Genomic DNA, 71,572 nt, shown 5'->3' on the forward strand with positions numbered 1-71,572 from the left:
CTACAGCGGTTGGGTTGCAAACGCTGCAGAAAAAGCATTTTTCTTTCAAAACCAAAAAGCTTTCAACTGGAATTAAAAAGAAAAAGAATCTTGGCATTATTTCTACAGGCCTTAGTTTCTCTAAAACTGAAGTTTTACCAGACTGAATTTTGGATCCCATTTGCTCTCACTGTGTCCCTTTTGTGGGCAGACAGGTTCAACACTAGCACACCTTGATGGCCTGAGAATAGTCAGACTCCACCAGGCAGCTCCAACTCAGCACATCTTACTCAAACGCATGCACCATGAGTCAGCAGCGAAGCTGGGGACCGAGCCCAGGACAAAGGGGAAACATCTTTGCTAACTTTATCTCCACTACGAATGTAACAGCCCCCTGCCTCATTTTGATCCATTAATTTATTTTGCTAATAATAATGACGCTCCGGCTGTGTACAGTATATAATAGGCTGACTTGTTGTTCCTGTTGCCAGTCAATGTCATCCTGAGCGGGGTGGGAGCTATCAGACTTTTACATTTAAATTCTCTCATTCTGCTTATGCTTCTGGAGAGTCAGAGCAGCTGCATTCGTTTCCCACCCCCGCCCTCTGAAATACCTCTTGCATTGAAGTGAGGAGAAGTGGCACTATTTTAGCCTTTCCTATGAGAAACTCCCTGCCCATCTGAGCCAAGGGTGCACTGACCCATAGTGTATCCAAGGTGCCCAAGAACCAGAGCCAATGCACCCCCCCTTTCTGCACCCTCCTAGCAGGAGGACAATCATTCATTCACGGGGAGCCAGAGGCATGCATTTTCACATGGAAATGTGGGTCAACGGCTCGCACAAAATCAGAGCTGTGGGGTGAGGAGGGAGGGAAAATGAAACATGAGATCACCGGTGCCAAAACCACTGCGGGAACCCCAGCTCCCTCGGTCTAACGATTTCCTGTAAAGGGAGTATTATTGTCCAGTTCACCAGATCTGAGATACAAACATGGGCATAGAAAGGGCTAGAAGGCTTAAGAAATGCTAAAGCCTGGTGAGTGGATGGAATCTGGGCTGATTTGATTCTGCCTTCTGCCTCTCTCCCCCCTCCAAAGCAGAGAGGAGGAGCTCAAACCCCAGAAAGATTAGCATTGTTGAGGCTGATGAGCATGCACACCAGGAAGCATGGGCTGTACCACTGGGGCTAACTCAGCCTTGCAAAGCATAGGAAGAAATTCATTTTGAGCTGTTGTTTGCAACAAAATACTACCAGAGATACAGAAAGCTACGTACATCCAGGCATAATTTCTGCTGGGGGGTGGGGATGGGGGGCGAAGAGGGGAGAAGAAATGTCTCTGCAATGATGATTTACTTTATTTATGAAAGAGAATAAGCATCAGAGTATGGACTCTCCTACTTCCTTGCTCCTCCCCAAAGGGGACAGGAGAGGAGGCAGGTTAGTATATGCTGCATTTGTGCTCCAGGTTTACGTTTGTGCTTCTAATCCCCTCCTTCCAATTAAAGTATCTCAGCTTCACACAGTGATTCCACTGAAGCTCACATCAAGCTGTGACAGGGGAGGGGAGTCAAAGGGGGCTGTGTGAACACTTTCCAGTATTCATACCTGATAGATGCACAAGCTGAGGGAATGAGCCTGGTTTGACTGGCCTGGGTTGTAGGATTGATTGTCTCTCTCTGCTTGGCACACTGGCACCAAACATATGGCTCAGCTTCCAAGTAACACCGGGGCCAAATGTTGCAAACTTGGATACTTAAAGCTAGGCACATATGTAAGTGGGCTGATTGTCAGAGGTGTTAAGCGCCCAAAATTTCCACGGTCTTCAACTGGACTGACAGGAGCTCAGCACCTCTGAAAATCAGGCCACCTGTTTCGGTGCCGAGATCCAGACGAAGGCTCCCAAGTTTGAAAGGGCTGGCCTACAAATTCTAACGCTCCCACAGAAGATTTGAGTGTGAAGGATGGCCTAGCTGCAAGACCAATCAGAGGGATCCCCTTGTGCATGCAGGCCAGAGGAGAGTCCCGAGGGCTGTACCTGAACTATGCAAGAATGAAGGGGGGAGCGGCCATCAAATCCCGGGACCCACATCACGCTGGCATTGCTGCTGGTGACTCGGGTTACGGTCACATTGAAAGGGGGGAGAGGCACGGCTACGGAAAAAAAACAAGGAAACTCTTTAATATACACAGAACCGAGAAGAAGGTCACAAGGAAATAGGCAGAGGATACAGTCTGGGGATTTGGGGCTTGAGTACAGGCAGTGGTTGAAAGTATTCTTTGGGGGTGCTGAGCCTGCCCCACACTCACCCTGCAGCAGCAGCTGCTTTCCCACGGGGCTGAGCCCAGCTCCCTGCTCTGGCCCATTGGCGATCACTGCTCACAGACCCAGAGGAGCCCATCACAGCGTCACCTGATGCACGCATCTGTGCACAAGTGGGGCCCTCCCCCCATGATGCCCTCCCCCTGCAATGCCCCACTCTGCCTTCTTCCTGGCTATGGCACCACCAGCCATGGGGCTTTGCCTGCTGATCTGGGCAGGTGTGCAGAATGGCTCAGATAATAGATTTGGGACAGCTGAGCCCCCTCTAGTCCTAGCCACCCGCTGCCTCTGATCTTGAGGCCACTGAAGTCAGGCCTTTGGAGATGGCCTGTGAGAGCTGATGGGCTTGCTCACGCTATTCTAATTCCTGCTCAACGGTGAACTTATTCACTGTTTGGTTATTAAAGATATATGCAAACACATGGTGGTTGTTCCAGAATTTTCTCTCAAACATTTTCAAATGGAACTTGAGTTGACAGTCCCAGGCTTATGGTTACTGGCCCACAAGGCACCCTATTTTATGATAGGAAAACTGAGGCATGGAGAGGTTAAATGATTTGCCCAAGGTCAGACTCCAAGTTAGTGGCAAAGCTGGGAACAGAACCATGCTCCCCAGACTAGTAAGTTAACATGACTGTCCTTCCCCCCATAACAACAAGGCATGAATGGAGCTTCGCTACCTAGTTCTTACTATGTCACTCTGCCCATTCACCTAAATCTCTTCACTGGCTTCCAGTCTTTTAATGCATTAATGCAAGCTCCTTGTCCTCTCTTTCAGTCCCCTGCACTTTCTCTCCACCCATTTAATCCTAATCTCCCTCTCATTCCATTTGTCTTTCCCAAGCCTTGCCCGTTAGCATTCCTCTCGTCCTCTTCTCCCACTACTGGCTTTGTCTCTCCATTCATGCTGCATCTTACGTTTAAACCAATCACTAACTTCATGCCTGGCAAGTGCCTCTCCCACCTACAGATCCTGTCTTAAAATCTACATCTCCCTTGTTCTCCTACACAATCATCTGCATATCACCCTCTAGTGGGATGATTTCATGTGTCCTGTTTCAAAGACTTTAAAGTCCTTAAGGCAGGGGCACGTCTCAGTCTATCAGCCAGAGACATCCCAATTTCTCCCAGGCTGTGGCCAGTGGCGAGAGGAGGAGTAAAGGTGATTTTAAATCATCTTTACACCTGCCTCATTCTCGGCCCTGCCAGAGTCCCACGGTACCACTTGCATCAGTTGGAGGAGCTTCAGGTCTACTCTCGTTTATGCTTGGCTGCAACAACCCCCAAGAGGCCAATCCGCAGCTGAAGTGCAGCACACCCTAGTCCTGCCCAGCTCTCCCCCACATACCTCTGACACTGAGGGCTGTGAGAGAGGGTGGCATACACTGGAGCTGAATGTCTGCTTCTTTCCAATAGTGAGCAAGCTACAGGTTCCAGGGCTGAGACTGGGCTTCCTGGAAAGAAGGGACTCTCTGGTGGTTAAGGCACTGGACGGGGAATCTGGAGATCTCCGTTCAGTTCTCAGCCTTTCTATAGACTTCCTGTGTGAGCCAGAATAAATTGCTCACATCTCCGGGTTTTGGTTTCCCTGTGATAAAGGTGATGATAATTTTTAGTGTCTCCCAGCCCTGTGTCTTCGCTATTTAGGTTGTAACTTCTTTGGGGCAAGAACTGTCTCTGGGCTTGTCTTCACTGCAAACCTAAATCGAATTATAAGTCAAGTGTTGCCCCTAACTCGAGTCCTGTCCACACACACATAAATCCTTAACTCCAGTGTGGTGGTGCTTTTAACTCAAGTTGGCTGTTATTTCAGGGGGTACAGACTGAAACTCTAGTGAGCACAACTCATCAACTGCTCACATGACCACTCTGTAGCATGGATGTAGGTAGCGCCACTCGAGTGGCGCTAGTCCTCCAATGCCTTCCCACAATTCCCCTGTGTCCAGAAAGGACAAACAAGTTCTCCCACAGTGACTGGGATAAAATTAATAGATCGGCTCAATTTACTGCAGTGCTAAGAACCATGGGCTATGTTCCAAAAAGTCCATACCCAAAAAGTCCATACGTAGCACCAGTGTGGACACAGCAGCTGGAGTGTTACTTGGCAGGGCCGCTGCTCTCTTGTGAGCTGAGCTAACTAGAGGGGAATAACTTGGAGAGTAGATAACTGAAGTTAACTCTGCAGTGAAGACATAGCTTCTTACTGTGTGCTTGTAGATTGCCTAGAACAATGGGTCCTTGAACTTGAGTGGGGCCTGTAGATGCTACAATAACCGCAATTTTCTGTTTAGAATGTACCTAGCACATTGGGGGCACTATGGTGAACACATAATGACAATAACAGGAGGAAAGTGTTTGTAAATTTCCCTGGAGCCACAGATGAAAAGAGTCAGTAATAAACTGGGGAGAGACGCCAGAGTCCCCACCAACCTCTACATCTGTGAAACTGTAAGGCCCCAATCCTGCCCCTATACATGTGCTTTCCTCTACTCATTTGAGTAACCCCATGGAAGCCAATGGGACTACTCACATTCTTAGAGTAAAGCATATGTGTGTTTGCAGGATCAGGGCTAAATGAGTCCCCTCAAGTCTGCTCTTCCTCCCACTGAAGCCATTGGAGTTTTGCCAGTGTCTCAATGGGAGCAGAAATCAGATCTGTAGACACTGGGCTTTTTTAAAGCCTCCCTGCTTCCTTCACTTTACTGCAACTTTCTTAGGCATATTTGTGAAGAATACCAGCTAGGACACATGTGGCTAAAGCACAGGACTGGAAGTCTAAAAATCTAGGTTCTTTTTATGGGTCTCTCACCGATTTGTGTAACATTTAACGTCTCATGCCTTGATTTCCCCATCTATAAAATGGGGGCAATGCCTTCCTCACAGGGATGTTGTGGGGATTTCTGATTGTGAAGCATTTTGAGAACCTTGGCTAGGAGGTGCTATATTGTGGCAAAGTATAATTATTATTAAATATATGAGAATTCTAGATCCATTAAGGATATGTGTCAGTCTTCACCCAGCCTAATTATTTACATGGTACACCTCTACCCCAATATAACGCGACCCGATATAACACGAATTCGGATATAATGCGGTAAAGCAGTGCTCCGGGGGGGGGGGGGGGGGGAAGCGGGGCTGCGCACTCCGGCGGATCAAAGCAAGTTCAATATAACGCAGTTTCACCTATAACGCAGTAAGATTTTTTGGCTCCTGAGGACAGCGTTATATCGGGGTAGAGGTGTAATTTCCCGTTAAAGATGTATGTCAACTTTTTTTTAAAGTATATTTTTTTATTTATGGATTGTCTACAACTTGAAAGTTATTTCAGATGAAAATAGGAGGTGAATTTATAGCACAATAGCTTTGTGGAGTGAGCTACGTAGGAAAAAGGCACTATTATTCTGGAATCCAAGTGTCCAACGGGGGAGTTGTTCCAGAAGAGCTATTGTGGAATACCTATTCTGCACTAGCTATTCCAGTTAATTTCCCCATGTAGACAAGCCTTAGGCTGACAACACTAAATGCTTTCTAAGTCAGTCATAAATCACAACAGAACAAAGTGTTGCATTCTTGGCCTGTATCTTGCAGATACAAGTGTCAACATAAAGAAAAACACACCCCACGAAGGATATGGTCTATAGTTGGATTTAAAGGGGTATTTTAACACATTAACTGCGACAATCGTAAATTCTAGTATAGACACAAACATTTGCTCTTAGTTGCATTCAACTTTGGGCTGCAGCCTGGAACAAATCTTTGTGACATGTCTATACTAGAATTTACAATCGTGCAGTTAACACATGTTCAAACACAACCAAAAACTCAAGGGCAGGCAGGACCTAAGATGAAGGGGGAAAGCTGCCGCTCCTGGGTCTCTATTATTTCAGTCTGTCTGAAAAGAAAACATGACAAGGGCTCACGGATTCACAGAATGACAGATATTCACAGAAGGGTTAGAAATTATTTATTTTAAATGAGATTTTAAAGGGTATAGAACACAGAAATCCATAAAATCAGTGTCAATCTGTTGATTTTAATGGCCCCTGGTGATCTCTGACTTTGGCCTCTCTCTTTTCAGCATCTAATGAGAGGCCAGTGCATTGGCACAAGAGGAAAAGGCATCTTCAGCTCCAAAGAGACCTATCTATCTCCGGAAAGGGTCTATTTCCCCATTTACACTTTAGATTACGTCTAGCCACATCTCTTGTGAACAACTCTGCTGCCCTGACTCTCCCCTTTACGAGGAAAATCTGTTATCTGACATCATGTTTCCATTCCTGACCCAATTGCGGTTTGTTTTCAATTGCCAATTTCATTGCCGGGGTATGGGCCTGCATATCAAGCAGCACGCAGCCATTACAGCACAGCGTGTTGTTCCATCTGCTGAGGGCTCCTCTCAGCTCGGTTCTAAGGCAGCTCAGCAACAGCTTCCCCTCCCTCCTCCCCCACCCCCCATTCTTCTCCGCTGGGGCTCTCTCACCTTTAATCCGAACAGTGGCTGTCCGAGAAGAAGACAATCCCTTTACGTTGTGGGCTTCGCAGGAGAAAACCGTGCTCTGGTTAATACCTGGATATCAGCCAAGGCAAGACAAAGAAAGCAACACAAACTGCTGTAGAGTCCTGCTTCAAGCACAAGCAAAATCATGGTTACGTTTGACATCCAGCTCACACTATACGTGCAACTGGGGCCAAAGCTGGGGGCCAACCAATAGCAGGTGGATTTTAGTGTAATTAATGTGTTGATTGCTCATTATAAAAGGGAGAGGAATGTAGACAAGCCCATATCAGCACTTTGCAGCACAACAAAGGAGAGTGAGGGACCTTGGGAAGAAGGCGATCAAAACGCTAGGCTGGCAGCTCTCTTGTCACGGTTGCCATCTCATTATTGTTAACCTCGGCCTTCTTCCCCACCCAGTGCCTCCTACTGTTTGTGGCACTCACTGTTCAGGAGCTCTTTGGGGCAAGGACCATGCCTGGAACAATGGGGCCCTGATCTTCATCAGGACCCTGGGGCACTATCACAATCCAAATAATAATCAGCTTCAGGCTAGGGTAGGAATCCAGTTTGGGCCATGAGTAAACAGAGTTTTGTACTGTCAATTTAGGGCCTAATTGTCCCTTGCCTTACACCGCAGGTTACCATTAACCCCAGTGCAAAATGAGGATAAAGTGCACGTCAAATGCTACTAAATCAGAATGGAGGCATTTTACACTCCTTTGCACTGGGGTAAATGACTACACCAGGGACAGGGCAAGGGAGGATTAGGCCCTTTGTCCCCAATGACCATTTGTCCACATCTCAAACCCAAAATATAATGCAGTACTATTGGCAAGCTTCTCAGGGGAAGCCCGGGATTGATGCTTACAGATTAATCAGGATTGAGAGGCATTGGCAAAGCTGCCTGGAGAAGTGCATACAGCACTTGCCCTTGCTACACATGGCCCTAGTCTGCTTTAAAGGTTCTGTTCAAGCGAGGTCAATGACTACTGCAGCAGCTGTGCGTGCAAGTTAGGATGGAGATGCCATCTCAAAGCTGTGTGAAGTAGCTTGCATAGTGCCTGCCCTCGCTGTGCTTGACTCATCTTCACGAGGACTGAAACTGACAGGGATTGAAAAGGAGGTTGGATGGCAAAGGAGGCGGAGGAGGAAAGGAGAGACTATAATGAGTGATAGAGAGAATGACACATTTTAATACCTTCCACTGATCCCATCAAACCACAGCGAAAGACATTCCAGCTAGCAACAAAGCAGGCACTATTATTATTGTTATTATTTGGATTGCAGCAGCAGTGCCCAAAACATGGCAGGCAATTTCCCAACATAGAGGGAAACAGTCCCTGCCCAGAAGAAGATTGTGAACCAAGCTCATCCGAAGAAGTGGGTTGTAGCCCACGAAAGCTTATGCTCTAATAAATTTGTTAGTCTCTAAGGTGCCACAAGTACTCCTGTTCTCATCACACTCTGGTTTGGCAGCTGTGCTTTCCCAGTCCACCACTCCTTTCCCTGTTCAATCAGGGGCCGATTGTTGACTTGGATCTCAAGACATTCGCTTTTTAGTTACTGCTTTATTATTATTTTCCTTAGTGATTTGATACTTTCTTCTGCCAACACAAGCATGTCCTCCTGCCCCCACCGACCTGCTGTTTTGACATGCCTGGGAACTCCGACCACCTGGTGTCAGCATACACAGCTTCACACAGGGAAACCTATTTTCTGTTTCAAAGGCAAGACCAACAGGCAAAGGCCAGAGGACACTGGGGAGTTAAATTTTGTAAGTAACCACTAGTTGGGTTTCAAGTCAAGAGGATTATTTTTTTAAGCTTCCTCATGGTTTTAAAAAAAAAAAAAAAAAAATGAGTAATTCCCAGACTGCTCAGTACTTTGGAGTGGAGCACTGCTCTGCCTGGCAGGGGGAGCTGTGTCCCAAGGGTGAGAGCAGACGCCAGCTTGCTACCTCCACTGAGACTCTCCACAAGGACAGAAGGTGCTAGATCTCCAGTGTTAACAACCTCGTTCCAGCATAACACAGAACAACGCTGCCCTAAACCAGGAAAAGCTGGCCTCTTGGTGTGTGCGTGTCTGGGGGGAGGAGGGGCGAACGAGGCCACTTGTGATGAATGAATGCACTAAGAATGTGGCTGGAGACTGCTCTACCCTTGGTGTTCTGAGGACTAGACAGCCCTGTGCTGTGGCCCCAAGTCACTTTCCCTAAGAGATTAAAGCTCTGTGAGGTGCCATGAGATTGGGATCGTGGGTGTAGAGAGACTGTTTCCTTGGCCTCTCTCCTTTCCTGATGGTCTGTCACTCACTCCTGCTTCCATTTCAACTGACAGATTATACCACCCAGGAGAATTTACATTTCCTTCTCAGAACAGCACAAAACAGCAACCCAAGAGAGGGCGCAGCAGAGAAAACCATCATGAATTGCAGCCCTTATTTTGATTTGCATATAAATTAGGCACTATGGAAGGGTTAATATGACTGGTGGTTTGGATAGCCCAAGGCCTGGTCAATGGCATACAGAACCAAATTAATCCCTAGTGCAACTGCACTGATTTAAATGGATTTCACCAGGGGTAAATTTGGTGCATAGAACCTATTGTCAGTGAGGTGCTCGTTCAAATCTGGCCCAGGACTGCGCTGATCACACAGTGTTTCTCTCTGATGGCTGGCTGGTGCTCAATGTGAAGAGTGGATAGTAGCAGTCCAGTTCCTAGTGGACAGATGTTCTTTTCTCCGTTGACAGGGTGACCAGATGTCCCGATTTTATAGGGACAGTCCTGATTTGTGGGTCTTTTTTTTATATAGGCTCCTATTACCCCCCACCCCCATCCCGATTTTTCACATTTGCTGTCTGGTCACCCTAGTTGGACCCCCTTGTGGGCCATCTCAGCAGAAAGGCCAAACTTCCCTTTCACCCTAGAGTTTTTCCCTCCAGCTCAGAGCTCATGCACACCAAGGGGGAGCCCTGTGGTACAGCGGTCCCCACTGGGCCTGTTCTGGGGAGGACAGAAGACTCTGGTCTCCAAGGCTGTCAGTCTGCCACCTTTAGCAGCAATCAATTCACTCCACATTTTCCCAACAATGCAACTGGGTGACAAAGGTTAATTGGGAAGGTGTCTAGCATGGCTGGGGTAGAGGGGAGCGTGCAGCATGGTTGCAGGGATGAGAGGGAGTGGGCCAGTGTCCAGCAGGGCTACATGGGAGTGGGGGAAGTGGGGTCGCTGCCTTGTCACGTGGCAGCAAAAGAGCTCTCTTGTCCTCTTCCCCCCGCCCTCCTTGCACTGGAGGTGATGTTAATCTTGGAGGCAGCCTTACCTGACACATTTAGGATGGAGGGGGAGATGTCTGGAAGCCCCACTCTGGAGTCTCCCATCCACCAGACAATTGTCACTGGCTCAGGAGGGCCAACGGCAGCACAGGCCATATGGAATGGGGCGTTAGGGGACACAGACAAATCTTCCGGCTCCACAGTAAAGTAGGGTACACCTAGAAAAGCAAACATGAAGGTGTAGTAGCAGGAGAGTTTCCCTCTGCTTCCACCAGGACATTCCCACTTTCTTCCATTAATACTAATACCTAGCGCTTATAGAGCAGCGAGCCACCCCCTGGAGATCTCAGAGCACTCCACAAACAGCCAGGGTTACATTTTCAAAAACACCTCAGGGCATTAAGGCCTCCAGCTCTCACTGAAAGTCAGTAGGACCTGAGCACCTGTTCCCTGAGATGTTTTTGAAAGTCCCCCTGTGACTGAATGCACCCCTGTATTCACACCCTACACACTACAGTACTATGATAATCTTTGGCCAAAATGTGCCTTGTGAGGTACTGCTTGAAAACTAATTACTCACTGGTAAATAATTTCATGGTGAAATGTATGTAGCAACATTATGTGCAAAGTTAAGAAATCTCCCCTGTATGATGCTAAAGGCACATGTTCAAACTCATGTAGCTCCGGTAGAACTGATCAGGCAGGCCTGTCTTAAAGGGATGTGCCTTTACCTCAATTTGCATATAAGCTGTAAACAACAGTGAGAGGGGGAAGAAGACAAAGAAAAGCTGTATTTCAGTATGCATAGGTGAAAAGAAACAGCATGAAGCCCCCTTCCTCTGTCAGGCTCCATGTCTCCTTGCTTTCAGCTGGAAAGAACTTTAAATAGAGGTCACGCTCAGGAAAATGTTTTCAAAGGATGACTGAGCTATAAAAATAATTTGCAAAACCACCCCAAGTTCTCTCTCCCTACCCACCTTTCTCTGTTCACCTAAGAAGACAAGAGAAGCAGCTGTTGGACTTTGAGAGCAGATCCTGGCCTGAGAGTTTGGTCAGCAATGTATTGAAAACATGGGGGGAAAACTTCACCTTGAACCAAGTCAAATTTGTTACGTTTAGAAAGCGTTTTATCTTTATTTTTCTTGCAGCCATGGCTGACTTTAATGCCTTGTTACTTGTCCTCACTTAAAACCTCTCTCTTTATAATTAACTAAACTTGTTTTATTCTTTAATTAAACTAATCCAGTGTTGTGGACTGTTTGGGTAACTCCATTTAAGGCAGCAGATTGTTGTATGTTGATCCCCTTATGGGGCAACGGACCTAATATATCTGGACTGCCCAGGAGAGGGCTGGACAGTGCAGAACACAAGTTTCTAGGGCAGTGGTCTCCAAAGTGGAGTGCGCGCATCCCAGGAGGTGTGCAAGAGAATCCTTGGGGGTGCGCGGCAGGAGGAGCGGTTTTTTTTTTTTGGTTGGTTAGGTCGGGCGGGGGGTGGGGGGGTTTTTTTTTTTTTTTGCGCTTCGGCAAAAATGGTAGAGCTGGCGCAGCAGGGGGTGCGTGCTCAAAACATTTTTGCTGACAGGTTGCACGATCAAAAAAGTTTGGAGACCACTGTTCTAGGGGACGATCTGAGACAAAGAGTGTGTTGGCGTCACCGTGCAAGTAGTAACCAATGCTGCTGGAAGCCAGAGTGTGGCTGGTGTTTGCTGAAAGGCTGCTGGGGTCAGAGCTGCTGGACCAGGGCTGTGGCTATACACAGACACTCAGGGTGTGACCTGCATGCTGTTTGTGAGGAGTCCAGGTTGGAAGCTAGAGCAGCAAAGCATTGTGAGGCACCCTAGGTTGCAGGGCAAGGCTGACACAGGCCCTCACTGGTCTGGATTGCACCCTGGAATGTCATACCCACCAGAAATGATTAAGCCTCAACACAACCTTCTGAGGTGGCTTTTAATGACAATGTTAGCCCCATTTTACAGATGGAGAAACTGAGGCCCAGAGATCCTGTGGCCAACATTTCTGGATGCATCCATTGAAATTTTTTATACATATGAAAGGTGCCTGGCCTAGGTTCTAGGTTCCTTTGTCATACATTAAAAATTCAGTTCAATAAGAATGCTGAAATAACAGCTGCACTCAACCACAAACCAGAAAAGAATTAGCCAAAGATGAAATTGTCACAGTTCAGGGCAACTGCTCCTGTATCCCCCCCTCCCTCCTGACCAGGGTTTTTCCAGGCTGCACAGCTCCCTGCCTGCACTGTGAATTCCCCAGCAAGTCTGACTGCTTTTCCTTCTCAGAGGCTACAAACAGTTGTAGTTGCCCACAATTACATTACTGCACAGCCCTTTCTAAGCAAGCACACGTATTCTTAAGGTGAAAGCATTCCAGAGAAACATTAAAACAATAAAAGAATCTCCACACCAGCCAATAAGCTTACTAGAAACCACTCCAACCAAGGCTCTGATAGGTGATCAGTACTCCAAACCCACACAGGGGGTTTTCTGTGGTTACAAGTCCATAACAGCTGTTAGCTAAGAACAAGCACCCATGAATCTATAGGAGTTCCTCCTTTAGGCAGATTGGGCCTGGGATCACATAAATCAGCAGACAATCAATCTCTCCTCAGGACATAGCTTTAAAGACCTGGGGTTTTGCATAACCATAGACAGTGGGGAGCACGGGAATTTGCATTCACCTCCCCCATGATATTTCCCAGGAAATCCACTTCACACGCATTGTTCCAAAAGTTCATTCTTGGCTTCCACTTCATTCAAGAAAGTCCTCTGATCATCCAGCGCCACTACTGTAATAATATGTAACCTTTGCATTTAATACAATGGACTCCAAAGACACTTGAACTTAACATCTCCCAAAGAGACTGCAGGAACTTGCCATATCTGTCCCAGAAATGAAACAAAAAGCAGCCCTTACTGTGCCCCTCTCCACAAGCCTGGCTGAACAGACGGGCCTTGTAGCTGTCCTGAAGGCCAACAGAGTCAGACTATCTCACACCAATGGGGAGAGTCCGTTCCACAGCCGAGGGCCCCTCACACAGACCCACTCTGCTGTCAGCTCTCTCTCACACAGTCTGATCCAAAGCCCATTAAAGTCAGTGGAAAGATTCCCATTGATTTTAAAAGGACTTTGGAGCAAGCTCATACCAGCCTCTCAGCTGACTGCAACTGCGTCTTTGGGTTTTATACTGCTGTCCATCATTACAGTCTCTAAGTGCAAGGAGAAAGGTGGGCACTCACATACATGGGTCCCAAACCATTCAGCTTTATAGATCCAAAACAACTAAAACTTTACCCGGGTACCAATAAGGACTCAGTGCAGATCCTGGAGCACTGGTGACGCATGCTTCTAGTGAGATACACCGCTTAAAAAGATGGATGCCACATTCTGCAGCAGTTTCAGTTTCCAGGTTGATTTATGATGCAGCCCAGTGTAGAGCACATTTCAGTAGTCAAATCTTGAAATTACAAGAGTCATTACTGTTGTTATGAATGGATGGGGATGGCAAAATCTGTGTCCAAAAGGAAAGGTCACACTCTCCTAGCTGGACAAAATTGAAAAAAGGCTTCTCTGGAAGTTGCTACTGTATGATCATGTAACAGCGGTTAGGAGCCAGTGAGAGCCACAGTGTACCTATTGTGTTACCTCCCCAGGTATCACATATTGTCGTATTTTACATAAGACAGACTCTGCTTTCTAAACTGGAACCAGTTTCAAAGTCATTTTGCTTTCTTAAATTCTTGGATAAAGAGTTTCTCAAAAGGCCAAATCCTGTAGTCCTAATTTAGGCTAAATCCCCACTACAGGCAATAAGATTTCTGACTGAATATAGACTATGAGGTTTTGTCTTAGATTTTAGATAAATAAATGCATATGAACTCATTCAAGTTCACCCAGGCTAGATAATTCTAATAACCTATATTGTGTAGTGTTTTCTCCTGAAGGATGTCAAAGCTCATGGAAACTGTATGTATAGGGATCATACATTCACCACTCTACTGCAGCCACCTCTGGAATGAAACATGGTAGCCGTTGTGAACCAGCAACACTACACAATTGTGGATATTTTTATCTATAACATTTTTTCTCCAATTGAAGCTGTAGAAGAAATGTTAGATTGACAAAACACTGGAATTGAGTCAGGACAGATAGCAGGATGAACACCCTATTATTGTGAAGACCGCTATGAAAGCTTTAATGACTATGAATGACTAGGACCCTGGTTTCACATTTCCATCCAAAACACAGCACCCCTGGCCTAGAGAGATGAGTACCACCCGCTAAACCAAGAGTACAACTTCTTGGTGGAAACCGGTTGTTCTTGCAGATCTCCTGTTCAAATACTAAGCAGCCTTAATGCTTGAGACCTAATATGATCATAGCCTAAGGAGGTATGGCTGCAGGCTATACGGCACCACCTATCCACTCTGGCTTGGGTAACTATTGGACAAATGTGTAGAAGCTTTACATTTACCAGGCCAGATTGCTGTGCAAAATGCATCAAAGATTATACACTTAACTTGAGTAAACTCTGCTCCAATCCAAAAAAGCTTCCGTTTGAAGCAACACTGGTCATGGAAATTCTAAAGGAAAGTGCTTCTCATGGAACTAAGAGAATGGTACTAAAACTATGGTCTGTGGATAAGCAATGATCCGTGGAGCTCTTCCTGGTGACCTGCAGAATGAGTCATTTGAAGACCCAAGCAACGCGGGATTAGGAGGTTGGACGGGACCTTTGTCCACGAGATGATCCTTCACTTATTTCCTGGTCTGCAGAATTAAAAACTGAGAACCCGTGAACTAATACACACTCTTCCAGTGCAGCTGCCGCCACTATCACTTCCTATTCCTGCCTGCACCTTAATTAGTTCACTGTGGTACTTTACAGTTCCTGCTACTGTCCCCAGCTGTAAAAAGACTGGCGAGCCTGTCGCAATCTCCTCTGACCAGTCCTACTAGTGTGATCCCAACATGAGAGAGCGCTAAAGGGAAGCTAGCACTCGTCCTCCTTACCTTCCACTATGAGCCACACTTGTTGTGATTCTTCCTTCTTCCCCTTGTTCTCAATCTGGCACCAGTACTTCCCAGAATCCGTCCGCTCAACGGATTTCAAACTGAAAAGAGTGAAAAACCATATTGATATTTTACATTTATAAAGCAACTTTCATCCCACAGAATCCTAAAGCACTAGGAAAACTAGATACACACACAACACCACTGATATGTAGCCACCTCTGGGGAGGAGGGCAGTAGCTAACCAACACAAAGCATGCAGCACAACAGTGGATAGAGAACAGAGATACTTTGGGTCAAGCCCTACTTCTGTGAAAGATGTTGGGGGATTTTTAATACCCACACAGGCAGAGAGGCTCTCATCTGAAATATCTACAAACAGGAAACAGCATGGCACTTAATTCACCTATCTTGAAAATATAAAGGGGCTACTTAACCCACTTGATTCTGAACTTGTGATTCCAGAGAGTCTACTTGAGCTACTAAATCATCCCTAGCCAGCAGCTCCAATTCACGCACCTGCTGAGAATCCAAATGCTGTGCTTTTGTTAGGGACAGGATTGATTGCACAAACCCTCACACAACGACGGATGGGTCAGAATTGGCACTCCTTCACTCTGTCCCTACTCAGCATTGTTCTTATCTGAGGAACACTTCTAGCTAAGTGATCTGTTCATACTACAAACCACCTAGGGCTAGTGTTTTCAGGGGAGCCATGCTGATTTACACCAGCTGAGGATCTGACCCTGAGAGCCCATGTCTGGTCTTACTCACTCAGGTGCAGCTCCCATTGACTTCCAAGAGAGGTGGCCCATGCAAGTGAGGGCAGAACTGGGGCCTAAGTGGTATCAGAGTTTTAGATCTCAAGGGGGAAATTCTGCCCTCAGTTATAGGGCAGAATTTGCTCCAGGAGTTGAGGCTTCAGGGTCTCAGGTTCCAAAGACCTCAGAGAACGTGAGAGTGCCCTTTGATTATACAAATGCAAAATGCACCCTTGTGATGTTGCAGCCATGCATCTGCTGCCATGCAGGGACCCCGAGCAGATCTGATGCTCCCTTTTTTTATGCCAACAGTTGGTCTTGGTGATGGGGTGAATGTGCAGGGTGGAAGAGAGGAAGGGGAGAGTGCTTGCTGAAATGCACAAAATGCTCCCCCTACAGCCTGATTTTCAGAGCTGTACCTTCAGATGAAACCAGCTGTCCTGCCCATCCAGCCGCTTGTTCTGAAACACAGTGACTGTAGGAGAAAGTCATAAAACAGTGGGTGGTTGAAATGATCACTTTAGGAGGAAGAAGGAAACAGAAAAAGAAAATGGCCATATCTAGATCCAGCATCCAGAGTCAGCTCTGATGCTGTGGAGCTATTGTCAGTGGAGGAGTATGAGGGGTGAGAAAGGGCTATGGAGATCAGACCAGGAGAACAAGGGAGCGTGGGGAGACAAAAAAGTCCTTAATCTGGGTACAGGGAGGGGGTATATAATGGAGATGGTACATGATGCAGTGCTGCAGGATGGATTACTGCACACAGATTTTTCCTATCAGAGGAAGGTTCATTGCAGCTTATTCATCTATAATCAAGTCTCATGCTTCAACGTTTCAGACAGTTCACTGCAGGGGTCAGGAAGAAGGTTTCCCCCCTCCCCCACCCCAATGCACAATTGGCTAGATGTATTCTGTTTGAGGGATTTTTAGCATCAGAGATTGACCATAGCTGAAGATGGGACACTGGACAGGGTGGATGACTGCTGTGAAGTGGTACAGAGAATCCTGTGTCTAGATGCCTGGCTGGAGGGGTCTTGCTCAGATGCTCAGGGTCAGGCTGATTGCCAGGTTGGGGTCGGGAAGGAATTTTCCCCTAGATCAGATTAATTGGGACTTTGGGGGTTTTGTTTTGCCGGCCTCTGCAGCATGATGCATAGTTCACTTGCTGGGATCTTCTGGGCATATCCTACCTAATCACTTCCCTGCCATTGCAAGGGCATTGGTGGCATCTTGGTCTCTCCTGTTCTCTGCTTGTGGCACACAGCAGCTTAGTCTCCTGAGAACTGAAATGCTTTAGCCTATTGGGCTCACTCAACATAGGGGCAACTGAGTGAAATGTGGTGGCCTGTTATACAAGAAGTCAGACTAGATGATCTACTGGTCCCTTTTGAATGAACCTATGAAATCCCAGGGACTTGTCTAGGGTTGCCAACCCTCCTGGTTTCACCGTGAGTCTCCCAGAATGGGGCTTTATCTCCCGGAGGCTACTGAAGCCAAACTGGGAGATTTTAGCCTGCTAAAAGTCTGGCCCCGAGCGCCAACTCCACAGATCCCATTGGCCGGCAACTGTGGCCAATGGGAGCTGCGGGGGCAGTGCATGCAGGCAGGGGCAGCGCCCCCTGCCTCCTCCCCACCCCCAGGGGCTGCAGGGACGTGCCGCTTCTGGGAGTGATGCGGGGCCAGGGCAGGCTGGGTGCCTGCCTTAGCCCCACTGCGCTGCCGACTCGGAGCCGCCCAAGGTAAGTGCTGCCCAGCCGGAGACTGCGCCCCTCACCCCCTCCCACACCCCAAGCCCCGTCCCAGCCCAGAGTCCCCTCCAACACCCAAACTCCCAGCCTGCACCCCACACCCCTCCCACACCTCAGCCCCCTGCCCCAGCCCTGAGCCCCCTCCTGCACCCAAACTCCCTCCCAGACCCCTCACCCTCTCCTGCACCTCAACCCTCTGCCCCAGCCCTGAGCCCCCTCCTGGAGCCTGCACCTCTATCTCCCTCCCAGTGCCCGCACCCCCTCCTGCACCCCAATCCCCTGTCCCAGCCCGGAGCCCCCTCCTGCACCCAAACTCCCTCCCAGAGCCCAGACCCTGCACCCTCTCCTGCACCCCAACCCCCTGCCCGAGGCTCAGCCTGGAGCCCCCTCCCACACTCGGAACCCCTCAGCCCCAGCCCAGAGCCCGCACTCCCTCCCGCACCCCAATCCCCTGCCCCAGCCCAGTGAAAGTGAGTGAGAGTGGGGGAGAATGAGCAACGGAGGGAGGGGGGATAGAGTGAGTGGGGCGGGGCCTTGGGGCAGGGGCAGGGTGTTTGAGTTTGTGTGATTAGACACTTGGCAACCCTATTAGTGACAGGTATTAAACCCCAAGATATGCTAATCCAAAGGAGGCGAGGAGGCCTGTGTTCGCGAATGGGTGATGCTAGACTGAGCCTGGCAGTTCCAAGTACATTCTCTCTCAGAGCACGCTGTTTGTACCAAGCTCCCTTTATGCATGGAGAAAGGAGTCTGAGATGGAGCGTGGGCCCTTACTTAACCCAGTACTACCCCCGGGACACACGAAAGGCCACCTCCTGCTGAAGAAAACGTATAAAAGACTGGCTCTACAGGCAGCTTTTTGGGCCTCTGACAAGAGCAGGCCTGATATAAATGCTGGAGTAAATGTGCTGGAATGACTAAGGGATGGTGTGTGTGACAAATCCTCCTCTCCAAACAGGATTGAAATCTGGTCCCAGGAGTCTAATTTTAATTAGGACACCTAACCCTTTTAGTCAGAGAGAGGGAGAGGAAGAGAATTAACGATTGTAAGAGAGAGAACTTATTTATCCAGGTCAGAATGTAAGGTTCCAGCTGCACTGCAGAGCTTATTAGAACAAACAAGGTAAAAGCATCCTACCATGCTGGTTTTTGTTGTGTTCATTTTCCAGTGCTGGTAAAGGAGCTGGACTGAGAGCCCCCTATTGATTATCCAGATACAGCATGGACAGAACCAGCGAAAGCTTCCCCTGACCACCCTGGCAATGATCTTTAGCTATGGCCTAATTGGACCCCCGGGAAGAATTTGATGAGGTAATTCAGTCTCCAGGTCTATTCAGTCCTCTGCTGAGACTAACAGCAAGGCTACTAATTATGGTGGTGAAGAACTATTTACTGGTAACTGGGCTGAGATCACTAACCCATCTCTGTGACCACTGAAGGGACTTCAGATGGCAATGACCATTAGACACAACTGACTGAGGTTGGATTTGAACTGGAGATTTAAAGTGAGAGTCTCTGCTCCCCTTTAATAATCCTTTGAGCCATTCTGTACCCACGATATCACTCAGGTGTGCATACAACACAGAATGGGAGAAAAGTTTTAAATTTCTTTTTAAAGGGAGAGGACAGAAATACAGCTAAATATCTCTTCACAATTTCAGCATAGATTCCACAGGACTGGATGGCGTAAAGAACTGCTGATAGGATAAGCAATACCTTTCACCTCTTGGTCACCTATCTATCACAGGCATTTCCAAAGCACCCATCACCACAGTATCTAGGAGCCTTGTCAGATTCCCCCAGCTACAATCCAACCCTTCCTTAGTGACTTAAACACAGTGGATCAAATTCCGCTCTCAGTTATGCCCAGGCAAAGTACAAAGGTATAATCACATGGTGGTCAGTGGGGTTCCACTGAGGTAACTGACAGCAGAATTTGGCCCTGTAGCTTCCATGATAGTCTATCTCCTCCACAGCTGTTGTACCTGAGGAAACTGATCCAGTGTTCTTCATCTACTGGAATGTACACCTGGTCTACACTCTGCACCACCGCGCCATCCTTGATCCACAACATCTCTGGGTCCTCCATTCCCTCGAGGCTGCAATTTAGTTTCACCGGCTGACCCTGGGACACCTTTAATTTGATTGGAGATCCTGTCAATTTCATACCTAAAAAAAAAAAAAAATACTCCTCCTCCCCAGCCCCAAAAGAAGTGGGGGTTGGAGTACAGCAAATTAATCTAGGTTGGTGGTCTGTAAGGACATACAGTACAAGAACACACTGCACAGTTTTCTAACTGCCTCGCCAGAGCCTTATTATGTTTGTTTCATGATTATAAGATGAGAACACTGACATTCCAATTACTTGAAAATGGCGGAGGCTTAATCTATACAGGGCTTCTTCAAAGCCAGTGCCAATTTGGATAGCAGCAGGATGAGCTTCCACACAGCAGTGCCCCATTACAGCTAGATAGGAATGCCGTGAGCTTCTTCACAGCAGTGCTCGGACAATGGTGATGTGTGTGTTCCCTCAGAACGGTATCGTGTTGCCCCCAAGTCCTCTCTCACTTTTCAGCTGCTATGGTATGTTCCTATACTACTAATAAGTCATACTTCTGTTCCACTGTACGCATTTGTAAAGAATTGGGACTTTAGACTCAATCACAGCAGGTTACTCAGTGTTCCACTGCATTACAAAAGCGCCAATGCAATTTATAAACCCAGTGAAAGTAAAGCCTACTTTAAAGGATTCCTATCAGAGGAAAAAATTGTTTCCAGAACACATTTTTCCATAGTATGTGGTGGGAGAATACTTCAGCCAGCCACTGTGTATCTCCAGAACAGAGACAAAGGGCCTAATTTGGATCTGTTACATCAGTGTAAATCTGGAATAACTCCGCTGAAATTAGTGGAGTTACTGTGACTGACATTGGTGTAAAAGTGATCAGCGTTTGGCCCAAAGCGCAGTTGCATGTGGGTGGGAAGCACCCCCCCTCAATGAGAAGTGAATGTGTGGAATATGTCACCTTGTAAAAACACAGAAACCAACTGGATAAGTACATTTTTAAAAGATGGGTATGTATATGAGGAATGAGGGGAGTAAAGGAGACGTTGGATAAAGCAGAAAGGTGGAAGACAAAGGTAAAGTATTCAGTCCTGCTGGGGAAAGTAGCCTTTTCCTTTCCATTAGCACAGGAACTGGCAGACTAGAATAGACCAATGGTTCAGTCTAGTCTGGTATCCTACCTCTGGTAGTGGCCTATACCAGATCCTTCAGAGAAAGGTTAACCTGTCCACCACTATATTGCCCTTGACCAGCCGTGCAGAATTATGACCCTATCTCTGCTCACGTGCAGTCAGCTCTATCACCAGATGACATTCCAGTCCACCACACCCTGATAGAAAAACACAGTGAAGCCAAGATTGCCCTTAATTAAGCATGCAGCCATGCTGGTTCTCAAACTTTTTCATAGCATGAATTGCATTTGAATACAGAAATAGTCTGGTGCCCCATTTCCCGTTTGCCATTACATGGCATCCCACTGGTAAAAGTGGCAAATGCTTCCATGGCATAGTGATATCAGAAAAGTATTTTGTGTATTTTAAGCTGTGTTTTAGCAACTGTTAATTTAGTAGCAAATTTACTAAGAGCACTGAAACTAGTAAAGTGATCATTTAATTTTAGATGCAGCTTTGGTTGGGCAAAGGAATTAATCACCTAACTGAGTGAGGATGATCTAACCTCAGATTACTTAATGTGAAAATGGCATGAATTACACGTCCCAGTGCATCCCAGAAAGCATCCTCCTTCTCACCATGCAGAATATTGAAACAGAGCATTAACATTTCACAATACATCCATCTGTTTTATATAAGCCTAAATGTAGCCAGGTATCCAAATGCACACACAAATTGGCAGACACTCTTTCATAATAGGTGCCTTACTGAAACAGCAAATGACTTAGTTTGCTACAGTCTGCTTTGCCGAAAGGATTAATCACAATGTACACAACAAGATATCTGGAAGGCCTTTAAAGGTTTCAGTTCCCAGCCAAACTGATTATGCAAGAAATTAAAGGACAGTGCTAACTATATCTATTTGGCTATTTTCAACAGCACTTCTGTGTAATCTACAAGTAGAGCTGAACTGAAAGGAAAGGGAAAATAACATGGGGATTTTTAACAGATACACATTTCTGTCATCCATAAGATGCAGTTTAGCTGCAGCACCTTTTTCTGAAGAGAAGGGAATGGTGCACACAGGTTGGCTTGGACTTTTTGTACATCTGAGAGGTTAAGATTAATGTTTACTTCCCAGTATTCCTCCTCCTACTCTCCCACTCTCCATTTTTACCAGTGCAGGAAATAAAAACTAGCTATTTTTTTTCAAAATATGATGACTGTAGAAGTAAAGATTCATAACTGATTAGGAAACGAAATCATATTAACTTCATACTGCCTGTCAGGCAGAAGTGACAACAAATGAGTGCACCAGTTGTCTCTGTGCACAGTGTATTTTACTTGTTAACTTATCATCTCTGTACCTTTTGATTACTACTGACAGAAGTTTTTTGAAGTTGTTTTTGGAGTGGAGGGAGAAACAGATAACTGCAGACTTTTACCTACTAAGGCAAAAAGACCTTCCATTCCTTTGATGCCTGAGGTCCCCAATCTAGCAATCAAAATCTACAAGGCAAACCCTTGAAACCAACAGTGCTCCACCCATGTGGATCTAAATGTAGGATTGAGACCTAAATTCCCAGTGAAGTCAATAGGAAACGTGTATGTGGAAGGATTAGGCTAGAAAATCAAACCTTTGTATGTCTACTTGTAGGTGAAACTAGGAAAATGTAGGCTAGAAGGAAAACAAACAAAAGCCATGTAAAAATGGATTATCACCTGGCCTTCCTATATAGCAATTTGAACTCTGCAAATACAGGAACAATACATTTGCAAACATTCCCACTGACTCACTTAAATGATATTCAGGACTCTATTTATTTGCCACCATCTAGGTCTTATTCACAAGAATATTCACAGCAAGCATAAGGTTCATAAATATGAGTGTTGAATCAGTATTCCCACAAGCATTTGCACTAGAAGTGCTCTCTTCACCATTTTGGAAAGCTCTTGTTATTAGTCACACATAGTCAAACATTGGTGGATAATTCACAAACAGAAAGGGGACGTCTTTATGTTTTTAAAGCTTATGGACAAGATTTTCAAATATGGATGCCTAAAGTTAGGCTCCTTAATCCATAGAAATGTAGGACTGGAAGGGATCTCAAGAGGTTATCTAGTCCCACAAATACACTGAGGCAGGATTATGTATACTTAGACCCTCCCCAAATACAGGCACATAAATAAGCAACCTGAATTTCAAAAGAGCTGAGCGATCAGCAGGTCCCATTGAAGTCAACCTCCACTACAAAGGAAATTGTGTGTGGGAGATAGAAAACTTGAGGGCAACATTTTCAAATGTAGCTGCCCACTGTGGCTCCTCAACCAACATTTAGGCACAGATGGCCTAATCCATAAATGGTCTCATTGTCAGAGGTGTGGCGCATCACTTTTGAAAATTAGGCCACTTATTTAGGTGCCTAAATATGGATTGAGGATCCTCACTTTAAGCACTCTTTATGGCCCAAGTCATCTCATCAGGGGACAGAAACATTACCATGCCAGTTGGGTGACCAATCACATGGTGCAAAGAGCAAATGGTGCATCCCAACCATTTGGAGAACATATACTAAAAATTGTTCACAAAAAGTGTTATGCCGTTGAAAATAGCAACTAAATTCGTCAAAATCAAGACCTATTTACGGGCAATTGGGCAACAATAAAAAAGAAGCTACGTTTAAAAAAAATAGTTCGATGAAAACAATTCATGCGGAGCAACTCACAATCATAGATTGCGCAGGGAGACCACAGCCCTCCAAAAAGCTAATCGTCACCTTCCCTCTTCTCCCCCATAAAATATAGTGTTCTCCAGCGGAGTGTAACTTGCCTCAGCTCCAGCTGATTAGGAAGTAGGTGAGGATCTGAGCAATACACTCAAGACTAGAAGGACTCCGTCAAGTGCTGTGGACAGGTCTAGAAAGGGAGCCCCCCGGGGAACCCCTTCCCCGCCCCGTCTCCTGCGCGCAGTCCGGACCCAGGCGTGGAGGCAGTGCAGTGTCAGCAGGAGCTTTACACACCTCTGAGGTGGGGCTGACCCAGCGCTCCGATCAGTACGAAATTGACAATCAGGGCAAAAGCCAACCGCCGCTGGCCGGGCGTCAGGTTCAATAGCAAAGCAGCCGAGAGCCGCTGGGCCAAACGTTTCCACGCTACCCCTCGGAAGACCAGCCCCTTACAGAGCCTGCCAGGGTCGGCGCTCAGCCTCCTCCCCGGGGCGAGCGGCAATTCTCCCTCCTGTGCCCCTGCAGCCTTACCTGCTTCAGCAGCGGCGTCCCGGAGCGCCAGCGCCCACAGTCCCAGCAGCAGCAACAGGAGCCCCGGGATCCCCATGCTCTGCTTCATCTCCATCTCTCCCGCATCTTCATCGTCAGCAGCATCCCCCCCAGCTCCACGCTGGCGGCTGCTTCTTGCTCCGAGAGGAGGAGGAGGAGGAGGAAGGAACCCCCCCCTCCCCAAAGAGGTGCCTTTCCCAAGAAGCTCCCAGGGGAGGCTGCAGTGCAAACTTCTCACGCCGCTTCCCCTGGGCTCGCTCGGCGGGAGCGGGCCCTGCTGCTGCCTCGCGCCAGCCCGGGGAGGAGGAGTGTGTAGGGGAAGTTTCAGGAAGCCCCCAAAATCCCGATCGCTTTTTCCTCCCTCCTCCCAGAGCGGGTCACTCTACACGAGAGGGAATGCCAGGCAGGGCGGTCTCCCTCTGCTGGCCTCGGGCTGCATGGAGTCCCCGCAGCCACGGCTGCTTCTCTCGCTCTGGGCACCCTCTGCTCTTGTTGCTGCTGCTAATTCCTTCGGCTCTTCTTATTCCTGTTCTTCCTCCAGGAAATGGCGCTGTCAGGCAGTCACAGAGCTGGTTTGCACCCCCCGCTCCCCTCACACCTACCTATGACATCACTCCTCATGAATATTTATAGAATCTATTTATTATCCAAGCTTCCTGAACTTTTAATAAAGTGGAAAATAACAGATCTGCAGAGTCAGTGTCTCCCCCAGGAATTTCCTGAGGGAAAGGGATATTCGAGGTTGCATCAGTCAAAATGTAACCTACCTTCCTGGCAAGAGTTTATTTGCAAGATTCAGGTAATTCTTTATATGGCTTTTACCCCCCAAGGAAATGCTTTGGTGCTATTTATTATTTTAAATAAATGCCAGCAGGCCAGCTCTGTGGTGAGCAACCCTACAACAAACAAGAGGGCATGCTTATGGGGTGGAGGAAAACCATTTTGTGGTTAGCTTGTCCACTACAGGGCGGGGGAGGGGACATTTAGGAGAAGGAGATTAAAAGCAAAAAAATATTCAAATTGGGTGCTCATTAGGGTTCTAAGCCCATATATACACTCCTAAATAAGTGGCCTGATTTTCAGCGGTTCTGAGCAGCCATACCTCTTAATGAAATCAGTGAGAGTCACTGGGGGCTTGGTCAATGCATGTGAAAATTAGACCACTTATTCTGGTGTCTAACTATGGCTTTAGGAGACAAATTTTACTAGGTAACTTTGTCTGAAAGTTTTGGCCTAGGTTTCCTCCTGCAGAAGTGCCTGTGACTTGCACTCTCTGGGAGCGAGGGAATGGATTGTGCTGACACAAGCACAACTAGGCGGTTCAGACCCAAGCCCAGAAGATCTCCCAAACACTGAAGAGGCCTGGTTATCCACACTGTGCACTTGTGCTTCTGCACTGCTTTTGGGACCTGCATCTCCTCATAGCAAAGCCCTCAACCCTCCCCTCTAGGAGTGCCTGCAGCAGTGAGGCACTGAAGGTAATGCTGACTGATGAGGCATTATGCTAGAGAGGTATTTCCCCACAAGGCTTATGGTGGGGAAATGATACCAAGGCCAACCTCCTCCCAATATGTGAAGCTTAGTCCCTGCAGCTCGTCTGCAGAGGAGCTTTGGCACAGTTGGGGGATATTCTGTGTCCCCCAGGTCTGGTCGGCTTGATTTGGGCCCCCTTTGCTTGTCAAAATGTAAGGGATGATGTAGCTTATGAAAAGGGAACAGATTTTAGCTTCCAGAGGGGGAAAAGAACCCTGTAAAGTTTATAACAAATAGCCTGACACATAGGTGCTGCCTCACCCTGTGGCTTGAAGTGGTTTCCATCCTATCCAGGGTTTACAGTTTGGTTCAATGGCTCTCAGCACCCCCACTATACAAATTGTTCCAGCACCCCTGCCCTGACACTGTACTTCCATCATAATCACCCTGCGAACCATAGCTGAAAGGCACCATAAGTATCATTATAGCACAGTGCAATTTTCAATTTGTAATCATAGTTAATGTGTGGCACTTGTATGGTGCCTTCCATCTCAGGCTTCCCCAGCAAGCATTTGTGAATTAAGTCCCTTGTGAGGAAGGGAGGTATTGCTATCCCCATTCTACAGATGAGGAAACTGAGGCACAACAGGGTTACATAACTTATGCCAGTGTTTCCCAAGCCTTGGGCTCTGGTCTCTGCACTCATACTAATCCTCATCCATTTGCATTTCTGTTAGGAATCCCTAAGGTGTTGGAACAATGCCAAGTAGGGGTGCATGACTGGAATGAAAATGTGTTTTCTCTCCCTCCTCTGTTTCTACAATCTGAAATGAAAAGGCAAGGAGGAGACACTGACAAATCAGATATATCAAACAGCTAGCAGGGAGCCATGGTGCTCTTGGGGTGAGGAATCTATCGCAGATCCTTTGTGGGGACTATGGTGCTCTTGTCAGTTCTTGGGCTATGATGCTAAGTGTATATGACTGCTAAAAGCATAAAGCATTTCCAGTATAATCACTGTAGCTAATCTCTCTCTCTCCCTTAAATCCATATGTACAGATCTAGCTATATATGCTGTATATTGATGCACACATTTATGTGGGTCATTGCTTATAGAAAGTAACTATATTCTCAAGGTTTAGCAGCCTTGTGTGAAGAGTAATGGGCATTATATGAACTCTTTGCATTTCTACAGCATCTTTCATCTAAGGATTTCAACTGTTGAGGTTTACAAATGTCACAATATCCCTCTGATGTGGGTATAAATATTCCCAATTTAGAGAAGGGGGAATTGAGGCAGTGATAAATGGGAAATTCAGATATAGATAAATGAAGTGAGTTGATCAAAGTCACACAGAGAGTCAGTGGCATAGTTAAGGACTGACTCATTTTTCCTGATTCCCAGTCCCATGCTGTAATTATTAGACAATGTTTCACATACAAGTGTGCTCAGGGCCAAGATAATTGAAACAAACTGCAGCTGGACAGAGAACAAGATGGAATAATAGAAAAACTGACACACAGAAAAAGAGATCTGCCGCCCAAGAGATTTATATGAGATATAAACAATTGTACATACAGATTTTTATCTGATGTGCTATCTTACACACAGCCCTGTCTCCTCATCTTGGCAGTGAGTTCAAGTAAAAGCAAGGAAACTATAGAGAATGCACCTAAGAATTGCTGGGAGATCTGAAATACGTATTTACTCTTTTATGGTTATTATTTTAAAAGTTTTTGACCAAGTATAGAAAATAATTGTCTAAATGTCCACCAGATTTTTTTTCCTGTTTCTTAACTAGCTCTAATTACCAGTGTCCCTAAAAATGAGCCTACAGGAGCAGCTTTTTCTGCAAACGTGAGTATGTGATATGAACTTTTTGTTAAGGGCCATAGGCTTGACTCTCAGTTGGAATAACTTGGCATAGCTCTATTGAATTCAACAGAACTACTCTGACTTACACCAGCTGAGGATCTGGCCTCATATCGTCTCAGAAGTCAGTTATATCCGCAATGATAAGGAGGAAGAACTGTGTGAAAATTGGACTGAAATCCTGGATTCTTTGCCAGTTGGACTGCAGACTGCTGTGGGAAAACTTATGGGGAAGTGCTATATTACCATGAAGAAATCAAAAAGAACTTGTGACTTTTGAATGCTTTTAAGATTCAAAGGATCATGAACAAATGTTTCTTGCTTTTCAGCTTCAATGATTTTGGGTACTGGTGCCCTTGTAGTATTGGCCCTAGACTACCAATGACAATGTTCATTACACATCCATTTATAAAGCACACACCACAATGACTCATAATTAATCTATCTCCTTCCTTCCTGTATTTTGATATTGTGGTGTTATGTTTCACCTGACCCATTGGATGCTTTATATGCATTTTGGCAAAGGCAGAAAGAGCTCAGCCCTACAAAGGGTCACGTGCCAAAATTTTGGTGAAAAATTTAGTGATGAAATTTTCATTATTCCCCCCCCCCTCCTTTTTTTGAGCAACTATAGAGCTGGTCAAAGTGTTGACAAATTTCTAAAGGCCAGGGGGAAATTTTTCTTTTAAATATTGGCCAGATTTTTTTGCTCTGTTTTTCAACCAGCTCTAATTACGAGGGTTGCTGAAAAATGAGCCCACAAAAGAAGAACTGGCCATCAAAAGAGAAAGCAGCTTTGTCTTCCAGGGCTGCCCAGAGGATTCAGGGGGCCTGGGGCAAAGCAATTTCGGGGGCCCCTTCCATAAAAAAAAAGTTGCAACACTACAGAATACTATATTCTCGGGGGGGACCTGCGGGGCCCGGGGCCTGGGGCAAATTGCCCCACTTGCCCCCCCTCTGGGCAGCCCTGTTGTCTTCATTATCATCGCAGCCTCTCTCTGATGGCTGCAAAATAAAGGCCTCACTATAGTGACCCACAGTGTCCCTGTTGTGTGTCAAAAGGGATCAAGTTCTGCAAAGACTACTAGATTACATCCATCTTTGTCATTGCTTACCGCTATCCCCCTGCAGTTGTACACGCATTCCCCATGTTTTAAATGAGGTGGTCTCCAAACAGCTGACGTAGTTCACACTCAAGATGTGAATGTCCAGTTCTTTCCATTCTCTGACTTTAGCTTTAAAGGGCACAAGTTGTTCCCATAGTTGTTAGAAGATAGGCCTGTCATCCTGCATTAGTAAACTGAAGTGCTGGCAAGAGTGACAGTGAAGTGACATTCAAGTAGCAGGAGTAGCTCTGCTCTGTGGGGAAGGAGATCCAGGATGACTGTTCATATGCTTCCTGAGTTGGCTGGGGATGGTTGAACCAGCATGTTCAGCCCTAGGTCAGAATGGGAGCTGCATCGGGCTTTTTGTTTTGTCAAATAGCATGAATGAGCTCTGAAGCTAACCCAGCTGTGTGGGCCTGCTAAGCTAAGGTGTAGCTTCCTCAATTATGCCCCAAGGCATGTTCAAAGGGGGGGGGGAGGAAAACTTGGTGGGAATCCTTAGGGCTTTTCAAGCCCTGACAAGGATATAACCAAGGAGATGGGGGACATTCTGATGGAGGTAGTGCATATACCCAGGGCCGGCGCAACCCATTAGGTGACCTAGGCGGTCGCCTAGGGCACTACAATTTGGGGGGCGGCGACCGCGGCGGTATTTCGGTGGCGGGACCTTCCGCCGCCTCTGTGGGGGGTGGCATTTTGGGGCGGGACCTTCCGCCACCTAGGGCGGCAGAAAAGCTGGCCGCGCTCCTGCATATACCTAGTGAACATTTCACTGAAAAGATTAAATTCATTGGTTTGGCAACAGTTGTCTCCCATGTTCCGCCCAACCCATCATAATAATGGATTTGTTACAGCTTGTTTACATCATATAACAACTTTTACACAGTAATAACCACGTCTAGGGACCCACTTACAATACGGCTGTCCCTTGATATAGTTGAAACACGGGTCAGTCTCAGTCTTGCACCTAAATATCCTTTTAACCATGTCCCCAAACTGACTGCGCTAGAGCCTTGGACGTGACTGGGGCTTTCGCACAGTTCAGAGATGTAGGCTCCAGCTACATTCCAAGACTGAACCACATTTTAACTGTGTTGGGGGTACTCGCACTGTAACCTTGTTATCTGACATGGTTGTGTGATCGCAGGCTGAGAGCTATCTTTATCCACATCTGAGCCCCTTCCTTTCACTTAGTGTGTATGCCTCTATCATCCCTTTTCTGTCTCCTTTCGTGTTCCCTTCTTCCTCTCCTCTACCTCTCCATCACCTCTTCTAGTAGGAAATAATGCTGAAATGTGTCCAGTTCCTGTATTTCTGGAAGCTGCAGCCTCCTCCAGTTCTTAAGTCTTTCATATGCTCTCAGTTTAACTCTGTGCGTGTGTGTATGTAAAGGAGAAAGGGAATCATATTAAACAGTCTCAACTACTCCATCTAAAAATAATTAGAGATGAGCTCAAGCTATAGAGCTCAGATCTGACTCTTGATCTGGATTTAAAATCTCCCCCTGTTCTGAGTGGTGGTGGAGTATGCCGTTGTTCAGATCTGAGGTTTGGGTGGCTCATTATAGTGTGAATCTAGGTCTGAATTCTTCCTAGGTTTGAGGTTTATCACAATTGAGATTTTGGGTTGAGTCCATCTCTGAAAACTCACCCAAACCTAGATCCGGCTCTTCTAAGCATTGGGGCAGGTAACTCTAAGCACTTTTTTTTAAGGTAATAAACTAAAAGCATCATGTATGTTTCCTAACTTTTGTAATTAGTGCCTAGCTGTCAGAGTGGTAAGCACTTACATAAAACATTTATAGAAATAGATAAATTCCTGTAGACTGAGACAACCTTTTGATTGCAATCACCATCATTTACAGATGAACTTTGTGTTGCATATGTGAAAGCATTCCCTATCTCTCGTGTTGAAATAAAAGCAGTATTACAAAACAGAATAATTAAACCGAAAGGATTTTTACATGATGCAACAGTCAATGCCATAAGAAATCACTGTATATGTATAGATACAGATCTGATCTACACATACCAAACAGACAGTACAGATTTCAAATTACAAGTAGATATATAAGAAACTGATTTGGGAGTAAGCATTTTTAACAATCCCTTAGTGGACAATGTTTCTTATTTATTAGCCATGTGGTATTAAAACACCTTGTTTCTGAAAAATTCTGCATTGCATTCTGATATCCACTGTAAGCCACTGATAATCATGATGTCCACGATCCACCCAACAACATTTCTAGGTCTTGTTCAGTGTTAGATGATCACTCATTGGATGCAGGTTTGCATTCTGAGATGGTCCCTTCGCAGTTCCTGAGAACGGCCAGCCACCTTTGATTCGTTCAGATCTTGGAGCTAGGAAATGTTTAAAAAATGCTGACTCCCAAGATGGGAAAGCAGGAATGCCACTGACAGAGCCTAGAGCCTTGTCTATTGTTGCTAACGGCAGTTCAGCTCAACCAGCAGTAGAGTACCCTGTTGTAGATGTGTGACCCTGCCACCGCTGTTTTAACCAGTGTGTCATTTAGACCTGCTCTGAGCAGGATTAGATGACACAGGGGCCAATCTGGCATTACACTAAGGCACCTTTACCATGGTCTGGCAGCATAAAGGGGCCTTATGGGGAGGAGAAACAGCACCCCAAGGATACCCCTGCAAAATGGGTCTCGGGTCTCCTAGCCAGCATAGAACTAGCCTGATACAGCTGTGCTCCCAACCCCTGACGTTGGGGTGATGGAGTGGGATGCTGAGAATGGGGCAGGAGATGTAGCTTAGTAAACAGAGCTACAGCTATTCTTTGTTTCCCAGGGCCCATAGAAGGCATGGGAAGCAGAGTTTAAGTTACAGCAGCTCTGAGGTTGCTCTAACTTACACTGAGGGCTGTGGCAACCCCCAAACAGCCCCAGAATATGGGGAGCACAAAGGTGACAAAAGACCACCTTTGCCTCTTGGCCACCCCATTCCTGTGCCAGGTGTGGGAATGAAGTAACTGGGAAACAGGGTCACAATGCTAAAAATGGTGGTGCCAACCAGCACTCAGTCTACATTAGTGCCCCCAACATTGCTAACTCTGAAGAGTGGAAATGGGGCTAGCAACAGAAGGAAATGTTTATTGACAAGGCCTGGGAGCGTGATGGGGTAGGAGGAAAGGTGGGATGGAGCATGTTCTTTCCTTTTACTGGTAAACTTCAGTATTCTGGGGCTTGACCCTTCAGCGAAAGTGCTGGGTGCGCAGCACCTTTCAGTATCAGGCCCTTTGTTTATACAAATGGACCATTACACTTGTGCTGTGTAGATATAATTTCTTACCAGTACTAAATGGCTGTACCTGGAAAGCAAGGAAGACACTTTGATTAGGCAAGATCCAGCTCTCTAAGACCCTGCGAAGGAATGACGAGAACTTAGGGAGCAGAACTGAGACAGCCAGAAAGAAAGACAGGCGTGGACAGAGAAGAACAGGAGACAGTGAAAGAGGGAGGGAGTAAATGAGAGAAGGAGGAGGGAAAGATAAGCCTGGTCTGGTGGTAACAGCAGGTGACTGGGAGTCTGCAGATTTGAATTCTGCTTCTGGCTCTGCCACTGACTTGCTGTGTGATTTTGGGCAAATCACTTAACCTCTCTGGGCCTCAGTTTCCTGCCTTACAAGAGAGTTGGGAGGCTAAATGCATCAGTGTTTGCAAAGTGCTTTGAGATCCTCAGGTGAAAATTGCTGTTGTGGTGCAAAGTATAATGACTGAAATGTGAGGGGAGGATGGAGATGGGAATGAGAGAGGAGACAGAAACAGGGGAAGAAAGGAAAAGGGTGACTGATGAGCAGAAGGGGAGGCAAGAGGAAAAAAGAGAGGGGACACCCAGTGATGGGGAAGTAATGGAAAATGTGAGGAAGAGAAATGAGTAGCTGCTTGTCAGAGTGGATATATTTTCTTGCATTGGCACTGAGGGGAATTAGAATTGAAGAGTTTGCCCTGTGGAGCTAGTGTGTGGTGGCACAGTCTTGAAGTTAACGGTTTCCCTGCTGATAGCATCTCTGTCAAACAGCACTAGTGCAATGGAGCTGTCCTGGGGAGGGAGGAGCCATAGAGCCATAAGGCCTGATCACAGAGACGTCTCCAGGCAGGATGAGCGCCGGATGTAGAAGCGCCTCCCCTCGTGCCCTTCAGGCCTGTGCACAATTAACACTGGGAAAAAGCGGGCATCCTGGTAGGTGGGTGGGTTTTCATTGATGGCTAGCTGACTAGAGTAAGAGCAACATTGTTCATCCTGGCAGCCACGGTCCGCAATGCTGCTGCTGCAGCTCCTCCCGAGGCCTGTCCTGTGGGAGCCATGAACCCGGCACAAAGAGAAGCGGCTGGTGTTGAGGGAGAGGCGTGAGTTTCCGCTGCCACTGTGGAAGGCGTACCGGGAGAAGATGGAGGAGTTGCTGGAGGCCTGGTTGCAGCGCTCACAGCCATGAGCTATTTCACTGTACCCATACATGGAGTAGCCGTTGTACACAGGGGAGTCTGTCAGGTCCAGGAGCATGGCCTCCGAGTAGCTGGGGATCAGCTGTCGGTTGGTACAGATGTGCCATTCCAGTTCAGTGTTGTCCTGAGTGTTATCCCGGGGCATGCGATACCTATACAGGGGCTCCTCTGCTATGCCGGGCACTGTGTACTCTAGGCCTAGGAGCTTCTCAACATGGTAGTGCACGTACGCAGTCCGATACTCTATGAGCACCCGCAGTGGCCAGGAAATCATCAAGACAGCTGCCACCCAGAAAGTATAGTGGGACACGTACCATGGGAGATGCTCTGGGTCCCCATAGGCCATCATAAGCTCTTTGAAGTCTATGTTTTTGAGCTGCATGCCTTCCCTGACCTCCATGTAGTCATCCAGTCCCTCAATCTCTGTGAAAAAGTGAGTCCTCTGGGTCAGGTAGGAGTTCTCTGACTCTGTGTTGGCAAAGCTGAAGCACTTGGTGAACTTCAGCTTCGTGGCTGTGTAGCATTCTAGGCCTAGCAGCTCCTTGGAGATGTCCTTGAATCCACAGTGAGAGTAGTCAAACTCAGCTTCAGCCACATGTGTGTTGACCCGCTCATGGTAGACCTGCGTGGTGGTATAGGCATCACCATTGCGGTACCGGGTCACCTGCCGGGTGCGTCGTACAAAGTGGTAGCTGATGGCCTTCCACCAGATACAGGGAGTGGCTTGCTGCATGCGGTTGATACGGTCATAGACGCTGTCCACATCTGCCTTGTACTGGAGTTCGCTTTTGGCATGGCAGTGCCAACACTCCACCAGGTAGGCCACGTACAGCATGGTGAGGAAGGCTAGGGGGATGTAGACATAGCCATCAGAGCACGGGCTATCATGGTAGATCATAGACTTGCCTTTGAAGGAGCTATCAAAGCTGAGCTTGGTGACTCGGGCTAGCTGACACCAGGCCACAGCACCCAGGCAGCCATACATAAGGATGGAAAGAAGGAGGCATTTCCAGTGGGATTCTCTGCACATGGAGGCACTCAAGGACTGCTTGACAGGGCGTTGCTGAGAAGCAAGAGAAAGAGTAATTTATGTCAGTGGCGTCATTTTACATAATACATGACTCTTACTTTCAAGATTGTGTTTGGCTTAGCTGCTGAATGCCTTAGGGCTAGCTTGGGCCTATAGGCAGAGCCCTCAGTAAGGTGTGGTGTATAAACTGCAGTCACAGGAGTAGCCCCAGAAGGCATTGTGCCTCAGAAATGTCTCCCCAAGGCACAACACCTTTCCTTTTCTCTCCTTGCTCCACAATGGGAGTAACATGCTGCAGGCCTATACCGACAGCAAATCTACTCCAGACCTCTCTCCTTCTGGTCAAACTAAAATCGCAGCCTGTCTCTCTGACATCTCCTTGTGGATGTCTAGCCTTCAGCTCAGGCCAAATATGGCTAAAACAGATCTTTCTTCCAAAATTCTCCCCGCTATCTCCTTTCACAGTCCCTGAGGACAACACCGCCATTCTTCCTGTCACTCATGCCTATAGCCCAGGTGTCATCTTCGATTCAGACTTCTGTCTAGGTCCTCATATCCAGGTTTGTAGATTCTTTCCGCTTAACATCGCTAAGATATGGCCATTCCTATCCATACACACAGCTAAAACTCTCATCCAGTCTTCTTATCATCTCGAGTCCCAATTACTGCCACATCCTTTTCTCTGGCCTTGACAAAGGCAATTGTGCCCTTTTCATATCCATTCAGAAGGCAAAGATCATTTCGTAGCCTGTCTCTTTAACCATGTCACCCCTCTCTTCATATCCTTTCACGGACTCCCTCTTCTGTTGTATCAAACGCAAGCTGCTTGTCTTCACTTTCAGGCCCTTCATGACAGAGCCCTACCTAGGGTTTAATTTGTAATGAAAGAGGTGCTGTGTCTCAAGCATTTTTTTTACATTCACAACAGATGCAGCAACCCCAGAGGCACGGGGGCTATGAACTGCCAAGCCTAGAGGTGCCGGGGCTCAGCCCTGGCACAAATTAAGCACCCTACCTATCATCTCTTATTCAGTATGGAAAAGTCATCTCCTGCCTCTGACCAGTCCAAGAGGCCAGCCTCCATCACCCATGTGTTAAATTTCAAACAAGCACCTTTTGTGCTTTCTCCCCTGTTGCCCCTCATGCTCTCTGTAACCATCTGCAAACCCTTCCTTAAAACTTTACTGTGCTGTGATGCCTGCAAAAGACATGACAACGGTTAGGCTGCCAGTGTGCAGAGGCCAACGTCGATCATGCTGACCAATACTGTCTCACTGTGTCCTTGTACTATCCTCATGTGTTGGGGCAGAGCCAACGCTTCACCCATTCTCACCTCGCCCATGTGCTCAGGGGTGAGGATAAGCAGAGGCACAATACCTGCTCACTCCTGTGTGCCTGTGCCCCAGATCCGATAGCCCACACAGGGTTCTTATTCTCTGTTACACCCCTATAAGGACACATAGTCCAACCTCTGCCTTCATGTACATCCTGTGCAATCCCACTGAAATCAATAGGGTTGCACAGCGTATGAATGAGAAGACAATTTGGCTGCTGTCTCGGCCCTTACATTCTGCAACTGCTAAATTTCTGAATCCATGCTCTGTTGCTGAGAAGCTTTGCGAGCACTCTTCTTTAGTGGTTTTGCACCCACTCATTCTGGCCACGCCCCAGAGTTGGCAGAGGACTGCCAGAGCAGCATGAAGCCGGAGGAATGTAAACCAGAACCAGGGCCTGTGCCTCCAGCAGCACGGAGCTGACTCAGAGGTAAGAGCAACACCTACCAAATTATCAACACCATGTGTGCGGCAGCGTTGTCTTGGAGGTCTCCCATCCAGAAACTGCCTAGATTCAACCATGTTTACTTTCAGTTCTGACAGAATCACAGTTCCAGGTAGCATGGTAACAAGCTGAAAACAATATTGGCTAGAAGCAAAAAAAAGGGCTTAAGCTATGTAGCTAACGGTATATATGTGAATAGTTCAAATCCAGCAGATCCCCCTGCTTTTGGGGCTCAAAAGGCAGGACACATATCACAAGTGTTTACAATTTACACTCATACACTCCCACCTGTGTTCCCTGAGAGGACAGGATTAGCGTCCTCACCCTGATGATGTTGCAATGCATCTGTTGCATGTCATGCTGTGCTGGGCTGTAATAAGAAACAAATCAAGCCAAGTAGCCAGAAACTGTAGCAACTGAGCTGTCTCTTTATAAAGAGCAGCAGCAGCGAGAGTTCCAGTACCGGCTGGCTCCAGTGTACAGGCTGGGAGGAGCACACTCAGCAAGAGCCTTACACCTGATGTGTCTCTGTCCTGGCCTCCCTCTTGCTACTGATGCCATTTGGCCACACTTTATAGTAAGAGTGTTGCAGCAATAAATACAGTGAAACACACCAAGACACATACACCATCTCTCTGCTTTTCCACCTCTGATGCAAAAATAGAACCAATTTATCTCCCAAGGGGCCACCTCTAACATTCCAAATTTCTCAACAGCTTCCAACAGATGCCATGTTTTTGTTTCTCCCTAATATTGGTTGCCTGAGGCCCACAACAGGCAAGATTCAGTTCTGGACCAGTGATGAGTTTAAGGTCCAATGCTTCATGATCCTGCAGAGTAGGGTGACCAGATGTCCCGATTTTATAGGGACAGTCCCGATTTTTGGGTCTTTTTCTTATATAGGTTCCTATTGCAATCCTATTACCCCCCATCCCGATTGCACTGAGGACTGGGCCATCAGCGGTGCACAATGACCTGGTCAGCTGGGATGATGTCCTGCTGGCCCCTATAGCCAGCATGGGAATTGATGGGAGCCAGCAGCAGGCACCGAATGAGGCAAATGAAGTGACTCTGTTGATGAAACCAGTCCCAGAGGAGGCTTTGCTGCAGGAGCAACTCATCCTGGGGCCATACTCAGAGGAGCTTTTTGACGCCCGCCTGGCCCGGAGGAACAGCCCACTGTGGCTCCGGCCACAGAAATGGAAGAGGGAGAAGCTGCCCTGGAGCCTGGTAAGTTTCTGACTCTATTTGTGTATTTCTTAGTATAGGAATGAGAGATGGCTTTTGGCTCTATGAACCAATGCAAACCCTGGGAAGCAGTATATATCTGCTAATGGTGGATTGCATGCCAGTGCCTTGCATCCCCCCTCCCCCACCCTGTGGAATTCAAAATGGAGACGAGGAAACACAAACAGTAAAACAAGCATGTAAGAGTGAGTTTTTACTGGGAAGCAGAGACGGATTACAGTTTGTGGGGCCCTGGGCCAGGACAAGTGGGGGCCCCTCCCCTCCCCTTCCACCTGCAGTCCCCCCCACCCCTCGGTGCTCCCGCCAGGGAGCAGGGTCGGGGGCAGCGGCTTGCCCTGCTCTGCCCCCCTGCCTGGCGCTCCTGCTGGGGAGCGGGGTCGGGGCACAGGGTCTTGCCCCCCTTTGCCTGCCTGCCCGGCACTCCCGCTGTAGAGCAGGGTCGGGGCGAGGGGGCTTGCCCGGCCATGTCTATGGAGCGTCAGTGGTGTGAAGCAGCCCTCTGCCAATACACTGACGTTCAGTAAGGAACATTTTCTGTCCTTGAAATTCCAAGATGATGTTTTCTGGGCTCCTGCACTGAGCTATTTGAAACAGTAACCCTCTGAGTCTCATCCTATTCCAAGAGGAAAGACAAGCTGAAAGGCAAGCAGGAAGGCTCGGTCTGGCTGCGCAGCTTGAGGACAGGGTAGTGGTGCAGGAGCAGGCATTTGCTTCACATTTCCTGGAACAGGAAAGGTGGTGAAGGGAGGACGACAGAGCGCAACAGAGAGAACTGTTTGAGCAGCGGCTGTCTCGAATGGCCGCAAAAGTGAAGGCTCCACTGGCTTGTGTCCCCTCCGTGGTACCCTGGCCTGCATTCCAGGAACAGCCTGGACAACTCCATGGCTGGGTGGGCCATGATGCAATCGGGCCTATCAGTCTTCAGTGCTGAACCCTACCCCCGTGGATGCCTCCATACCCTTGCCCCGGCACCAAGTGCATGGCAAAACTGAAAGGAGAATGGTGCGCCAGGGGAAACACAATAGTGTGTATATAGGGTGTCTTGTACATCATTTCACTGTTTGCACACGTTTATGCTCTTGGATACTTTTAAAGCTTTTGGTGTTGCTGGTGTTATGGTGGGCTAATGGCAGCTGGCCTGCCAGGCAGTGGTTGAATATTGTACTTTTCCACTAACTGTGTAAAAATAAAGGTTTTCATTTCATAAAGAAGATGTATTGCCATCACTGCAACACATCATATAATGTGTATTTCAAATAATAAAGGTAAACAGAGGAGCAGGGACAAGTGGGAGGTTGTATGCAAAACCCATGTCTCACTACAGCTATATACATACATCAGTTATTAACATCAATCCATTCTGGTTTCTCCACCCCACCCTATTACATAAACAGTCACATCATTCAAACTACAATGCAGGGCAATCAATGCCCCACAAGCACATAGAGGCACTATTCTCCCTCTTCAGTTGGCCCATGGAAGTCTATAATGTGGGAGCACAAAGCCGCTCTGACTTCTGTTGCCTGGGTGCATCCAGCTCCAGCTGTGGTAGATGCACTTTCTGGTTGAGTGTACCAGTTCAGGGGGCCTTGCAGTCATAGGTTCATTCAGGGGAAAATGGCTCACCATTGGCTTCACAACGATCGTGAAGAGCGCAGCAAGCCACAGAAATGCGGACAGCATTGATGACACTGGCATCCAAATGGGTCTGTAGATATCGCCCGTGGGATTTCAGTCTGCCATATGCACATTCAGCCGCCATTCTACACCTGCTAAGAGTGTAATTAAACCTTCTTTTCCCAGGGCATCTGAGATCAGGGTATGGTTTCATAAGCCAAGGCAAAAGGGGGTACACAGCATCCCCCAGAATAACAGTGGGGATGGAACTTCATATATAGTAATGTCATGTGGTGGAAATAATGTCCCAGCCTGTCCATGAATACAGACTCTCTCAATCAGCAAAAAACCCTGGCATCATGAACTTTTCCAGTGCAACCAATACTGACGTTCACAAATCGACCTCTGTGGTCCATGAGGGCCCGCATAACAATGGAGTAGTACCCTTTGTGGTTTATGTACTCATGTGCTACATGATGAGGGCAAACTATGGGCACATGGGTCCCATCAATGGCCCTGGCACAGTTTGGAAACCCCATTCTCTGAAAGCCAGCAATTACTTCAGGAATATCTTTTATACCTACCATCTTGTGCTAAACCACATGCCTGATTGCCTCAGAAACCTCCACTGCCACTTACCCACAGTCGACCTTCCAATACCAAACTGATTGGCCACAGACCTGTAGCGGGTTGGGGTAGCCATCTTCCAGATGATTATAGCAAGCCGCTTGTGGACCGTCATGGCCAGGCTCATACATGTCTCTTTACACTGTAAGGTCAGGGCAGGCTGCTCAGAAAGCTGCAGAAATACAGGTTTTTGTGTGTGAAAGTTCTGGACCCATTGCTGGTCATCCCAGGTCTGCATGACAATGTGATCCTACCAGTTTGTGCTGGTCTATGGAAAGGATATCAGTGGCTATAGCGAGTGTCATAAGCAGCATCAGCCAGTTCAAGTCTGCTATGTCTGTGTCCTCCTCCTCCTCCTGCTCTGTCATTATCTCTGTCAGGTACCTTCAGTGGGTCAGAAAACACTGCTGAGCTGCCCACCAGCGCCTCACATTTTGGGAGGGTGCTAGGAAGTCTGAGATACAGTTGGTTGGATTCATGTCTGCATACTCCAGTGTGGATGCCAGAGCTTCAGGTTTGGGCCTGGGTTAAAAAATTCTTAACCTAAATTTGGCAATCACTGTATATGCTCAAGCCCTGAGTTCTCAGACCCAGAGTCCGCTGACTCAAGTCCCACTAACCCTGGGCTTACATTGCAGTGCAGATGTACCCTGAGTGGGTGGAACAGTCTTGTGAAACTCCCTCTAGCACCTATCTTTAAACCCTAATCCCATTATCACTCTGCTGTGCATTTCTGCACAGCCCAGCCTTTGGGCCCAGCAAAGCCCACAGCCCCAGGCTCTCCTGATATGTGGGAACTATGGTGGGAACCTCATGAAGAATCTCAGACGTCTTTTCTATATTTTAAAGTAAGTTTCTAGCCCTCTTCTTTGTGAGGGGACCGTAAACTTCTACAAACTACTCTCTAGGCTTGGACTGAAGCAGCAGCTGGGCTTTCCTTCTACAGCAGAAGGTCATGATGGAACTTCAAATCCACACTCACCTGCACACACAGGCACTTTTTGGGTAAAATGAGGCAGTTACGTGCCAATTCTGGAGGAGATTTTCAAAGCAGTGCCAGGGCTCCAGCCATCTATTATAATGGAAGATGTGTAAATCCCCTGCACAGCTTTGAAAATCTCAGCCCTCCTCAGTAGTCCCAACACCTCTCCAAATCCCCAGGCTGGGACTAAGCACAATGCAAGGGTGGACTAGGATTGTTTAAGGCTCGCTGTGATACCTGAAAGCATAATATGTTCCCAGTGATACTGGAAATACCAGAATCACGCCAAAATGGCAGATATTCATGCAGTTTGGCAAACTCATTTTGCCCATCCCTACAGCCTGTCACTGTCTCTGCACCATTGCCCATACATGCCAATGCCTCCACAGCAGCTCAGCTGTAATCCCCAATCATGCCTCCATCTCTTTCCTTGATTGTCTACATTTCAGTTCTCTAGGGCCCACTCTCCACACACCAGCAGGTACAGAATGCTGCTACCCTCCTCCCCCCATTCTCATAGGCACAAAGAAGTGCAACTATATCACTCCCATCCTCAAACAGCTCCCCTGACTCCTCATTCACTTCAGAATCCAGTTCAAAATGGTCTTTGTCTTCAAAACCCTCCATGGAACTGCTCAGGGAACCTTGTCATTATTTCTCTCCTTTTGTTCACTGTCTTATTCCTTCTTTTTGTCCCTGCACCAATTCTCTCTGCAGCTCCCTTGTATCTTTCTATCTCCTCAGCTGTTCATTTTATCTCAAATCCCAAATATATTTGACCTGGCCTATACACCTTCATTTCTCCCTTCCTTTGGCATTATAATTATTTAATGTTGTAATTCTATTGGCATATGAGCATTTTGGCTCAGTTTGTATGAAAGATGCCAGATATAATAAAGAATAAAAACAACAATAATAGTAATAAAGTATCACCCACTCTCAAAATTTAATAAAGAAACACACCCTTCTTTCACACAAATTCATTATATATTAAACTACAATCTATGAACTTCATATGCTGTCATGGCTTGTTTACTATCTGCTGGTGTGAAGCCTTTGGACCACTGCTTTAGGTGATAGATATTATTTAATTTGTTCCTATGGTTATTAGAAAATAGTCTGGAAAGTCACAATCTGCAGATGAAGAACTGGAATTTCTGGTACATGTACCAAACAGGTGTTTCTAGGTTGGCACTTGAAGAGATTACCAGAGGTTGGGCAGGTGTGTGAATCTACAATTAGGTTAATTTTCCCCTTCAGGACACACCTAGAGAATCCTGTGTGCAGTTTCATTTGTAAATCATAAAGTATCAAAGCCCTGACTTGATGGGCAGTTGCGTTCAAAGACTCTGTGGGGTGGCAGGTGCCCAAAATAAAGAGCAGCTATGGAATGGTTTTGGTTTACCGGGCACACCCAGTGCTTCATGTTCCTTGTTGAACTGCAGCTACAGCATGTTAGTCCTTTTGCTTCTGCAGCAGTAACTCAGTACCGCCCTCAGCCCCACCCCTTTTTAAACAATATTGTTTGTTGTAACAAGCTTGGGGTCAGACTTTGGCTTTTACTCCTAGATACCAATGACGGGTGAAGGAAGAGGAGAGTCTGAATATACAAGCTGGCATATTCTTCCACTTGCCTATCAGGGATGGAGTGTACTCTGTTGGCTAGAGCAAGGAACTGGGTACCAGGGCACCTGGATTCTTTTCCTGATGTCTACTGTCCTTGAGTAAGTAGTTAGGAGCCCATTAAGGTGTGCATTATTACACTCATTCTGAATGTCTTCAGCAGAAATGTCTCTAGCATGGCCATTGACTTCACTTTGGAGGTAGGAGCACGCAGCACCTCTGAAAACAAGGTCCACTGTGTGTCAAGTTCATCATCCAAAATTAGCAGACAACTGAAAATGTTGGCTCATGTGAAAATGTTGACCAAATGACCACATGACAGGTCCCAGCTAACAATGAGCTGGGATTTTTATCATGTAAATAATAATCAAGGATATTCTCAGTTATTCTTGGATATTTAAAGATATTCTTAGGCATCTAAAATATTCATGAATATTCCTGGTTTTGTAGGGATATTCTGGACCAGGGAGCTTCAGCCTCCATTAAAACTAAAAGCAGATTCATAGAGTTTAAGGCCAGAAGGGATCATTAGCTCACCTAGACTAACCTCCTATATATCACAGGCCATTACATTACATCCAGTTACCTCTGTACTGAGCCCAGTTGTGTTTGACTAAAGCAGGGGTCGGCAACCTCTGGCACGCGGCTCGCCAGGGTAAGCACCCTGGTGGGCTGGACCAGTTTATTTACCTGCCGACGTGGCAGGTTCGGCCGATCGTGGCCCCCACTGGCCGCGGTTCGCCGTCCCAGGCCAATGGGGGTGGTGGGAAGAGGCACGGGTGAGGGATGTGCTGGCCGCGGCTTCCCACCGCCCCTATTGGCCTGGGACGACGAACCACGGCCAGTGGGAGCCGCGATTGGCCGAACCTGCCATGTCGGCAGGTAAATAAACTGGACCGGCCCGCCAGGGTGCTTACCCTGGCGAGCCGCATGCCAGAGGTTGCCGACCCCTGGACTAAAGCATAACTTCCAAAAAGGCATCCAGCCTTGATTCAAAGACATCAAGTGATGGCGAATCCACCTCTTCTTCGTAATTTGTTCCAACAGTTAATCACCCTCACTGTTAACAATTGTGCATAATTTCTAACTGGAATGTGTCTGGCTTCATCTTCCAGCCATTAGTTCTTGTTACACCTTTCTCCTCTAGATTAAAGAGCCCTTTAGTATTGTCTCTCCATGAAGGTTCATATCCACTGTAATCAAATGCCTTTTCCAACTTCTTTTTGACAAGCTACCCAGATGGAGCTCTTTAAGTCTCTCACTGTAAGGCATTTTCTCCAGCTCTTGAATCATTCTTGTGGGTCTCCTCTGCTCCCTCTCCAATACCTCAACATCATTCTTAAAACAAGGACCTTTTCAGAATCACCACTTTCCAGGATACAGTCCCCCACTCTGTAGGTATGGCCTTCACTCGTTGTTCCTAGATGTATGAAATTGCATTTGGCTGTATTAAAACACCTTTTATGTGAGTGGGCCCAGCTAACCAAGCAATCCAGATCACTTTTCATGACTGCCCTGTCCTCATTATTTACCACTCTGCCAATCTTTGTGACATCCACACATTTTATCAGCAGTGATTTTACATTTACTGCCATAACATTGATGAGAATGTTGAATAGTGTTGGGCCTAGCACCAATTCTTGCAGAACCCCACTAATTTAATTAGTAAACTTATACAAGTTTATGCCTTCATAAAACTAAATGTCTAGGTTGTAAAACCAAAACCATGAGCCCCAATGTAGTCATTAAAGAGCCCATGCCAGTTTCAGCACCAATGCTTTGGTGTAATGACAACATTCAATTCAGCATAGTAACAGTTTTACATAAGTCCTCCTTGTAACTTGAATTGCCTAGGTGCTGACTCTGTGGGTGCTCTGGGGCTGGAGCACCCATGGAAAAAAAACAGTGGGTGCTAAGCACCCACCAGCAGCCCTGTGGATCAGCGCCTCCCCCTCCCCCCAGTGCCTCCCACCTGCCAGCGGCCCCTCAGATCAGCTCCTCCCTCCCAAGGCCTCCCGCCCATTGCAGATCAGCTCTTTAGCAACATGCAGGAGATGCTGGGGGGAGAGGGGGGCACGGGGAGGAGTAAGGGAGTGTGTGCTCAGGGTAGGAGACGGAACCGGGTGGAGCAGGGGCAGGAAGAGGCAGGGCAAAGGCGGGAAGAGGTGGGGCTGGGGGGAAGGGGTGGAGTGGGGGCAGAGCCTGGGGAGGAGCAGGGGGTCGAGCACCCCCTGGCAACTCATAAAGATGGAGCCTATGTTTAATTGAATAACTTATTATTTACTTTCGGTTCTAAACTGTTATTTAATGTTGCTGTATGCTGTTAGACAATAGTAGTGTTCTACTCCAGAAACAATTGCATTTTGGTGATGCATGAAGCAATCCCTCTCTGTATATCTTTTTCTAGCTAAGTGCAGTTTATAGAGAGAGGATAGCTAAGGTTGCAAGCAGCTTCCATTATAAGCCTTATATTTATTCCAGTTGTAACTCTGGCTGGCAAAATAAATTTGACCTGAAATTACCATTCTTACACTGAAGGCTGAGGAGACATTTTCTGCAAAATTCAAAGGAAACTGACCAAACTGTTTTTGAGTTATAGGTCGTTAAATATGTTACCCTAACGTGAAATGATGACCTAGGTTTATTTCTTTTTCTCTCTCTCTAGTTAAAAACTGCCTTGTTACTACCCATTCAAATTTTCCACATCTTAAATCTTGAAAACTCTTGCAGTGGGTCTATTTGCAGAAAATGTGTTGCAGATAAATACAATGATCCATTAAATTTCTTTTGCGGATAGTTTGGGCCCAGTGCTGACTGTGCTGTACCTGACTCCAAGCCAGATCTGTTGGTTCCCCACTTTCAAAAGCATTAAAATTCACACTTAATAAAAAAATCATTGCAAAAGCATTTCTAAAATAGACCTCTGTCCCTTTTAAAAACCATGTCTGCCTTTGATGGCTGACCTCAAGAGCTGTAATTTTGCTGAAGCAAACTGCTATCATGTCTAAAATGAAAGATTGAGGGGAAAAACAGAGGGTAACCCAAACGTGGCCTGAATGGAAATAGCAAAAATGACAGGGAAACGGAGAAGAAAGGAGAGAGAGGGAAGTGAGCGAGAGGAGGGAGAAAGGATAACCCAGACGTGGGCAGAATGTAAATGGAACAAAGGCAGGGAAATAGCAAAGACAGACAGTGGAGAGAGAGAGCAACTAACCTACACAGGAAGAGACTGGAATATAGCACAGAGATGGGGTGCAGGTAAGAATTAATTGGATGGCAATGAAGATTACACCACTAAAGCATGATATACTGCAGTGATCCTCAATGTGTAGTGTAGCTGTAATGTTGCATGTGGCCTTTCCAGGTACCACATATGGTTCCTGTGGAATTTGCTGGATAAGAGCTTTGAAAGAAAGAGAAAAAAAGAAACTCTTTCCTTCAAATTCCATTTTAGCAGACTTGAGCAGTGGGGAGAGATTGTGGCAAATGGAGTCAGAGAGCCTCATAACAATCAGCCTCTGCATTCCACTGTGATGTTTGCATCACGGCGTTGCAGAAATATGGACATCACTCTACAGTGCCTTTATGATGCCATTCAATGGTAAAACAACTCAACAACTCAGCAAGGCTAAGGATTACTCATGTGGGCAATGTTTACATGGGGGAGCCTTTTTTTTTTATATACCGGATAAGGGGCAAATAAGTAAAAGATTGAGGACACAGACAAAGGAAATCAGAGAAGAAGAAACAGAGGTAGACAGGGAACAAACAAATAAAGAAAAATATGATGGGCTAAATTAATCCCAGGTGTAATTCTACTGACTTTAGTGGGTGTACACCTGGGATGAATGTGGCTCAGAGAATGAGGGCAGTGAGATGAGGAAAGAACACTGGATTACCAAACATTACGCTCTACAGCAGGATGGTGCGTGCCATGCCTGGGTGGAGATGGATTTTTGCTATAATTCTGTGAATCTTTTCACCTTGATCTAGAGAGAGCTGTGAAAATGCTTCACCTAAGCAGAGAAATGTTGTACAAGGCTACCTGTTGGATGACCAGGGTGTTAATACAATGATATTGTCCAGCACAGTGGCACCATACATGCAGCAAGGTGCTGCAGTATTCCAAAGTGTCCCACGCTTTAGAGAAATATTCTCAGCTTGCTTCAGTTGGGCTTTGGAAAAGAGAGACAAAAAACTCCCTGTGAAGCTGCCTGTGAGAATTGCATTACAACCCACTTTTCTTCTGACCATTTGGGAATTGGCATAACTGTGGTCTAACGCTGTGGAGGTGGGGATGTCTAGAGAAGAAAGTTAACTGATTGTGAACCATTCAAAATCAGTGCACATGGTCCTTTTTCAATCTAGTTCCAGCTGAACCCCTATATCAGGTCTAATTTGACATCTATATAACTAGAGAAGGTCCTGAACCAAAATTCTAGCTCCCAACATCCCTGAATTAGGAAGATGACCACTCCTGAATTTCAAGGTGTGTGGACCCATATGTCATGGCCTTCAGCCAACAGGAAGTGCTGAAAGCATGGCTGCCAAAGTGTATAGAGAGGAAAATATAAGGGGAGAATTTAATGGAAAGAGTCATATAGCATCCAGGAGGATTTCCCCACAGCACCTGTTTGTTATTGGGTATATGTTAAAAATGCACTGTTTGCTCTTCTGGAATGGAATTCCAATCAAAGTGAAATCTTTGTTCAATAACTCTCGTTTTAAAAGCTGTGCTGTCAAATGCTGCTTAGAAATGTTCTTTCCTTTGGTCTAAAAAAAAAAAAAGTCTTCACACACTCTGTGCCTTTGTAGTGTCACAAACCTAGAGGTATTTATTTCTGCAGAAGATTTAATCCTTATCACTCCCATCTGCTTCTTGTGCACCTGAATCTCTTTTGGTTTTAAATCTCTGCAGCTTCTGTTTTCCTCTCATTAAATCAAGTTATCAGACTGATTGTTTAGAGAGAGAAGGCCATGCAAAATGGAGGGGGGCAAATTCTCTCCTCAGTAATAGCCTGAAGCAGGATGGCAGGGTATAGTACCCAGCAGAGAGAGGCAGAGCTCTTTTGCTGATTGGTCTGAGTGGCAGCTCTAGGACCTTGCATAAACACACAAAGCTGTTCTACTGACTCACACTGGCCACCATCCCAGATGGGTCCTATTGACTTCAACCTAGTTTATAAAAACATTTGAGCCTCCCTCTGAAGAAGAGGGAACCAGAGGCAGGGACAGAAGGAGCCTCCAACCCTGAAAACAGTCAAGTTCATGGGCAAGCTCTTGCGGGGTGCTTGCTAGTTCTTCAAGTTAGAAGTAAAGGAAACCCCAGGAGAGAAGTAAATTTGGATCTTAGACAGTGTATGTAATATATTAAGAACAGGTGGGAATGCCCCCTACTTCAACACCAATGGCATGAAGAAAAGAATTTGGTCCAAAATCCATTTTTGAGTTTAAGGCATTCAAATTCTACAGTGGTGAGGGTCAAAAAATTAGGTAGCTGTCTAAGCAGAGGATCCTGATCAATAAGGTGACCATGATTTTTCAGAATTTTATAAAAGGCCCACTTCTGTGGCAACTTTTTACATGGTCACAAAACATTAATGCACAGAAAAGTACCACCTTTTAAAATGTGTGCTGATGTTGCTGCTGCAGCATTCTGACTCAGCAGCAACACAACATGTATATTTCTAGGAGAGGAGGACTTTATCCAGTAATTTTGTGTTCCGAATGAGTTCATCATCCAGTGCTGAACAAATGTTAAAGCTACTCTTTTACTCAAAGTAGATGCTGATAGTGACTACACTCACTTAAATTTTCAGTCCAAATTCTGCTCATCAGACTGAACTCTCATTCCACAGGACTGTTTGTTATCTCTCATAAGGACAGAGCAAGTTTTATTATTAATATAGCAGTGTGTCTTGAACATAGATTTTGCATTAAAAAAGGTTTGATTGATGAAATGAAAAAAACAAACAAACAGGAAATGTAAGATGACCTGAAAGAAATTCCTGAGGCACCAGGATGTTATATGAAAAATGAGAACTGTACCAGTAAAACTGGGATGCATGGTCTCTTCACCTGTCAGTGTCATACATATCTGTTCAAGCCTGTCATTATAGCTTTCAAAGGAAGTTAAATTGGCTTGTGGATTTCACAGGGGTGTGGAAAATACAACTGCAAGGCTCTGTGCCTGACCTTACCATCAATTCACTATCCTTAGACCAGTCATTTGACCTCTCATGCCTCAATTTACCTAGACACTTAGAATAAAATAGTAATAATAATAATAATCCCCTTCTATGTCATAGGGATCATGTAGGACTTAATTTGTGAATATAAAACTCTGTTAAATCCTCAAAAGAAGTATTCTATGGGACTGATCCACACCCCACTGAAGTCAATGTTAGTATGTGCACTGATTTCAGTGAGCTTTGGCTCAGGCCCTATAAGAATAATTGTTCTGTTTTCATGTAGTTTTTATTCACACCTCTGCAGTTATTTCCTCCTTTCTTCTTTTTAACTAGACAGTTTTCAATTTTTATCCTATATGATGACTCTCTGGTTAGACTCCACACGCACCTGTCTTCTGAATCCATGTAACAGCTTCCTCACAGTAATAACCTGTTTGTGGCAGCTAACGCTACTGTAAGGAAACTTCTATCACTGAAGTGTCTACAAGGGTCAGGCATCAGCTGTGGTAGCTTCCTCACAGTGCTAGCAGTGTGTGATCCTCACAGGAGTGTCCGGACATTGTTACAGCATTAGCAATGCTGCCACAGAAAAGTGGGGTTTAAGGAATAAGTTTCCTTGCATCCACACCTTGTCAAATGAAGCAAGGACCCTGGCAGTGTGGTAATTATAACAGTGCCCCTGTTAATACCAGCTAGAATCTCTGCAGTCAACACTTCTCTGGGAGAAAAGAGAATTGAAGGTAAATATTGCCTCCCAAAGGAAGGTCACACAGACAAGTTCTGCCAAAGATTCTGACAGCATAGCACTTAGAGGACTTCAGCTGAGGCACATCCACTTTTCAGTTTAATTTTATCCAGTGCGTCCAAGCCAGGAGTCTTGGGTTTTGTTGCCACTGACTCATTGTGTCCTCAATTAATCTTGCTGTGACTGAATATACCCATCCATAAAATAGAAAACACACCACCTGCCTCAAAGGGACATTGAGAATTCATGTTTGTGAAGCGATTTAAAATCACCATATTAAAGGCACCCTGAAAATGCAAAGCAGCAGCCTGGGAGCTGGCTATGAAGAGAAGGCCAGGCAGCTTGGGAGCAGTCATATCCTGCAATGGGGTCAGTTACAAACTTGTGGTAGCTATGGGATTCCAACCCGCACCCCCAAAGCCACAGGACCTTGTGGTGGGGCCAGCAGACTGTTATAAACCATCTTTCTTTGGTGTTGAAATCCCAGTAGGGTAGTAGGGTTCACTCTATTGTACACCTTCAGCATGGAGGTAGGGTGTCATTCTCCCCCTCCTAGAACACACCTACTGTCTCATTTCCATCCAAAGAACAGTCCTCTGGAGGATACACTTGGTACTTGCACTTCTGGCCAGCCATTCAACCTCTTGCCAATTGAAAGGGTTTCTTCTCCTCTCTTTTAGCTATTGGTGGGATCCCCAGTGCTTCCACCAGTTTGTTGGGGATACACCAGCTCCTAGGTGGCTGGTGGTGGATTCCACATGGTCAGGGGCAAGTGCTCTAGGTGCTCCAAGCATTAGGCTTTTCCAGCTCTAACCCCTAGAATACTGATGGCTTTGGTAACAGAGGATTTCTTTACTAGAGCTGCTGGAAATAGGATCCAGATTACCTAGGCACCATTGCTTTAAGTTACAGCACAAAAGAGATGGTACTCCACAGTCCTAATGCAGCCCCTAGGTGCAGTCCAGTGGTGTCAAAGTGGGGCTTCTCATGCCAGGAGTAATCACTCCAGCCGTCCCCTTTCCTGGAGATAAGCACACACTGGCCTGCACATACTCCAGCCAGAGTCCAGTCCCCTTGTTCAGCACCTGTGGTCTCAGTCAGGCCACTCCACATAGCTGCCCCAATCTGCAGGCTCTTCCTGGCTGGCCACCTGCTGTAGATACCACTAGTCCCTTTGCCTGCAACTGGCTGCTTCCCAGCTTGGTTCTCAGCCCTTCAGTCCCAGTTCCCAGGCTGCTTGCAGCCCCTGCTCTAGCTCCCATGCAGTCTCTGCTCCCTCCTCTCTGAACTCAGGTGTCACTTCCCTTTCCTGTGCTTTGGAGATTATGGAGCCCTCAGAGGGCTGGATGTTGAATTGGGGATTAACATAGTGCCCTGTAATGAGCCAGCAGGTATTATACTAGTACCCAGAACCACAACGTTGTGTGTGAGTTAGGTTGCTCTGTACATAACATACCTAATCCAAAAATCACAAAAACAAAGAAATAAAAAGTTAAGGCATCTAATAGTACACCCCCTCTACTCCTTCTCCCAGACATCCACCCACCACCGGAACCACCACCATACACCACAGACAACACGTCACAATCTTAACTCTGCCCCAGCAGGGATGCCAGCCTTTGAGCACTCTCTTCCCAAAATCCATCACCAGCTTTCTGCCATCCCTCACCCCTTACTATGTTCTGCATGTTTCTGGAACATCACACTCTCTCATGTTTGGGGAACGGAGGGCTGTGATCCCTACTGGAGTGGAGTGAAGGTTGTGATGTATGTTGTCTGTGGTGAATGGTGATTGTTCCAATGGTGGGGTGTTGTGTCTCTGGGTGGAGGAGGAGGAGTAGAAGGTGTGTACTGTTGGGTACCTTCACTTTTCATTTCCATGCTTATGTGGTTTTATGTTATGTACAGAACAACCTTGACTGATGCACAAAAGTGTGTATTAATTTCCCAGGGATATTCAGATTGAAAGTAGCCATTGCTCAGTTACATAGTGCCCAGATGACTTGGTGGTGCCACTCCAGAACTGGATGACCACTGTGACAGAGCTCCTAGTCCAAGATGAACCAACAGCTACTGCTTGATAGAAGGTCCTGGTCATCATAAACAACGGGCTCACTCGGCTCATGGCCATGTAAACCAACAGTTTTAATATAAAACCACATTTTTCTTTTTAAATTAATAAAATAATTACATAACCCAGAGACCTCACTGAACTCTATGTACATTATTTTTTAATTTACTTTCTACAGGTTGACAGGTTTCAGAGTGGTAGCCGTGTTAGTCTGTATCAGCAAAAACAACGAGGAGTCCTTGTGGCACCTTAGAGACTAACAAATTTATTTGGGCATAAGCTTTCATGGGCTAAAACCCACTTCATCAGATGCGTGGAGTGAAAAATACAGAGGCAGGTATAAATACATAGCACATGTATCTTTTCATCTTTCCATCTTTTCATGTGCTGTGTATTTATACCTGCCTCTGTATTTTTCACTCCATGCATCTGATGAAGTGGGTTTTAGCCCACGAAAGCTTATGCCCAAATAAATTTGTAAGTCTCTAAGGTGCCACAAGGACTCCTCGTTGTTTTTTTTACAGGTTGTAATTTTTAAGTTAGAAGGGCCTGAAAAACCACAAGACTCAGCACACGCTTTTGTGGACCAATTTTTCATTTATTAGAACGTGGAAACTAATTAACTGATTTTCTTGAAACTCCTCAGAAACTTCAAGTTTTCCTCAGAGATTATGTACATAAAATTTGGGCCAGATGCACTGGCTTGTTCATCAAAAGCAAAGTGCTTGAATTCCTTATTTAAGTGAACACAATTTTAGCGATGGCATTGCAATCGTGTTGTCATAATGACTCAACAAACCTTTCAATGGTTATTGTTTGTCATCTAACATTTGTCAGTGTTAATGTGCTACAGTATACTAGAAACTCATCTAAAGACTCGTGCTACTCACTAGGTGCTACTTCAGAGCTTCTCAGTCTTTTTGCCTCCATTTTTTGCAACATCTCCCAATGAGATGAAAAAAACTTAGCTACCATCTTTTGCAAAGAGGCAGAAGGAGATGGCAAGAAAAGCAATATCAGGCACAGATACAGATTCTCAAATTGTACTGGTTGGAAGGATTAAAATAAAGAAATGATTGATACACTCTTATTCAGGGGACCCAAGGTGGGTCCCTTGCACTGAGGTAAGCAAAGGCTGGGATCCCAGCGGAGGCAGCATGCTCTGCTCCCAGGGAAAAGATGTACCTTATACCACTTTCTAGCAAAAACTTCCACTGGCTTGAGAAGCAGCCTTTGTGAGCATCAGAGGGAGACTGGTCCAACTGTTCTCTGCCAGAGAGAGGTTAGCCACAGTATGAGGCCCCTGATGAAGCAGGAGAAAGTAAAGAGAAAAACAAGTAGCATTCTTGGGGTTTCAGGCATGGAGAGCTTTCTCCATCTGAAGTGGTGGGAGAAGAGGGGTTAGCAGGGCATGATATTGTCTTCACTTTTGTTTATTGTGAGTCCATTTCTCTTTCAGGGATATTATTCCAAGATCATTCATGATTGGGAAAACCAGGCCTTCCACAAGGGTTGTATTGATGCTGCATTGTTGGATATCACCAAGTAAGAGAATTTACTGCTCTTCTGAGTATCCAATAAGTAGCAGTTATTCCTATCCGTTGTCACACAGTGGTTACAATTAATTTGATTCAGTCCTATACCATTTAAATTCATGAGCCTGATCTTCAGCTGGTTTAAACTGTCCAAGAACCATTGAAGTCAATGTAGCTACTCCATTTACACCAGCTGAAGATTTGACCACATGTATTTAAGGACCTATCTTATATGTTTCTTTGAGTCTTAGGCTAGGTCTACACGTAAAATGCAAAAGCTGCAGCACTGTAATGCTTCAGTGTAGACAATTACTACAGTGACAGGAGAGGTTCTTCATCACTGTAGGTAATCCATCTCCCTGATGGGTGGTAGCTAATTCTTCCATCAACCTAGCGCTGTCTACACCAGGGATTAGGTTGGCTACACTACGCCGCTCTGGGGTGTGGACTTTTCACGCTCCTGAGAAATGTTGCTATACCGATGTAACTTTTCAGTGTAGACCAGCCCTTACTTTGTACTTTATATTTTAATGCTTGGAAGACTGTGGAGAGTCAATTAGAAGGGCACGATGAACTTTAGTCCTAAATAAACCAGACAGATGAAGCAATGAATATTGTTTATTACATTAATGAGGTTTTCAGGGCCTAGTGCAATTTTGATCATGTAGTTCCATCAGATGGTTTCCCATGCTTTTTTCTTCTGAGTGGTATCCATAGCAGAGCATTATTGAAAGGAAATCCAAACTGATGGTTTTTCATAGGTACTAAAAAACACACTGCTAGGAGGAAGCCCACACTGCTAAAGTCCTATGGAAGGACACTACTGTTAAAATGCACATATTGCTGGAGTTATAGCTGCCATTTGAAGCTCAGACACAGGCAAGTGCAGTTTCTTCGTTATTTTTTTCACTATCAGAAGCTTTTGGTGAGGAGGACAGAGTACAGAGCCAACCCCAGAACATAGAGCATAGACACATGATTAGAAAATGAAGCAGGACAAAAATATAGGACATAAGAAAAAAACAGAAACTCTGAGTGAGGATGTGAAAAGACACAATGACAAAGCTAGGATTAGCTGTTGACAGGATATGCAGTGCAAATATTCCCTTGAACTACATGAACTGTAAAGAAAGGTGTTCCATTTTCCTGCATTGCTGCTATGGTTGGAACTTTGAACTGCATTTACAGTGAGGTTATCCGTATCAATAAAGCAAGTTTATTCCTTGCATTATGTTTGCTTGGGGAATAGAGGTGGGGAGGGGAAGGGATCTTTCCTCTTCTGTCCTGATTCAAAAGCGTTTGGATGAGTGAGGTAATTGGGCCAGCAGGTGGCAAATACACTTCATTGTCGGAAAATGTAGAATTAGTATATGATCAAAGCAGCAGTCTAAGGATTATGTGCTAACATGGGACAGTCTTCTGGCAAAGCAATCAGGTAAGGGAATTGGAGAGGTGGAAATATCAGCCTAGTCTGTAGCAGCTGTGTTTATATAAATAAAACAAAAATGAAACAGTTACTAGAACACATTAGCAAAGGGACAGAATATGAAACAAAGGGTGATGCTGTTGCTGTATGACGCTCTGGTGAGGCCCTTGCTGGTATCTTGGATGTTACTTTGGTAGATCTTGCAAGTGGGATTCAGAAGGGGCCAGGGAGGGAATGGTGCTTCTCTGGTGTCATCACCCTCTGCCCCTGATCTGGGAACCCCCAAAAGCTCCTCTGCCAGAACTCTGTGGGGATGGTGCTTCATGGAATTTTGGAGGGGGCAAGGATGAGAAAGACACCAACTGCTCTCTGCAAGATTGTCACCTACTGACCCTCATGATACCTGATTGGGAGCAGTGTGAGTCTTCCCCCCTCCCTCAGCATTGTTTCTATTGAGCAGAGAAAGGAGAGAATGTAGCACAGCGCCTTCCTTTAGAAGGAGGAGGACAACAGGGGAGCATGGAGGAAATGTCCCTCTATGGGACTAAGGGGGTTCCCATCCCTGCATATTCTGGAGATCTACAGTGTTGGGGGGCTGTACTCCCTGTTTACTCTACAGGGCCCATAAACCTTTCTCCGAAAGGGAAGATTTGATGAAAACGCCATGAATTTCCTGGGCCTCTTGTCACCTTTCCTTGATTATGATTCAGTCCATAAACAGGGTACAATTTAGAACATGAGAATGTTAGGTCTAAATCTAAGTCATGAAGAAAGGTAAAGGGAGTTGATCCAATTCTTAGCATTTCCAAGGCTGTGAAATGGGATTGTTAACAATAACACTATACATGACTGAAAATTTAGGGCATTCAACCTAAAATTTATTAAACAGCATAAATTAGGAATTCAGAACTTCATGCAAACAGTGATACACAAACGACTATGATATGACAGGGAGAGAGTGGGCAAATGAATATTATAAGTGCATTTGAGATGCCTAGACTTATGTCAGAGAGGGGGGTATGGTGAAAAATCAGGATTCTGTGATTAAAATAAACCCCAAAATGGAAAATGCATTGTGTTGTATGGCCTTTTGTGTGTGTGAGAGAAAAGAGTCACGCAACATGCTGGCTGCTCTAGAGAGAGACAGAAGCTCACAAATAAGCAATATTTTAAAAAGTTGCAATACCGTATTTTTAAAGGCAGCAATACTAAATGGTGCTGTCATGACCATAAATGGCACTCTTTGATGATATAAGAAATAAGCTCTCCATGTGCCTGCACTGGCAACTGGAGATGGATGAGATGACTTAAGAGGTCTCTTATCTGTAATGTTATGATCATGTCACACAGCCTTGAGTCTGTGGATTTCAGTAATATCTGCCCATTGCTTCTTGTAGTTTTCTCTGTCACCTGGAGAGCTTAACTGATTACATTGTATCACACTCAATTATCGTTTTTTAATACAAAGGACAAGTTAAAAGCAGCAACGGACAAGCACTATTTAAATCTGCAGGAATGGATGAGACAAATATTTCAAAATGCCACTTACCTGCTGGTATCCTGATTCCTTGGCAATTATTTAGCTATGGAAGGTTATAAATGACTTTTTATTCACCAAGTTTAATTGGCTAAAATAAAACTTCCAATTAAGCTTTTAAAATTAAGATAGTTATGGCCAAATCCTGATCTGGTGTAAACTGGCATTGCTACATTGAAATAAATGGAAATACATTGATTTGCACCAGATATGGGTCTGGATCTCACAGTAATTTCCAATCTGGGAAACCTGGCCAGCCAGCAGTTAAAAACATAACAATGGAGGAGGGTGGGTTAGAGCAGGAAAGGCAGTCAAGAAAGAAGGTAAATGAGAAGGAAAATATTTCTGGAGAATCCATGTAGATATGGAAACACCTTCTGAAATACTTGGAAAATCATTTCTCCTTCCCTTCCCTACCAAAACCTTTGTTAATGAGTCTGTGTTTCTTTTGCAACAGCTGTTGGCGTTATTAAACAATGCAGAGCACCAGCTCTAGGTCTTGCTTTAATTGTCAATACCATGCAGGTAAACCACAGAACATTGGTCTTAAGTCCTAGGGCTTCTTTCTACACTCATTGAAGTCAATGATGAAGATCCACTGACTTAAATAAAGCAGGATCAGGGTCATAGTAGGTAACTGAAAACAAATTGTTCTTCAAAGGGTCTGTTTTAAATTGTATTTGTTTAGACTCCGCTGTTTCAAACATCTATTACTAGCTTGGGAACTTATCAGTTTTGTTTTGTCTTTTCAATTAAAAGCTTTTCTAGTCACCGTTAAGATTTTCTTCCATGATTTATAAAGAAACCGGAACACACAAATTGTGTGAATAATAGATAAGCACCCATGTTATACCAGACACTTAAGGGGCTGTGGGGGACCTAAGAACATTACACAGAAACTGTCTGTGCAGGCAGAAGGGGGAGGAAAGGACTCATTACATAAGGCTAAAATAACGAGACAATGAGTTAGTGTAAAATTAAACACGGAATGTTTGTATTGGACCAGAGGAAAAATTTAAGAGTGGGGATCATTTAAGCATGATATAAGTGTGGAGATCAAGTACTCTGATCTTCAGAAATGTCCAGTAAGAGTCTAGACATTTTTGTGGTGGGATTAATACAGTGAAAACCCTCTGTGGTTTAGGAGCACAGACTGGCTAAATCAAGAATTCCTTCCCAGCTCTACCCAGTTATTGATCTCCTATTAGGCTGTAATTACATTGGGGAGTTCCAGTGATATCAGCAATTGTAGAATGATAATAGTTGAAATTTACAGTTGTGAACTATGCCTCACAAGTTGAAAAGTGACTGACTATGGGATAAAATACTTGAAATCACTGACTGATGACATTATTGTCCTGTAGTAACTTTTTCAACCTAAGCTGAAAGGTCAGTTTTATACTGTTTAGAAATTTTTGTTTTTTTGTTGGTGGTGGTTTACTCTAAATATACCTGAACTTAATGTGGGGTTTGCTGAGGCTGCTCTATTTAAACTTACAAGATCATGTGGCCCTCTGAATCAGGGGCAGAGCCCCAGCTATCCTGAATAAAAGTGGAAATGTTCCTTGACTGATAGTGTATGCCCCTCATATTAATTTCCTTTGGGGAGGGGGTAGCATTTAAATTTGTTGTTAACTTCACACTACTTTAAAACTTCCTCTCCCTCCTATGATTTATGTCCTATAATGAGGATGACAAGCCTATGAAACTGCAGAAGAGCAAAGAAGTACACACCAAATGCTGCACTAAGTGTGACAAAAAGTTTAACTATCTCTTTGCTCTAAATGTATTCTAACATAGGATGATGCTCTGGTGCTTATATTTACAATCCTTGAGTCATGTGACTCTGTCTCAGCCAATGGGTTATGGGTCAATATGTTTTATGTCAAACTTCAAATAGACAACACAAGTTGATTAGAGGTGATCATCTTGGAGGGCAATAGTACAAAGCTATTTTAAGTCACTTGAGGCCTCAGCCAATTGGATTGTTGCTTGGAAGTTGAAAAAGGTGTGTGTGTGGGGGGGGGGGGGGAAGAGTGTGTTTTTGTAGGCCAAATCCTGAAATCCTTACTTAGGCAAAATTCCCATTGAACTCGGTGAGTTTTGCCATAATAAGGACTTCAGGATTTGGTTCTGTATTACATTGTTAGATATTTAAACACAAAGCTTAAATGTTTCTATCTGAAACTTTCTGGTTTGCATTCCACATACCCAGTACATTATATTGCATCACTGTAATGTTATAACAATATAACAGTATGAGTATAGTATGGATTTTGATATTGTTTGATCTTTAGGAATTTTTTAGAACACTCATATTTTTAGTACTTGCCTAAAGGTGCCATATATTGTAATTGTGTAGAGGCCTATTAAAAATGCAAATGTTAGTGATTAGGGTCAGCAGGCATTAAAGTTAACCAGTGCTTGTTCTGCGGGGTATCCATGTTTCAGAGAGAGCACAGCAAGAGGCACTGAAACGTCTGGAGACAGTTTCATGATTCTGTCTGGAGACAGTGATTTGTTCAGGACAGTCTATAAACCTGCAGCAGCCAATGGTTAGGAAAGAAAGAAATTGTAATGTCAGCCAGACAACTGCAGAGCCCTTCTTGTGACTCCCTTACAGGAGAAGCAGGGCGAGACTCCAATCCCTTCTCGGGACCTGGTGCTTGGGTCTGCAAAGGAGCACTGGGTGATCCTGCCTTGTCTTTTGGGGCGGTAGGTGGGGAAAGCACAGCCCCTTACTCAGCTCTCTCGTCCTGCAGGGTGTGGTGGAGGGTAAATCCGATGCTGTCATGGGGAGAACCCCAGCACCGTGGAGAGCTCCCGGAGCCTGCTGGGGGCATGGGAGGATATTCTCTACTGTGTAGGGTGGGATTAAATCTCCCTACACCGGCTTCTCCACTGATACCGGCTGACTGGTTACTGCCTCAGTAAAGGAGCTGCAAGAAGCCCAGCGAGGCTGCATTACAATCACTTATTTTTTCTCTCCTTTGCATTACAAACCACATACAGGTCCCCAAATGCCCGTCTAGCTGGCTAGACTTAAGCAGCGACAGCTCCTTACGTTGCTCCCTGAGACTGTTTTTCTTGCACTGAAATTCCCCGCAATTTCCACTCGCCATTTCATTTGTTTAATCCAATTCGGACGAAGAAACACCAAACCCCGCAAGTGATCGAGCCCTGCCCGCAGTCCGGGTTTTCCCGCCGAGTTCAGGAACCAAGACCAATTACCGATCACTTTCTCCTCTTGGGTTTGTATACAATGCATACGTGTGTCTCCGTCCGCCCAGCTGGGGCTGTCACACACATGCATATATATCCACACACTGCACACAGGTACACCAAGGATAACCCCCGCCCCGCCCAGATGTGCCCTGGGTTGCTCACCTCCTCTCGAACATCTGCAGGTGCTGCTGTTCTTCCCTCTGGGCTGCTCGAAGTTGTTTCAGCAGCTGGTTCTGTTTCCACCTCCGAAGACATTCTTTGCCATTCCTGTCTCCCAGCCCCCTCACCTCAAATAAACCCGGGGGCCGCAGGGTTTCCAAGTTCCTCCTCCCAGCAGGACAGTCGGATTTTACCAGTAAGAAAGCCCTGGGACGGCAGGTTTCTCCCCATCGTCAAAGCAGCGTCCTGCTCCTGCAGAATCTACACGCTTCAGAGCCGGGTCCCCACACACGCACCCGCCGCCACAATCCGAATGAAGAGGGGAGGGGCGGGGAGTGTGTGTGTGTGTGTGTGTGTGTGTAAGTCACTCGCACTCCCTTGGCGTTGCAAGCATGGTCACTTTATCAGCCAACGCCAGAAGCCGCATTTAGGGAAAGTGCCTCCCACCAACCGGCGTGAGAAGTCCGCCTGGCAATCCAATACAGCCGCCGATCGTTAACCCGAGGGATCAAAAGCCAGGACAACACAGGCCGTTCTCGGAGCTGGGGAGGTTGCTTTGCAGGCAGCCAGGGTCTCCTTTCCCTTCGGAGGGTGCAGCCTCCCCGCCTGCGCGCCCTCTCAGTGCATCGCCTCAGCGTGTGCTGCCCCGGAGTCTGCAGTGGAGCGAGTCCCTGCCAACTTCGGAGCGTCCTTTCCAAAGCCCACCCTTGGCTTCCCTGAGACGGACCGTCACGTTCCTGCTCGGGCCGCTGGCTGGCAAGCAGGAGGGGTGTCGCTCTTGGGCCGACTCCGTGGTTTTAAAAACAACCTTCTGCATGTGTCGCCACCTGGATAAACAAGCCACAGCTCCTGTTTGCCTGGAGTGCAGTGCGCGGGAATCTTCCCCAAGCCCAGAAACCCCAGTGTCCTGCTAGCGTCTCTCCGTGCACGGGGCCAGCCAGCCGCGAGTGACCCGAGAATATTCTGGGCCGCCTTGGTCCGAGCACAGCACAGCTCCAGCCTGTTTGTGTGAGTTGGTCCCTCCTGCCCCGAGGCTCTCAGCGCTGCACGAGGGATTTGCTGTTTGGAGCGGTATTAACACGCCCCCCCAAAGATCCCATGCATAACTCTGGGATCACAAACCTGCGCCCCCTGCTATACCCAGCCCAGCCCTGGGCTTGTTCTCTGCCTTCTCCCCACGGCGGTGGCCTTGATTCTTCTGCAGCACGAGCGCTTTCATTCAGCTACACCACACTCCAGCGCCCATCACCTCTGCCTCCTTTCACCTGACCTGCGAGCCTGCAAGGAAAAGCCTTCTGCCTCCTCCCTTCCCCCACCACACACCTCACTGCTTCCTTAGCCTCTCTTTTGTTCGCATTAGTTTCCAACAGATCCCCGGTCCTCCATCCCCCTCCACACAACTGCAGCCTCCTGCAAACTGGCTGCCCTGTCCATATTTCTTCCTGCTCCCTGAAGCCCGAGCTCAGTGCGTTCATTCCGTACAGTACTTCCCTCAGTCTGACCAGGGGTGTCATGCTGCATCCCTGCATGTTTCATTACGCTCCGGGCCTGTGAGACTCATCTCCTGGGATCCCTTTCTCCCTTTGTGCCCTGGAGGTGTATATTTTTTAAAATGCCTTTTAAAGTCTCACAAGCAGGCAAGTGAGCAAACACAAAGCATCTCTATTGGCTTTAGTATCCCCACACCCAGTCCCGCCATATAATGTTACTTTTTTAAAGCTGGCCCCCTTTCTGATAAACTCCAGTCCAGTTTAAAGAAGCTGGTGGGTCCATCAGGTGGTGGTCCAGGGCCAGGAGGGTTCTTGAGCAGAGAGGGATGCTTGATGGGTGAGTTCACTTGCACAACCGAAAGCAGTGAGTGGTGCTGGGATTTCCTAGAAGAGTTGGTCAGAATGAACTAAATGGGTTAAGGGTACTTGTTCATTCAATGTGGGTCAAGTACTAGCTGCACACTCCTTGCATAGATTCATAGATTCTAGGACTGGAAGGGACCTCGAGAGGTCATCGAGTCCAGTCCTCTGCCTGCATGGCAGGACCAAATACTGTCTAGACCATCCCTGATAGACATTTATCTAACCTACTCTTAAATATCTCCAGAGATGGAGATTCCACAACCTCCCTAGGCAATTTATTCCAGTGTTGAACCACCCTGACAGTTAGGAACTTTTTCCTAATGTCCAACCTAGACCTCCCTATCTAACAAGAGTCTGCTAGAAGGGCAACTGTGAGGCTCAGAACTGCTCCAGCTAACTCTGGAGACCTGGCTATGGAGGGTTGTTTCAAGATCATAGACTCATAGAATTGGAAGGGACCTCGAGAGGTCATCTAGTCCAGGCCGCTGCACTCAAGGCAGGACTAAGTATTATCTAGATCAGTGGTTCTTAACCTGGGGTGCACGCACCCCCTGGGGGTGCGCGATGCCCTTTCTGGGGGTGCGAGACATGCCAGATTGTTTAGAAGGTAACTCATCGAAAACACACATTAAGCACAGGCACGTAAGTACAACTACTTTGTTTCATCAAACCGATGTATTTATTAACATTATACATTTTTATAACGATGACTGCATTAAATTTTAACTGTGAAATTAAATTAAATATATAATTCTATCTCTTTCATTCTATAGTTATGATATATCTAGGTGTAAAGAACTGACCTACTTCAACAATTTTTGATAAGGGGTGCGAGAACATATTTTTGAGAACCAAAAGGGTGCAGGCTGCAGTAAAGGTTAAGAACCACTGATCTAGACCATCCCTGACAGGTGTTTGTCCAACCTGCTCTTAAAAATCCCCAATGATGGAGATTCCGCAACCTCCCTAGGCAATTTATTCTAGTGCTTAACCACTCTGACAATTAGGAAGTTTTTCCTAATGTCCAGCCTAACCCGCCCTTGCTGCAATTTAAGCCCATTTGCTTCTTGTCCTATCCTCAGAGGTTAAGAAGAACAATCTACTTCCTTGTAACAACCTTTTATGTACTTGAAAACTGTTATCATGTCCCCTCTCAGTCTTCTCTTCTCCAGACTAAACAAACCCAATTTTTTCAATCTTCCCTCATAGATCATGTTTTCTAGACCTTTAATCATTTTTGTTGCTCTTCTCTGGACTTTCTCCAATTTGTCCACATCTTTCCTGAAATGTGGTACCCAGGACTGGACACAATACTCCAGTTGAGGCCTAATCAGCGTGGAGTAAAGCGGAAGAATTACTTCTCGTGTCTTGCTTACAATACTTCTGCTAATACATCCCAGAATGATGTTTGCTTTTTTAGCAACAGTGTTACACTGTTGACTCATATTTAGCTTATGATTCACTATGACCCCTAGATCCCTTACCGCTGTACTCCTTCCTAGGCAGTCATTTCCAATTTTGTATGTGTGCAACTGATTGTTTCTTCCTAAGTGGAGTACTTTGCATTTGTCCTTATTGAATTTCATCCTATTTACTTCAGACCATTTCTCCAGTTTGTCCGCATCATTTTGAATTTTAATCCTTGTGACGTTGCACCCCATAATGCTTTATAGAAATATGCTTATGAATGTAAATATGACATAACTGGAATATGTTTTATGCTAGATATGCCATGTAACATATCTTTGCAAAGTTTATGTTCTACTGCATGTATTCATCCTATTCGTATGCATGTATCATTTTTATATCTGAAGTTATGAGCGTTGGCTCTATGCTTGTATTTAAAGTGTTTGCTGTAGAAAGCACCTAACGCAGATTTGATCAACATAGCGTGAAGGGGTTATTCAAGTAAATGGAAGTACCTGGCGAACAATGGACCTTGATAGACACCGATCCACATCTGAGCTTTCCTGGGAACGTCCTTGTAAAGAACTAAGTCCTGCATGGACATGTGACTTGCCCATGTGACTCCAAGACACCATCTTGTAGCTGGGATTCTACACAGGGGGAGGAAGGGGTTTCCACTCCAAGAGAGAAACTATATGAAGTACTGGGAGACTCCTCAATTTTGTCTTCAGCTGGCTCAAGAGGTAGCCTCTCCACCCCCAAAGGGTACCTGAAAGGAACTGGAACAAAGGACAGTAACTACAGGGGTGTGAGTGATTGCTGGACCCAGACTAGAAGGAGGCTAGTCTGTAAAAGAAGCTTACTGGAACATCCCTGAGGGTGAGATTTCATCTGTAATCACGTTCTTACTGTATTAGACTTAGACTTGCATGTTTTATTTTATTTTGCTTGGTAATTCACTTTTTTCTATCTATTATTACGTGGAACCATTTAAATCCTACTTTTTGTATTTAATAAAATCACTTTTTACTTATTAATTAACCCAGAGTATGTATTAATACGGGGGAGGGGAGCAAACAGCTGTGCATCTCTCTCTGTCAGTGTTATAGAGGGTGAACAATTTATGAGTTTACCCAGTATAAGCTTTATACAGGGTAAAACAGATTTATTTGGGGTTTGGACCCCTTTGGGAGTTGGGTATCTGAGTGCTGGAGACAGGAGCCTTCTTAAGCTGTTTTCAGTTAAACTTACAGCTTTTGGGTGACGTAGTTCAGACCTGGGTCTGTGTTTGTAGCAGGCTAGTGTGTCTGGCTCAAACCAGGCAGGGCACTGAAGTCCCAAGCTGGCAGGGAAAACAGGCTCAGAGGTAGTCTAAGCACATCAGGTGGCAGTCCCAAAGGGATTTCTGTGATTCAACCCGTCACAATCCTATCCTCCAAAGCACTTGCAACCCCTCCCAGCTTGGTATCATCTGCAAACTTTATAAGTGTACTCTGTATGCTATTATCTAAATCACTGATGAAGATATTGAATAGAGTGGACCCAGAACCGATTCTTGCGGGACCCCACTCGTTATACCCTTCCAGCATGACTGTGAACCACTGATAACCACTCTCTGGGAAAGATTTTCCAACCAGTTATGCACCCACCTTATAGTAGCTCCATCTAGGTTGTATTTCCCTAGTTTGTTTATGAGAAGGTCATGCGAGACAGTATCAAAAGCTTTACTAAAGTCAAGATATACCACATCTACCGCTTCCCCCCATCCACAAGGCTTGTTACCCTGTCAGAGAAAGCTATCAGATTGGTTTGACATGATTTGTTCTTGACAAATCCATGCTGACTGTTACTTATCACCTCATTATCTTCTAGGTGTTTGCAAATTGATTTCTTAATTATTTGCTCCATTATCTTTCCAGGTACAGAAGTTAAGCTGACTGGTCTGTAATTCCCCAGGTTGTCCTTATTTCCCTTTTTATAGATGGGCACTACATTTGCCCTTTTCCGGTCTTCTGGAATGTCTCCCATCTTCCATGACTTTTCAAAGATAATTGCTAATGACTCAGATATTTCCTCAGTCAGCTCCTTGAGTATTCTAGGATGCATTTCAACAGGCCCTGGTGATTTGAAGACATCTAACTTGTCTAAGTAATTTTTGACTTGTTCTTTCCCTATTGTAGACTTTGATCCTACCTCATTTTCATTGATATTCACTATGTTAGATATCCAATCGCCACCAACCTTCTTGATGAAAACCAAAATAAAGAAGTCCTTAAGCACCTCTGCTATTTCCACATTTTCTGTTATTGTCTTTCCTCCCTCATTGAGTAACAGGCCTACTCTGTACTTGGTCTTCCTCTTGCTTCTAATGTATCTGTAGAATGTTTTCTTGCTACCCTTTATGTCCCTAGCTAGTTTGATCTCATTTTATACCTTGGCCTTTCTAATTTTGTCCCTACATACTTGTGTTATTTGTTTCTATTCATCCTTTGTAATTTGGCCGAGTTTTCACTTTTTGTAGGACTCTTTTTTGAGTTTTAGATCATTGAAGATCTCCTGGTTAAGCCAAGGTGGTCTCTTGCCATACTTCCTATCTTTCCTACGCAGTGGGATAGTTTGCTCTTGTGCCCTTAATAATGTCACTTTGAAAAACTGCCAAGTGTCTTCAATTGTTTTTCCCCTTAGACTTGCTTCCCATAGGATTTCACCTACCAACTCCCTGAGTTTGCTAACGTCTGCCTTCTTGAAATCCATTGTCTTTATTGTGCTGTTCTCCCTCCTACCATTTCTTACTATCATGAACTCTACCATTTCATGATCACTTTCACCCAAGTTGCCTTCCACTTTCAAATTCTCAAGCAGTTCTTCCCTATTGTCAAAATCAAATCTAGAACAGACTCCCCCCAGTAGCTTTCTCCACCTTCTGAAATAAAAAATTGTCTCCAATACATTCCAAGAACTTGTTGGATAATCTGTGCCCTGCTGTGTTATTTTCCCAACAGATGTCTGGGTAGTTGAAGTTCCCCATCATCACCAAGTCCTGTGCTTTGGATGATTTTGTTAGTTGTTTAAAAAAAGCCTCATCCACCTCTTCTTCCTGGTTTGGTGGTTTGCAGTAGACCCCTACCATGACATCACCCTTGGTTTTTACCCCTTTTATCCTTACCAAGAGACTTTCAACAAGTCTGTCTCTTATTTCTATCTCAACCTCAGTCCAAGTGTATACATTTTTACTATATAAGGCAATGCCTCCTTCCTTTTTTCTTTGCCTGTCCTTCCTGAGCAAGCTGTACCCTTCTATACCAATATTCCAGTCATGCATATTATCCCACCAAGATGGGGAGGTCCACCTTGTTTCAGGTCTGATCAAAGCCCAGGGAAGTCAGGGAAAGGACTCTTCTTGAGTCTATGGACTTTGGATCAGAGCTGCAGTGCACAGACCCCTGACATATTTGAAAGCCATCACCCAGGTGGGCGAAGCGGCACAGGGGAGAGCTACCTCTGAGTTGAAAGCTGAGTCAGACTGGCAGGAAAAACAAGGACCTGGCTGAATTCTGAATGTAAGATATATTTCCCCCCAACTTATTGAATATTCATTCACCTGTACTAAGCAAGAACCTACCGAATGAGGGTTGGGGAAGCTTTGGACAGTGGTATGAAGCGTAGTGATTTGCTTTCATTTCCATAGATTCTCTCATATAGTTTTGTATGTTGAATAAACTTTGATTTGCTTAAATTAACCTGGCGGTTTCTAGGATTATTGCTGCCAGCTGACCCCAAGGGCTGGTAACCGAAGGGATTGGGTGCGAAAGAGGTAGAGATTCTGCGCCTAAGCCCAGCTGGGGTTCTTGGTCTGAGGCACACGTGGGCATCCTGGCATACTAGGTACTGTCAGTACTCTGGCTGCAGTTGAAGCAAAGCATAGAGAAAGCCTAAAGACAAGAGAAGAACTGAGATCGGGGGGAGGGGTGAAAGGAATGGCTGTTACTGTCCCTGATAATTAAGCTTCAAAAAGTGGTCACATCGCACTTGCTATTGCTTCAGTCTCGCTAGCTGCAAACTCAGTGCATCAGTTTGTTATCAAGGTTGTCTTCACAACCAGAAGGGACAGAAAAAACCCCCAACAGCTTAAATTCTAGAGAGGACAGCAAAATCCATGCAAAGAAGCTCATTCTGCGATCCATAAATCAGAGGATCAGTGTCACTGCACTATCTGCCTGAAGGGGCTATATTTTCCCTTTATAAGCCTCTCTCTCTATTCTAACACATATTAAATATGCATAATTATGTATATAGTGCCAAAGTATGATAAGTGCTTTACAGGCAGACACACAAAACTCACATGCCCTACCCTAACGTTTGCCCCCTCTATCTGGGCTTGATGCCTAGTCTCTTTCTCTTTATATGGCTAGCAAAACAAGGAACAAAATGCATTCTCAGTGACACCTCCTCTCTGCAGAGCAATAAGAAGTGGGTGCAGTCAATATCTACTGCTACTGTAAGGTCAGAATCAACCACTCAGAGTGGGAACACAGAGCATGTGTTAATTAAAGTTTTGATGACCCTTCCTCCAAGATTAGCCAGGGGCCATTTCACAATTTAGCAGGCAGCATGTTGTTCTATATTTTAGTTAAGAGAATATTGGAGCTAAATTTGCAGAGCTATATCACTATCTTAAGTCACTTTGAGCATGTGTGTTTGTTTTCTGCCTTTCAGATGAGACAGAAAACAGAGGTCCTGACCACTTATGATTATTAGAGATCCTCTAGAACTTAATCAAAAGAGAGGTGTTAAACCTTCTGTCCTGATCCAGTTACAATTTGGGTAATTAAATTATGACTACTTAATTTTTTCCCTCCTCTGAACACTGGTGAGAACTTGTTGTGCACTGCTAAACAGCTACCACTTTCTGCCCCAGAGGTAGCTGCATTTCAGCAGGGGGCAGAGTAATGTCTATATGTGTGATCTGTAAATTGACATATGTATACAGGTATATTGGGATCATCCTGGATGAGAGGTGCTATTATTACAAGTAGATTACATCACATTGTCCTACAAGTGTTGCATTAGCGGTCATAGGAACTGTGGGGCCTAATCTGCAGCCTGTTAAAGTCAGTGAGAGTCTTTCCATTAACTTCAACAGGCGTTGGATCAGGGCCTTAGTGTAGGGATGAGTATCTGGTCTTAATTACATGTTAAAGCAATTACTTTGGGTGACACTGGAGCTGCCTTTAACCTTTGTCTCTTTATCAGAGCATAACCCAAAACATGTCTCTTACTATTTGCAAAGACAGTAAAATTGCTGCAATGCTAACACTTAAGCCCAGAGCCTCAAAGGCATTTTGGCACCTAACTCCTATTGAAATCAATGTGAGTTAGGCACCTACATACCTTAATGCAATATCTGTTAATCAATTTGTGGATATGTCCAAAGAAAATCTGTCTGGATGATTTACAAAATGAGCTTTGATATTCTTTTTTTAAGTAAAAAGCAGAAGGGGGGCTTCAATCATTTATCAGCACTTGAATTGCATCCTCTATTGCTTTTACTTTGTGCCTCTTTGGAGCAAAAGAGGACAAGTGCAATATTCCCTCTTAGTCTGTAAGGACTTCCTATTTTCTAATGGTCTGGCACTGGGAAAGGATGCATCCATTATGAGGGGTTTTCTGATCCCAATATTAACCATTCTGAATATTGAGGAGCTGTATAGTTGAAGGGATTGGTAATGGAATATGATCATTGGGTTGTTGTTGTTGTCATATGGTGACTTTTCAATGAACTATGTAAAATGCACCGGGGGGGGGGGGGGGGGTAGGGCTCAGTCCAGTTTCCAGTGGACAGGTGTCCTTATCACAAATGCCACTAACTGGAACCCTGCTGGAAGTCTCAGTAGAGAGGCCTGGGATTTAATAGCAAGTGTGACAGGACGTATTCTCTGTGTGGGTCCCATGAGGCCCTGAGTGGCTGCGCTGGGGCTGCCCAGGTAGAACTAAAGCCCACAATTGTATTTTCCCTGTCCATTCTGGAGGGGTGTGGAATGCGCCTCTCTCCTCTCCCATCTCCTGGCAGCTGCATCTCCCACCTCTTCGACCTTCCCCTCTTTGCGGTTCATATCAACTCTACCTTCTCTTTTCTCCTTTCCATCCCTGTGCCTCCCTTCCCACCTTTACAAATATCTATCTCACCTCATTTTTTTTTTTTGCCACTTCTTCCTTGGTTCTGGTGACAACTACTCCAACTCTGGTCCCTCCTTCATCTCCTCTCCTCTGGCCCATCCTTTCCAAAACTCATCCACACTCTTCCACTTCCTTCCTCCGCTTCTCTTGCTCTCTCTGGAATGCCCCCTTCCCCACACACACACTACATCACTAAAAAGATCCCCACCAGCCATGACCTCTTCCTCTCTCGCTCCCTCCATCTTGCACTCACTGCCTCTAAGCTGCTCTCTCTAAGAGCAGCCTCTCCTCACATACTCCCTGCCGTGAGTCATCTCCAGAGGTACATCATAGTGGGGAAGGGCTACTCCTCTCCTAGTCCTGCTGCTTCCAATCCCTCCCTGTTCCTACTCCTTCAGACTATAGGTCCTCTCCCCTCTTTCAAGGTGTGCTGCTCACACTGCTGGGGAGGGAGAATATACCCTACAACAGAGATGGAAAGTGAACTATTCTCTCAGCTCCAGGTAGGGTGACCAGATGTCCCGATTTTATAGGGACAGTCCCGATATTTGGGGCTTTTTCTTATATAGGCGCCTATTACCCCCCACCCCTTGTCCTGATTTTTCACACTTTCTATCTGGTCACTCTAGCTCCAGGCAGGATAGAGCTGCGCAGGTGAGCCACAATGAGGAATCTTAAACAGTCACTGCCCATGTGATACCTGCTCTCTGCAAAGAGGACTTTGTTCTTCACAGATGCCAACACATCACATTCCATGAGCATTAGACTCTCATGTAGTGAAACCAAGTTGAAACTTACGGACATAGGAGTGTGATAAACATCATGCTATGGAATCATGGAATATTCAAAGACTATTGTGTTAATGGTATAAATATTACATGTATCTTTACGAGCTGGCTAGTGATTGTATTCCTGGCTAAATGGATAAGATAAAGAATGTTTTCTGCTGGAACTAAAGATAATGGAGGGCTGGTAATTAATGCAAATTCCCCATACTGAAACAATGCAGGTAATAAGCTTTTTTTAATTATTATTATTATTATTATTATTTTTTTAAGTTTTGTCTCCCTTGGGGAATTGCACACAGACTGGTTTGACCTGGTTCAAAGGCCTTGTCAGACAAAAGACTTGAAACTGTATAAAAACTACCCTGACCTGAGGGGAGAGTCGCTCTCACTCCATCTAAGAACTGGCAAGCATGAGATTGTCTAGCAGAATCAGGCCCTGCAGAAGCACCTGAAGTATTTTAGACCTTTCAGGATGCTATGTGGAAGATGACTGACCACCTGATAAGCTAAGCATGCATACAAGGTGATTATTGTTTTGAAGATGTGTTTTTGTTGAAATTCTTTTGTTCTGCATAAACAGAAACCTGGCTGGTCACTGGATAACCCTGTCATTGCCTCTGAGAAAACAGGACTGTAGGTGCTCAACTGCAATCAGAGTTGCTGAGGCAATCACAGTGAATTGCAGGAGTCTCCAATGTAAGACCTTGGTCGTCGGGGGGAGGGGCGGGGGGGGGCGACTGTAGGATTCTGTTCCAAGAAAGGGGATGGCTGGAGGCCTGAGATTAGAGTTGGGGGCCCATATGGAAACAAAGAGGGGGTGTGGGGTCAGAGGTATAGTTAACTCAGGGACTGTGACAAGGGAGCTGGGAAGAGCCAAAAGCACAACTAAATAACAAATAGAGCAGTCAAGCCAAAAGTCTCACCAGAGGAGCAGCTAAAGAGGTAGATGAACTGCCAGTGGCTCAAGACTTGGGTGACCAGATAGCAAGTGTGAAAAATTGGGACAGGAGTGGGAGGTAATAGGTGCCTATATAAGAAAAAGCCCCCAAAATTAGGATTGTCCCTATAAAATTGGGACATCTGGTCACCCTACTCAAGACACTAAAATCAAGTGGATTTCACCAGTTAAGGGTGAATATTCACCCTGTTTTGCATCTCTGGGGAGGGATGCTGAATTGTGGTTCATACCAGGTACTGTTTGGCCAAACACCATCCCAGACTAAACTCAAAAGGCCAAATCTACCTTTAGACCTTAGCAGAGTTACATCAGGGATGACCTGGGACCAAAGTTTCTGATCCAGAAAGAGCAATCTGGACAATGCCATCCGGGAGCCAAGCTAATAGCTTGGAGTGTTCCCAAGATTGTCCCCCAGGGAAGAAAGCAGGGCTGTTGCTTTTATTTCTCTCAAAGGCAACATGCCAGCCCTCAGAGTATCTGCTGCCAAACAGACTTCGGTTTTAAAATAGAATCTCCCTCAGTAATAAGAGGAGACTAAAAGGTACTACTTAATTTAACTGTTAACACACACAGAAATCAAGGCTCTAACAGAATTATGGAGAGCAACATGCGGTCAGAAGGACTGTACTCTCTGCTGCTCCTCGTTACACTGCTATGGGGAAAAGAACCTTCTAATTTTAATTTTGTTTGTGTACTGGGTAATCTTTGCTGATTAACATGAGGGAAGCATTGCTGGGCCATTCTTCAGTGTTATTGTTGTTTGACGCTAATAGCAAAGAGAGGAGATGTACCTTGCACTCTGAATGTGTCAAGAGTTGGTGTCAATCTGATTTCTGAAGGAAATCTGTAGGTAAGAACACCTGGTCCAACGCCTGTGAGTTTCCCTCTGGACACTATCTGCTCCATAGTTCCTGATGGATGCAGCTGTCATGATGAGTTACTAAGTTAGACACAGCCAACCCAATGATGGCTTCGAAAATTAAGAACGGAGCTTTGAAGTGGCTCTGGTATTGGACAGGAGGCTAATGTAGCAAGCAGAGCACTGGAAAAATGTGCTCCCATCAATCAGTGTGGCTTGGTAGATGAGTTACTGTGTTTTGGACTAGCTGGAGCTTCCCTATGACTTTCATTTTCCTCCCCAGGCATAGTGCATGGCAATAGTGCAGTCTGGATGTGATGAATATGTAGATCACCATGACTAGGTTTGCATCTACTCAGTGCAAGATGGAGAAGGGCATTTACCATTGCTATTTAGGTATCCCAGAGGCAACCAAGAACACAATAGTATCCTGAGACTGTGTAACAGACATGAGAGTAGACACCCTTTAAGGTAATGGCAATTTTAAGGAATCTCCCTCTTCCATCCATCACCTCCATCTTGCCTGGGTTTCATTTTAGCCAGTTATTTTTCATGCAACTGCTTATCTCTTCAAGGCCTAGAGGTCTGGGTGATGGCACTGTGTGCAGCTGACATGAAGAAGTAAAGAAGTACAGATGCGTATCTCCATGCATATTGCTGGAGGAGGCTACAGCATCTCACGGTTTCCCCAAGGTGACTAACATATATGTAAACAGGTGGTGAGACCAGCTTGAGGCTTGTGGGACAACATG

The 71,572-nt window shown here is 45.7% G+C and overlaps 2 protein-coding genes across 3 annotated transcripts in view; both read right to left on the reverse strand.

Moving 5' to 3' along the window:
- TYRO3 (TYRO3 protein tyrosine kinase) overlaps positions 1–24,306 on the reverse strand; it is a 53,946-nt gene extending 29,640 nt beyond the window's left edge. Inside the window, exons 1-6 of one of the 2 annotated variants that reach the window (XM_024197431.2) lie at positions 24,046–24,306; positions 19,597–19,780; positions 15,103–15,203; positions 10,120–10,290; positions 6,781–6,867; positions 2,016–2,131 (exon numbers count right to left, since the gene is read on the reverse strand). In XM_024197431.2, coding sequence (XP_024053199.1) covers positions 2,016–2,131; positions 6,781–6,867; positions 10,120–10,290; positions 15,103–15,203; positions 19,597–19,780; positions 24,046–24,139 — 753 coding nt within the window. In that variant the 5' untranslated portion in view covers positions 24,140–24,306. The remainder of the gene's footprint in view (positions 1–2,015; positions 2,132–6,780; positions 6,868–10,119; positions 10,291–15,102; positions 15,204–19,596; positions 19,781–24,045) is intronic. The other variant, XM_024197432.2, reaches the window with a different exon arrangement.
- An 8,309-nt stretch (positions 24,307–32,615) lies between these two features.
- On the reverse strand, positions 32,616–58,874 carry LOC112104864 (transmembrane protein 151B-like). The gene is made up of 2 exons (XM_026651203.1): positions 58,782–58,874; positions 32,616–34,046 (listed from the first exon to the last, which is right to left on the reverse strand). The coding sequence occupies exons 1-2, from the start codon at positions 58,872–58,874 to the stop codon at positions 32,616–32,618; spliced, it is 1,524 nt and encodes a 507-aa protein (XP_026506988.1).
- Positions 58,875–71,572: the final 12,698 nt, after the last annotated feature.

Source organism: Terrapene carolina, unplaced genomic scaffold (assembly GCF_002925995.2).
Source record: "Terrapene carolina triunguis isolate 2854851 unplaced genomic scaffold, T_m_triunguis-2.0 Scaffold96, whole genome shotgun sequence".
In the NCBI taxonomy this organism is placed as follows: domain Eukaryota; kingdom Metazoa; phylum Chordata; order Testudines; family Emydidae; genus Terrapene; species Terrapene triunguis.

Bases quoted from the DNA above. Each gene is read 5' to 3' on its own strand.
- LOC112104864 (XM_026651203.1), bottom strand. From the start codon at position 58,874: ATGTCTTCGGAGGTGGAAACAGAACCAGCTGCTGAAACAACTTCGAGC. The intron at 34,047-58,781 runs GTGAGCAACCCA...CTTGCTTCTCAG, and splicing joins CTGCAGATGTTCGAGAGGAG to CAACGCCCTGTCAAGCAGTC.